The sequence below is a fragment of the Giraffa tippelskirchi genome, chromosome 12 (genome assembly GCF_054371585.1).
Source record: "Giraffa tippelskirchi isolate mGirTip1 chromosome 12, T2T-mGirTip1v1.2.pri, whole genome shotgun sequence".
Taxonomy (NCBI): domain Eukaryota; kingdom Metazoa; phylum Chordata; class Mammalia; order Artiodactyla; family Giraffidae; genus Giraffa; species Giraffa tippelskirchi.
The window spans coordinates 82,725,183-82,797,271 of NC_137286.1; the positions used below are offsets into that span (position 1 = coordinate 82,725,183).

General features: G+C 45.5%; 1 pseudogene; it reads right to left on the reverse strand.

Annotated features, from left to right (window-relative positions):
• Positions 1-18,749: 18,749 nt before the first annotated feature.
• Positions 18,750-39,667, reverse strand: LOC145528627 (nuclear cap-binding protein subunit 2-like; annotated as a pseudogene).
• Positions 39,668-72,089: the final 32,422 nt, after the last annotated feature.

Below are 72,089 nucleotides of genomic sequence, written 5' to 3' on the forward strand. Positions count from 1 at the left end.
AGCTCTTGCTTGAAGAAAATGGAGCATTGTGTTGGAACCAAGAGGAAAGCATCAAAGAGTAATAGATGCTGGTCACGCAAACTCATTAAATCTAAGCTTCCTCATCTGCCAGGTGAGGGCGTTGACCCCTCTCCTCCCTGAAGTTTCTTGCAGTGGTCCTTCCAGAGAGAGAAAAGGAGGGATCAAATTCATGGAGAAAGGAAGAGGGTGAATGCCAGGAGACACACAGCCAGCAAACTTTGCTGGGTGCTAATCAAGGTCACCAGAAACTGAAAACCTGAATTCATTCATTCTCTGGCTTGTCAGCCTTCCATTTCCTGCTGGGAAATCTTTCAAGGTCTTCCACAGAGCATTCCAGATTGTTTAAACCTGGAAATTTAATCACATAGAATCAAGCTCGGTCAGATTTCATAATGAGACTGTATCTATCCCAAAATTGGCTGGTGGGAGTAGGGAGGAAAAAGTTGAATTTGGTCAATTTGTTATTTCTAAAAACAATCAACTCAGATCAGTCCAGCTTTGTTTGTTTTTCCAAATAGTTTGGGTTTTTTAGACACACAAGAGCATTTTCTCACAGAGCAGCTCCAGAAACGACTCACTCAAAAGGCTGTGTAAGATGAGGGTGAATGCCTGCCCCTCCTCACATATTTACCATTTAAACGCTGAGAGAGTTAACTGAGAAATAAATGATGAAAATAATTTCTCATTGAACATTTATACAGAGGCTTTTTAAATTTTTTTATTAGAGTAGGGTCGATTTACAATGTTGTATTGGTTTCAGGTGTGCAGCAAAGTGAATCAGGTATACATACTCATATATCCACTCTTTTGAAAGTGAGAGCATTAGTCACTCAGTGGCATCATTCTTTGTGCTTCCCAGGTGGTGCGAGAGGTAAAGAACCTGCCAGCCAATGCAGGAGATGTAACAGATGTGAGTTCAACCCCTGGGTTGGAAAGATCCCATGGAGGAAGAAATACTTGCCTGGAGAATCCCATGGACAGAGGAGCCTGGAGGGCCACAGTCCATAGGGTCAAAAGGTGTTGAGCACGACGGAAGCGACTTAGCACACACTTTTTTTTTGCTCAGTTTTAATGTCTAAGGGTTATAAATAAACAAGGCCTTAGCTTTATAAAACCATTTTACAAAAATTAACCATAATAATTATCATTAAGTCCTTACTATGGGTTGGATAGTAAGTTAAACAGATGAAATCTATTGCCTCATCAATTCTCATTACAGTGTTGCCAAGAAGAAACTGACCTTTTCCCCATTTTTTAGATGCAGCGACTGAGATATCAGGGGATGATGTGACCTGCCCAAGGTCATGCAGCTGGAAAGCAGGTATGCACACCTGACTGCAGAGTCCCAGCATTTTAGCAATTTATTCAGCTCCAATTTTTAGTTTTTTCTCATAATCCTCAAGGATGAGTTCCTTTTTCTCCTGGGCCTGGGGAAATGAATTCACTTAACATTTCTAAGGAGAAGGAAAAGGCAACCCACTCCAGTATTCTTGCCTGAAAAATCTCAGGGACAGGGGAGCCTGGTGGGCTGCCGTCTATCGGGTCACACAGAGTCGGACACGACTGAGGGGACTTAGCAGCAGCAGCAACGTTTCTAAAGTGACATCCACTCATTAATCTTTGCAATGAGAAGCCCAGACTATTTATGGTGAAAAGGATAACAAGGGTCACTTAGGGTAATTCTTGGCCTCAGTGCCAGTTACATGCGATGGCTGTTGGTCCCTGGCTTTGCTTCAAATTTAACACTGAAGGAGATGTCACACTCTCAGAGGTAAGGAATCCACTCTGTATTAGTCCATTCGGGCTGTTATAACAAAGTACCATGCTTATAAACAGTACGTTTTTATTTTTCACAGGTCTGGTGGCTGTGAAGTTCAAGATCATGGTGCCAGCAGATGTGGTACCTGGTGAAGGCCCTCTTCCAATTGCAGACTGTCAAATTCTCACTGTATTCTCACATGGCAGAAAGCAGGAGAGAGATCTCTGGGGTTTCTTTTATAAGGGCACTAATCCCATTCATGAGGGCTCCACCCTTGTGACCTAATCACTTCCCAAAAGCCCCGTCTCCAAATATCATCACACTGGGCATTAAGACTTCAGCATATGAATCTGGGGGGAAACAAACATTCAAATCATAGCACCCACCAGTGGCCTTGGCTATCACTTAAGTGCCTTTCCTCTTGTCTTAATGGAGACATGAGTTTGATCCCTTCGTTGGAAAGATCCTCTGGAGAAGGAAATGGCAACCCACTCCAGTATTCTCGTCTGGAGGACCCCAAGGGCAGAAGAACCTCGCAGGCTACATACAGTTCCTAGGTTCACAAAGAGTTAGACACGACTGAGCATGCAAACATTTTTGATCCTCTTGTCTTACTATTCAATGGACACAGAAAACCACCAACTATCACATTCTTTCTGATACTGAACTTGAATACTATCAGGAAAATACAGAAATCCTGAGCCAGATATGATGTCAAGAGGTCCTCCAGTCCTGTCTTCTGATTCCAGATAGACACTGTATAACCAAAAACAAACCTACAAATTACAAGATAGCAACAATAACTACTAACTTTTCTGAACATTCACTAGAATGCAAAGAACTTTAACTGTATTAACTCATTTTACGAGGGAGAGACTGAGGTATAGAGAGGTGAAGTCACTTTTCCAAAGCCCCACAAATAGAGAGTGGTGAAGCTGGGGCTGTGAATGCACTCTGTGTGTGTGTGTGCACGCACGTGCGCATGCACATATACGCTCAGTTGTGTCCGATTCTTTATGGATTCCCTGCCAGAATCCTCTGTCCATGGGATTTTCAGGCAAGAATATTGGAGTAGGTTCCATTCGCTTCTCCAGGGGATCTTCCAGGGACTGAACCCGCGTCTCCCGCGTCTCCTGCATTGGCAGGTGAATTCTTTATCACTGGCACCACCTGGAAAGCCTGCGAATGCATCCCGCTCTGTATTTAATCTGTTAAATCCGTGCTTCCCTTCCCTGGGCTCCACTGATGCATGGAAGACAGAGAAGGGCAGCTGCAGTGGCAGCGTCTAGGCAAAGCTCAGAAATGGAAAGAATGATCGTGTTTCTTTACGTGAGTCCCCTCACCTATCTGGGTCTCTGATTTCTCATCCTCCAAATTCCCTAAGGACCCTTTTTAAACTCTAGAATTCTAGGATTGAGGTTCAAAGAGAATAATTGAGTTGAAGAAAAAGAGGTAGGAAAACAGCAAGTTGGGAAACCAAAGGAGCAGCTGGGGGCATAGCTTTCCTGTTTATTCTGCAGGAATTTTGTGCCAGCCAGGAACTTTTCTTCCATCCTCCACATTATGCATTCAGCATTAGACCTCTGTTTTATCTTCAGCATGTTAGTATTACACATTTATATTTTGCCAGTTATCTCTTCTATTAACCTGGGCACTCTGCAAAATGACTTGTCATTAATAACGTGAACTGGCTTTTTCAGTTTAGACAGAAAGGAAGATATGGAATTGAAGGAACCATGCTATCTAATGCATTTTCAAAGAGACTTGTTTGGAGAGAGCGCTTGTGAGAAATACCTAAGCAGAGAGCATCACATCTTTGACAAAACATAATTTAGAAATATTGCTTAGAGGACTTTTGGGGATTAAAGTCTACCAGCATGCACTGGTTTAAATTTTCTGACAAAACTTCAGCAGCAGCCATATTAGAATCTTATAACCATAAACGCCAATGCCTGTCAGCTCTGGTGGATGTGGCTTTGAGGGTGCATTTGTTTAGGGAGATAATTTTGGCTTCTTCAGGCCACCGCTGCCAACTCCTCAGGCTGCTGACAAAGGTCCACATAGTCAAAGCTATGGTCTTCCCAGTAGTCACATATGGATGTGAAAGTTGGACCATAAAGAAGGCTGAGTGCCAAAAAACTGATGCTTTTGAACTGTGGTGTTGGAGAAGGCTCTTGAGAGTCCCTTGGACTGCAAGGAGATCCAACCAGTCCACCCTAAAGGAAATCAACCTTGAATATGCATTGTAAGGACTGTTGCTGAAGCTGAAGCTCCAATACTTTGACCACTTGATGCAAAGGACTGACTCATTGGAAAAGATCCTGATTCTGGGAAAGATTGAGGGCAAGAGGAGAAGGGGGAGACAGAGGATGAGATGGTTGGATGGCATCATTGACTCAGTGGTCATGAATTTGAGCAAACTCTGGGGGTTAGCAATGGACAGGGAAGCCTGGCATGCTGCAGTCCATGGGGTCACAAAGAGTTGGACATGACTTAGTGAGTGAACAATAAGACAATTTTGGCTTTATTGTTTAGCTTGTTTGCTTACTTTTATAAAGACAGACACAGAATTTTAGAATTGGGAAGGACGAGGTAGATTACCCCCTAACCCCCTTGTTCATAGATGAGGAGCCTGGTCCCAGATACAGGAGTGTCTCCAGTGTCTCCAAATTACCTTCCTAAACAAATGCACTCTCAAATCCACACCCACCAAACACAACGCAAAGCCTGTGCTCAGAGCAGCTGCTTGGCTCCTAGGCCCTCACTTTCTCCATTCTGCCAGCTGTCGCGTTCCACAAAAGGACAGAGCCTGCGTAAAAGGAGCCTCAGAGGACAATGTATTAGCTGTCATCTCTGAGTTTAGAGATGGAGGTACAGTGGTACTTGCCGGACCCCCAGAAAAGGGTATAGATCCGATACAGCGAGGCTCTGTAGACCAGGGGAGCAGCTGGAGGCAGGGGCTGAGGTGGTACCTGACCCCTCAGGCAGAGACCAAGTCTGGCGACCCACTTGGAAACAGACATTTATGCAGAACACGCATCTGATCACAAAGCCGTCAGGCCCTTCACCAGCAACGCCTTGTGGAGACACTGGGGCGTGGGGTCCTGGGGGCCATGACTGTGAACCCACCTCTGCCTCTCCCTGCCTGTGACCTTGGGCCATGATTTCACTGCCTCCCTCGGAGCCTCAGCACCCCCATCTGCAAACTGAGGCAGTTCTGTGTGCTCTACAGCTGGGGATGTGTGCCTTTTAGTATGTGGCTTACGTTTGTAAGCTTTTATAATGCAGTTAGCAACCAGCCAACCAACTGCGATTTGCCTTCATTCCAAGGGCACAGGCAGCAAATTCTGACTCACGGAAATGAGGCTGGGCTTGGATTCCGGCAACCAGAGGTGGCCACAAATTATACAGTGTTGGCCTGGACCCCCAGACCAAGCTTTCCCCCCACCAACCAGCTGCCCTGCCTATGTTCGTTTAAGTTAATTCAAACACCATCCAAGCCAGGGAAAAACACAGCCGCTCTTGTGAGGAAGCCTGAGACTAGCGGAAAGAATATAGGTCCTGGTGGGTGGCGGGGCTCTGCTGTGCATGTGGAGGGGTGAGCCTGCAGAGGCAGTGGTCCCCCATGGGCCGGAAGGAGCCTGCCATGCCCCTGGGCTTGGGGGCAGACGAGACGGCTGGCTGCCCTTCTTGAAGCACAGCCCTCTAAAACCCCATTGTTAGGTCAGGATTCCACAGAGAACCCAAACACAGCCCCAGGCCTTCGGGGGTCACATCTGCTATCCACGTGACTGGGTAATGTGTCAACTATGGAAACCAGGAGACCTCAACTGTAGAGCCTGTCTGAGGGCAGATAATGAGGAAGAAAAAAAGGCCAAAGGGATCATAAAGGCCAGAGGAAAAGCCCAGAAAACTTCACAGACTAGTGAAGGGTTGTTGCGTTAAAAGATAAACTGAGGCACATTACAGATGATAAGAGTTTGTTTGAAGAAAAAAAAAAAAAATCAGTCCCGATCAAATCCAGTCCCATCCAGCAGAGAGAAAGGGGCTCCAAGGAGCTCTACAAAATGAACAACCTTTATAGGCGGAAGGGAGCAGGACGAGGAAGTTCTGCTAGAAAATTATTATGCTAGGTTGTGACAAGGTCACTTTCCTTTAGGAGAAGGTAGGAGTCTATCAGGCTTCCCAAGTAGCATAGTGGTAAAGAATCTGCCTGCCAATGCAGGAGACGCAAGTTCCATCTCTGTGTTGGGAAGATCCCCTAGGGTCGAAAATGGCAACCCACGCCAGTATTCTCGCTTTGGAAATCCCACAGACAGAGGAGCCTGGTGGGCTACAGTCCATGGAGTCACAAAGAGCTGGACACGACTGAGCACGCACGCACAGGAGTCTATCAGGCAAATGACCTTGCAATTATGCTGATTCCTAATTGACTGGTTTAAGACTTCATTTCTTGGAGAGGCTGAAACTAATCGAGTTAAGTCTGGGTTTCGTCAAGTGGGGTTTAGCATAAGTGACTTCATTTGGGGGTCAGTTTTCTTGTTTTTAACCATTGTCATGGAAAGATCATTTCCTGCCTGATAGAAAGCCTTCAGTCCAGTCACTGAAAAAAGCCAGCCCACACAATGGGTCTCAGCGTTTCTCATAAATAAAAGGCAAACTCTCAACTCTACTATCTTTTGGTTATTTTTCAGCTCTCACACCAGCTGTGTCCCTCATTTTAAATAGAAAGAAACATACCAATGGTAAGCAAACTAAACAAGTGAGTTTGAAATATTAATCAGTCGTGCTTTTCTTTTTGTGACTCTTTCTTGATCAGTCACAGTCATCTGTGTGGCCTCAGGGAGAATTAGGAATGCATTAGTGGGGATACAAAAGGAAAGAAATATCTTTTTACTTTCAAAACAAGCTTTTAGATCTCAAAGTGAAGCTCCCAGGGAAATGGGGAAGAGTCTTTGTTATAACAATGGGTTGGAAAGAGGACTAGGGTTTACTGGGTGAGGAGTTACCTGAACTGCGATAGGGATCAAGATTCGGGATTTGATGTCAGATGGGGTCAAGAGGAGGGATTTGATGTCAGATGGGGTCAAGAGGACGACAGGCCAGGTGGGAGGGGACAGCGCTCCGTGGAAAGCAGTTGTCATCGTAAACGAGGACCAGACCCAGGGATTCTCGTGGAAGCCAAGCTCTCCTTAACTCCTGTCTTCACTCACACCCCACACTGACTCCATTAGGAAATCCAGATCTACCTGCAAAATGGATCCAGGATCTGACCACCTCTCACCACCACTGCTAATGCCCTGGTCCCAGCCACCAGCATCTCTCATTTGGTTTATTACATACCTCCCAGGGGGCCTCCATATTTCTATCCTTACTCTCTTCCATCTATTCTCAGCACAGCAGCAATAAGAACCATGTACAATGTAAGTCAGATCGTGTGATGCTTCTGGGCAAATCCTCCAATGACTCTTCATCTCAAAGCACACTTAAGACCGCCTAGGGATTCCTGTTACATCTGTGATCTCCTGTCCTTCTTGCTGCAGCCTGAACGTGATGGACACGCTCTCACCAAGGACCTTTGCACCAGCCCACCCTTCTGTGGATGCTCCTCACATATCCTCCTGGCGCTGGCCTCACCGCCTTCAATCTCTTCTCAACTGCCTACTCTCATCCTGTCGCCAGCTGTCCCCTGAACACTCCTGACTGGGCTTGCCCTTCTCCTATTGTTGTCGTTCAGCTTCTAGTGTGTCCGGCTCTCTGTGACCCCATGAGCTGTGGGACACCAGGCTCCTCTGTCCTCCACTCTTTCCCAGAGTTTGCTCAAATTCATGTCCATCGAGTTGGTGATGCATCTCATCCCCTGCTGTCTCCTTCTCCTTTTGCCTTCAAGCTTTCCCAACATCAGGGTCTTTTCCAGGGAGTCGGCTCTTCTCTACTTTCCCCCTTTATGCAGCACTAATCACCTTCTAACATACTACACTATTTAAGAACTTATTATATTTGTATGGATGTTTGTCCTTTTGCTTATAGAGATCTTTTTTTTTATTCACTAATGTATCTCAAGTGCCTAGAAAGTGCTTGATAAATATTTGTTGAATAAAGGAAGGAATGAAGACCATCCTGTTACTCGAACAGCGTCTGTGTGACCCAGGAGGAACAGCCAGGAAATCACTGCTGGTAGGAACCTTCGATAGACAGCTTCTCACAGACTCGCCAGTACGATGAGGCTCACCTGGATGCCAAGACTTTTCTGAATCTTGTTCAAACTTACCCTTTATGAATACTCCCCTTTTAACTGCTCAAGAGGCTATGGTAAGGAGGAAAGGAGGCAGTCTGGTGATGAAGCTCATCCCAGTGCTTCAAGTCTGATGGTGCCCTTTTGTTCTATTTTATGCTGCAAAATTTTACTGAATGTGGAAACCAGTAGTGCAGTGCTCAGGACTATGGAGAAATTTTTAGTTGAGTCCACACCAGAATATATAAAGGGCTCTTATAAACCAAAAACGAAAATCCAATAGAATCCAATAGAAAAGAGGACAAATGACTTAAACGCTCCACAGAATATGATGTCCAAAGGGGCAATAAACATAAGAAAGGTGTTCATTGGTCATAAAGGAAATGCTGAATACGGCTACAGTGTGATACCACTAGACCCCACCAGAATGACAAAAATTAAAAGCAGGAAATTACCAAGAGTTGGCGAGAGATCAGAGCAACTGGAACTCTCATACAGTAATTGGGGCAATTACTTTGGAAACTGTTTGGCAGTACCCTCTAACAGCGGACATGTTCATACCCTGTGGCCCAACAAGTCCACGCCTATGTATGTCTCCAACAGAAGTGTGCCTGTATGTTTACCAACACTTAGGAACTTAGACTGTTCACAGCGGCACTATTTGTAATATCATAAAACTAGAAACTACATAATTACCCATCCACAGTAGAACGAATAAGTAAATGATGGTCTATTCACACAACGAAATACAAAAAGCATGGCCTACAGCTACATAAAAATACAGAACACAGATGATTCTCTCAAAAGACAAAGACAAAAGAGCACATACTATGTGGTTTTATGAGCAAATTATGAGAGTGGGCAAAATTAATCTGTGGGAGTAAAAGTCAGAATGGTGTTTATCCTGATGGGGTAGTGACCGGAAGAGGGCATAAGGGGGATTCTAGAGCACTGGTTATGCTGTTTCTTGGTCTGAACACTGGTTACACAGGTGGGATAAGCTTGTCAAAATCCATCAGAGTAGCTGCTCACACTATGTGCCCTTTTTTTGGTCAGTATACTATACTCATTAAGAGAAAACCACAGGCCCAAAATGGTGTCACTTGCGCTAAAGCCCATGACACCAAACCAAGGCTTAATACCTGACTTAACCAGAAATGTAATCTTAATCAACCAGTCTGGAATTTTCTGGGCAGTGCCAAAGAGATATCTGTCATGTGGGCACTCTCCATTCTGTGCCCCCCACCCAGAGGAGGAGAAGCAATCTGTCTGGTAACACCCATGCCATTCCCTCCTCTGATCTCCCCACAAAGAGATGGCCTGATCTAAAACTAATCCTTTCTCTCTTTTTTGCTAAGAGCTCCCTTGCCCCACCCTTCTTCCTATAGAAACCTTCCATTTTGTACAAACACCTGGAGCACCCTGCGGTTTACTAGATGGTGTGTGTGTGTGTGTGTGTGTGTGTGTGTGTGTGTGTGTGTGTGTGTGTCTGTGTGTGTGTGTCTGTGTGTCTGTGTGTGTGTGTGTCCAACTCTGCGACCCCATAGACTGTATCCTGCCAGGCCCCTCTGTCCATGGGATTCTCCAGGCAAGAATACTGGAGTGGGTTGCCATGCCCTCCTCCAGGGTATCTTTCCGACCCAGGGATCGAACCCAGGTCTCTTCCATCTCCTGCATTGGCAGGCAGGCTCTTTGCCAGCTGAGCCATCAGGGAAACCCCTTCCTAGGTCGTATGCCACCCATTCAGGAATCATTGAAGAAAGCCAGTTAAACCTTCAAATTTACTCAGTTGAATTTCTTTTTTTAACATACTTCAATACAAAGTTGCTGTTGTTTTTTAATGAATTGCATGTGGCAACTTCCTTCTGTCAGCTGAACAAAAATGCACAGTGTGAGAGTTATGAGTTGTTTTATTTGGGGGTAAAGTGAGGACTGTAGCTTAGGAGACAGCCTCTCAGATAGGTCTGAAGAGCTGCTCCAAAGAGGTAGGGGGTCAGTCAGTATATATATGTGATTTTGATGAAGTGAGATACAGGTAATCAGCACATTTTGGCCAAGAGTTGCTGCTAGCCACGAGGAGCAGACATCTCCACCAACGATTTCAGTGCTTTTCTAGAGATGAGGAAATTCAAGAATTTGAACTTATAAAATCTTCTCTTGAATATATCTAAGTATTTGAAGACCTGTTCTGACAGGTTTTCCCAGAGCACAGATTGCCTCATTCCTGATCTCCGCCCTGAACTCCTTTCAAGGTGTATTGAAGGTCGGAGACTGCAGTGGCTAGTGACTTAATCTCTGATGAGGCAGATGGCAAGTATCCATTTTTACTTTAAAGAATTCACAGCTAAACAGAGCTACAGGGGTAGGAAATACACTTATGGTTACCAGGGGCAAGGGTGGGGGAGGGTTGGAGATTGGAAGGTTAGGATCGACATACACAAACTATTTTATATAAAACAGGTAACTGATAAGGCCCTACTGTATAGCCCCGGAACTCTCCTCAGCACTCTGTAATTGCCTTTATGGAGAAGGAATCTAAAAAAGGATGGACATATGTGTATGGGTAACATTTACTTTGCTGCACACCTGAAACTGTGTGTGTGTGTGTGTTCAGTCGCTCAGTGGTGTCCGACTCCACGCAACCGCATGGACTGTAGCCCGCCAGGCTCCTCTGTCCATGGGACTCTCCAGGCAAGAATCCTGGAGCTGGTTGCCATTTCCTTTTCCGACACCTGAAACTAACACAACATTAAATCAACTGTACTCCAATTAAAAAAAGTTTAATAAGTTAATTAAAAACAAAAAGAAGTCACATCTTAGGAGAGGGACAGACACACGGGCCACAGGCCATGCTGTAAGGAGGAGCAAAGTCGGTGAAAAAAGCATGGAAGCGATGCACCGGGAAGACCAAGGATGTGGAAAGGCTGTTCTTAGAGGAGAGGCCGTCTACGCAGGAAGCTGAGCTTTAGAAAAACACGAGAACAGATGAGCAGAGAACCATCCCGGCTGAGCTATGCGTGCAAGGGCCAGAAACACACCATGGGGCACAGCTCACATGAGGACTGAGTGCAGAACCGAAACGCTGGAGCAGAGAGTGGGCAGGGAGAGAAAGCCCCCACAGGCCGCCTCCTTGGTCCCACTTCAGCCCGACACTCAACACCAGCCCCTGTGTCACGTGCTAGCTTGCCCCGATTTCGACAGAACCACAGCATGCTCATAAGCACCGGAAAAAGCCCTCACACGGCCGAAGACGCTTAGAAAACGCTGTCCGCTGGATGGCATGGAGATTCACAGCCTCTCCGCGTATAAGGTCGGTGCCGTCCCACAGCCAGGAAACCTGTCAAAGTCAGGGTTTCCCAAATGTAGCTGACCAGGAAATCTTTTTATTTTCTTTTTTTAATTGGATACTTACTAAGGTACTGCCCTGTTGCATCTAGTGAGTTTGTTAGGGTAATGCCAGCTGCTGTAACAAGAAACCCTAAAATTTCAGTGGTTTCCTCAATAAAACTTAACCCCTGACTCACAAGGTGCTAACCCCTGACTCACACAGTGCTTTTAGTACAACGCGAGTGTTAGTACCCAGTGGGTGCCCTTCACAAGGGGACTCAGGGCCCAGGGCCCTCTTCCATGTGGTTTAAAAAGTTGAAGTATAGTCGATTTACAGCGTTATCTTAGTCTCAGGTGCACAGCAAAGTGATTCAGTTATACACATATTTTTTATATGTTCATATTCTTTTTCAGATTCTTTTCCATTAGAGGTGATTACAAGATATTGAATAGAGTCACCTGCGCTATACAATAAATCCTTGCTGCTCATCTATTTTATATATGGTAGCGTGTATCTATTAATTCAAAACAACTAATTTATCCCTCCCCAGATTACTTCCATTTTATGGCTTTTCTCTTGCCTAGGGTGCAGAGTCCTCAGACTACAAGTCAAGCAGATGTGGAGGAATAGAGAAGCAGACTCAGCTCTCGAACACCTTAACTGAGTACTAATCATGTGGTCCACCTACATGCAAAGGCTCTGGGGAAATATAGTCCTTGGCTAAACTAATCTGTGGTATTAAAGAGACAGCACAAATTTTGATGTCTTATCTCTACCACATTCAACGACTGAATATATTCCATAAACCATCCCTTTTTATCACCCTGCCTTTAATCATGTCCTTCCTCCTGCCTAGATAGCCCTTCATGCATGCGTGCTGAGTTGTTTCAGTCATGTCCGACACTGCGACCGCATGGACTGTAGCCCACCAGGCTCCTCTGTCCACGGGATTCTCCAGGCAAGAATACTGGAGTGGGTTGCCATGCCCTCCTCCAGGGGATCTTTCCGACTCAGAGATCAAACCCACATCTCTTATGTCTCCTGCATTGGCAGGCAGGTTCTTTACCACTAGTGCCACCTGGGAAGCCCAGACAGCCCTTCACCTCCCACAAATCCTCTTTCTCCAACTGGCAAATTCTTACCCATCTCTGGAGCCAGTCGAGAGGTCAGTTACTCTGGGAGCCCTTCCTTGACTTTGACTCCATTTCTCTTCTCTGTGTTCTTATAAGACTTTGGAAAGTGACCGTCAAAGCCATGTGTGTATTTCCAATCAAAGGGGAACTCCCACATGGGCAGGGTCTATGCCTCAGTCACCTTCATATTGACAGTGCCCAGAGCTGTGTTTGACAAACAGCAAGCCTGGAAGGAAGGAAGGAAGGAAGGAAGGAAGAACACGTGAGGAAACCTAGTAGGAGGGAGCAGCCCCCTCCCATCTGTTACTCTGTAATTAACAAGGGCAAAGCATTTTTTAAAATAAGAGTTTTGTTCTGCTTAAGAGCCCAGAAGTTAAGCATATGCCACTTAGGCAATTTACGCTCTCATCTTTTTTTCTGTATAATTTTTTATAGATGGCCTTTAACAGGATGCAAATGAGTGCCCCTTCGTTCTTTCAAACTCGTGATAGATACAAATAGAGTAAACAACTATTGAAGTTTCGTGTCTGGATGATGCCTGGGTTATTGTTTTGCTTTGAATGCAGTCAGCCTGAACCTGATAGTATGTAACTTGAAAAAAAAAAACAAAACAAAACATAATTAAAAGAGGCTGAAAAAAATCTGGACAAGATTTACTGCTACCAAAAGAAACCTTCTGAATGCACTCTCAGAATCTCCTGATTGATATTCTTGAGACAAAATATTATGCCCAGAGAGGGATGGTAGTCTCTCTTCCCCACTTACCAGAGAGGCACTTGGCCCAGGGGCAGGCGCTGGAGAAGATTTGCCCACCTCAACCCAGGTGACTTGGGAGCAGATTGTCTCCACCCGCTCCATCCCCCAAAAGCCTTGTTCCAGATTCAGAGTGCATACAGATTAAGCAGGATTCGAACCCAGAACCACAAAGTGAGCCCTTGTCAGGGCTTACCATGAGTTGAAGATGAAAAAAAGTGTGGGTCCCGAGGCCAGGGAGGTGGGCTATGGGATTCCTGAGGGATTCTACTCAGACTGGCGGCAGGAAGAACAAATCAAGTCCTGGTCTTGGTCCTGAATTTTCCTGGCCCTATTTCCCTCATCTGTAAAAAGGAGCTAACTGAGAATCCCCTGATGGTCCAATGGTCAGGACTCAGTGCTTTCACTGCCAGGATCTGGGTTCAATCCCTGGTCGTGGAACTAAGATCCCTCAAGTCATGTGACACAGCCAAAAAAAAAAAGTTAACCATTAATATATCATTCCTTCCAAATCAGATTGTAAATTTACACTAAGTCAGGAGAGACCAGGGGCTTCCCAGGCGGGGCTAGTGGTAAAGAATCCACCTGCCAATACAGGAGATGTAAGAGGCCTGGTTTCAATCTCTGACTCGGGAAGATCCCCTGGAGGAGGGGACCCCACTCTGATGTTCTTGCCTGGAGAATCGCATGGACAGAGGAGCCTGGTGGGGAGTCACATGGGGTCACACAGAGTCAGACACGACTGAAGCAACTTAGTACACACACAGGAGACACCAGAGGGAAGGGCGAGATGTCCGGATATCCTTCCCAATGGGGGAGCGTGCCACCCTCACCCACCCTAGGGTGTCCCCTCTGGCATCTCAGTCTCTACCCATCCACACAGAAACAACCCATTCAGAAGTTCCACCCTGAATAAAGAGCCTGACTTGATTAATGGCCCTCAGAATTGACAGTGGATATGTGTCTGACCAGGGTGTCATGTGGGGCATTGATGATAGTGGTGTCCTTAAGGCCTGAGCCCGATTTTGAACAGAGCCATCTACCAAACAAAGTCAGTTTGGCCTGATGCTTGATGCCTTGTTTTTGGCAGCTTTTCTTCCCAAGACACACTGGCTTCATTGATGAGTGTTGCTAGCTCTTTATCTACATCATTTTAGAATAGGTTGCCAAGGCAACAGGATACAGAAATGATTCTCATTACTGTACATTCCCCAACAAATGAGTGTCTGCATTTACGTGGTCTCAGCAGGCATTAGCTCTCCCCTCTCTGAGATAGAATGCCAGCACTTAGAGTTTGCAGCACACAATTCAATGTGTAATTATACATTGTCTCCTAATAATTACACATTGTTTTAGTGAACAAAACAGCTGTGGGCACTCATGCCAGCCCACATTAACACCTCCTACATTAACACCCTCCCTCCAATGGGCCAATAATACGCTACTTTTAGATGCCATGAATAAAAGTGAGATATTCCTAAGAGTGTATTTATAGACCAAACCTGCACTCTGATCCCTGAGCACTGCCTCAGTTTCTATTATGTGAAATGCTCATTCCTGGTCCTGGAATGGACCACAATTGTTATTGTTTTCTCTTACTCATTGCTTTCCCTAGAAGGAAATAACATTGCTCTTGGTGTAGCCAGGGTCTGACAAAGACCTAGGGAGCCAATTCAGTCTAGGACAGATTCTTACATATTTTCTAAAAGTACGGAATGGGGCTGAAACCACAATGTCAAAACAGCCTCCAACGCCATTATAGATGCTTCATTTGAGTCACATGCCTGCTCTGTACTCTGGACTATGAAACCCACACTAGTATCTAAGAAACGTCACTCTGCTTTTCCTCTTCTCTGGGCTGTCAAGGAAATCCATGGTGACAGCAAAGCTGAAGGGGGAAAATAAAAAATAATTTTAAACCTCTCTGTAGATTATAATACAGGTCTTTCTCTCTCCCTTACCCCCTTCCTCCCTTTAAAAGCAAGCTGTGAAGGAGATAACCAGGCTACAGAAGGTCTGGGGTTGTGAGCACTGAGCTGCATTTTAAAAAAATTAGTGGCTCCGGGTCATTTTAATCAAGTTGCATGTCAGCTTGCAAATTTTCCAAATTAGCCATAGCTGGAGGAGAGCAAGATGCTGTTCTTCTTTCCCAAAGAATAAAAACAGATTGTTGTGACATGTTCTCAGTCATAATGACAGATTGGAGCCGCTGTTTGCGGTACAAGTCAGGAAACAAAGCAACTTTTTCCTCCCAAAATCGTAACACTTGATTGATTTCTGTTGAGATTTGGGCATCTCTCAGTTTGTCAGCGGTGTTGATGAAGTTCACAAAAATCTTGAACGCCAAGTGCAGACACAGAGGCTGCTTTAAAACAAAGTTGATTTTCACTGGGAAAGGAAGCCCCTGGGTCTTGAGGACAAGGCTTAGGGATGCTCCTGTTGGATCTCACTGCTCCACTGAAGAGAAAGGAGGGTAGAAGAGGAGATCACGGACACCCCCTCACCCCAGGTGCCTCTCTGGTCCGGAAGCAGGAACACTCCTGACTAGTGTGTCAGTTTCAGCCATCCTGAGTAAGGATGGCTCTGCATACCACATAGTGGGTCACTGCCCACACAGGCGTCTGAGAATTCTCCCCTGGCTATTCAAAGGCCAATCCTCCATCACATTTAATCAGCATGGCTGGGGCACAGACAACGGGTTTTCACAAACCAAAGAGGAGGGATTTAGAACTGTCATTCATCACTCAGGCAACCAGGAAACAACATAGCTTAAGACTATGGTTCCAGAAGCCAATAAAATGGAGTTTAATTAATACTTGCATAATGTAAGACAGGAAACAGGAAGCCAGGGAATGAATAACTATGGAATACACTGGCACAATCCCTCAAAGTGCTAAGAAAGTCAAATGTAAACTAGCTCTTTCGGTATTGTCAATATCTCAGCTTCTTCTACCAACTAAGTCTTCCTAAACCGACTCGGAGTCCCAGTCCAGCCCTCTTACCCACATACACCTCTTTGTCTGAAGAAAGCAAAGACCAAATCTCATGGAAAACGCAAGGATTTTCCTTCTTAACTCTTTGTATATATTTGCAGTGAATGGGAAATCGGATATTTTATTATTTGGCCAAATTACTAACAAATCTTTTTAAAAATGTATTTATATTGAAGTATAGTTGACTTACAATGTTAATTTCTGCTGTAAAATGACTCACTGATGCACATATACATTCTTTTTTATATTATTTTCCATTATGGTTCATCCAATAGTGATGGATTGAATAAATATATTTCCCTGGGCTATACAGTAGGACCTTACTGTTTATCGCCAACAAATCTTTATTGAGATTGTACTAGAAGCAGCACAACCTTATGCTAGGTGCTCTGGGGGTATAAAGGAACGCATGACACAGTCTGTACCCTAAAGGAGCTCCCAGTCTTTGGGGAAGTCTGGGCTTCCACTGACCAGACAATTGTACATGATCAAGTCCATTAATGAAAGTCTTGGAGTGTGAGTGCTGTAGGCATTTGAGTATTGGTGAATTACCAAGGGCTTAAAGAAATACGAGGAGCATGAGGAGGAGACCTCATGGGTGAAAGGTGAAGATGGATATGAGCAGGGTGTGTCTATAGAACACGGAGCCCACCTGAAACAGAGTGAGTAGGTGAGGGGTGGGATAGCAGATGGAGAAGACAGGTTTGGATTTAGATTGTGGAAAACTTTCTCCTACAAACAACGGTGAAGACATGAAGAGCAAATAAAACTAAGGCTTGGAGAGTATTACTCTTGCAGCAAAGTGCAGGCTACATTGAGTGGAGGAGCAGAGAAATGAGGATATTAGTTCAAAGCCAATTGCGCCAGCCCAGCCTGAATCACTAGGTGAAGCTGAAAGGCTCAGAAAAGGAGGTGTGAGATGCGGACACAAGGTGGGATGGAGGATTAAGTCAGTTCGATTATTATCCTCATTTTACAGATGGGAAAACTGAGGCAGTGAGGGGTTCAACAATTTGGCTTCTATCACATGGTTAGAAGGGCAAGACAGGGGCTTTGAACATAAACAGCCTGACTCAGTGCTTACACACTCAACCATTCCTCTTCCCGCATTGATGTGATAACTGTGCTGTGGAGGAAGTCAGCTCAGCTTTGACCACACATACCTTGTGACGTGTTGGAAGCCTACCCATGTGGAAAGACTCTCAGAGTTTTCTGAGATAGAAGTCCACAACTTGGAAAATAAGTCAAACTAGAGATACAGCTTGGAGGGTCACTCTCCCACAGGGCTTGTAGACATTAGTTTTGACTGAGAGACAAAACCAGTCAGAAGTTAGGAGAGAGCTTGGAGTTGAGTGTCATAGAGGCTAATGGAGGAAAGAGTTTCAAGGAAGATGGGTTGTTAAGAGTGTTCGTGGTTATAGAGCACTGAGAGATGAGTATGGGGTAGCCTGACCTTTGGAGGGACACCTCTGACCTTCAGGGGTGCCATTTGAGTAGATTCTAGGGGAGGTAGCCATTGAGGGTCTGAAGGGGTAAAGAATCCATCTGCCAGGGCATGAGACATAGACTTGGGTTCGGTCCCTGGGTTGGGAAGATTCCTTGCAGAAGGGGTGAGAAAGTGAGACTATTCAGCCTAGAGGAGAAAACCCAAGACCCAGGCCAAAAGAATGGCATCAGAGGCTGCATCAGAGAGTTTTCCACATGGGTAGGCTTCCAACACGTCACAAGGTATGTGTGGTCAAAGCTGAGCTGACTTCCTCCACAGCACAGTTATCACATCAATGCGGGAAGAGGAATGGTTGAGTGTGTAAGCACTGAGTCAGGCTGTTTATGTTCAAAGCCCCTGTCTTGCCCTTCTAACCATGTGATAGAGGCCAAATTGTTGAACCCCTCACTGCCTCAGTTTTCCCATCTGTAAAATGAGGATAATAATCGAACTCTCTTAAGCAGAGAAGGCCTGCTTCAACTTCTAAACCTGGAAACATTGAGCGGGGGGTGACAAACCAGAGACATATTGAAGTGGAAGGGTGATGTCCAGAGATCACTCCAGTGAGTCTCGATCTTCTTGGGAAACCAAAGGCAAGGTCATCTGCTGAGGTGGGATTGGGTGAGAAGTACACGGTGAGAAGGGAACAAGTCTCCAAACACCTTGGATGGAACAGAATGGAAGATGCCAGAAGAAAGTTATAGGCATCAGATGGTGAGGACCGGATGAAGAATCAAAGTGAGCTGAGTAGGAGAATGAAGACATTTTAAAAACTCAAAAGATCAGCAGTGGAAAGTACTCCCAGGTTTCCCCCACACCCCGCTACCTCCCCCCACACTTCCCCACCCTTCTCACACTGGCCTCCAAGGAGGCCACCATCCAACCCTGCCTCCTCGTGGCCAATAAACTCAGGCACACATGGGCTGCCCCTCCTCCGGGCTCAAGCCCTGGACTCAAGCCTTAATGAGTCACCTGCTCCATATTCTCCACTTCAGGCCCCTGGCTTTCTGGGACCTCAGTCCACTCAGCTGCAAAATTGACTTAGGGGATCATGTCAATCGCCAGCTGCTGCGGAGCAGAGCCGAAGGTGCCGGTTTCTGCAGGTGAACGAACTGCCTGAAAGGAAATGAGCAATGATTTCCCAGGGAGTCTCTCCTGCAGTGTCGTTATAATGTCAGCTTCTGACAGCAAAACGATTTCAGTGGAGACTCTGGAGTACCCGGGCAAGTGCTGGAGCCTTATTAAAACGATGTCGGTGCAGGCTCAGTTTCATGGCTCACGCACATCAACATCCCAGGGTGGGAGAACTCAGCCGCTCCAGCAAACCACGGCGATGCCCAGGCCCCCATGTGCATTTGGCTTGTTGTGTCCCCTGTTGTCCCTCAGGAGTTTCAGGTGGAAGACCATCAACCCCAGGCTCAGAGAGTCCGCCAGCCCAGAGCGGGGTGCTCTCGGCTTTAGCTCCAAAGGCGGGTTTGGGAGAGTATTCGTAAAGGTCTTCCATTTTACCGCCCCTGCATTCGTTCCGGGCAATAGACCATGGGCTGTGCTCCCTGCGGGTTTGGTAACTTACGTTGAGGGACTTCCTGGCAGCCTCTGCTCTAAGCTTTGCCTACATGAGCTCATGTTATCTTCACCACCATCCCATGAGGTTGGTATTATCATCCCCGTTTTCACAGACGGGGAAACTGAAGCTCAGGGAGCTAGCCAGTGGTGGGGAAGGATTGAACTGATGTCTTCCTGGCTCCAAAGTGCCTGCTCTTATCTCCTATGCTCTGGAATTACGATGCCGGGAGGGGTGGGGGGTGGGGGTGTGTGGCTGTAACCAAGTCCCCAGGCTGGATCCTCTTCTTGGGTGGGAGTGTATGAAGCCCAGCGCCCTGTGCCCTCTGAGAGCTCCGCGGCCACATACAAGTGAAAGCTACCCGAAGATGCTGTGTAAAGCTTGTCAGGTCCCCTGGGATCTTCTAGCAGGTGAGGGAGCACCATCTTGTAGTAGGATCTTCTAGCGGGTGAGGGGGCGCCATCTTGTAGTAGGATCTTCTAGCGGGTGAGGGGACGCCATCTTTTAGTAGGATGTTCTAGCAGGTGAGGGAGAGCCATTTTGTAGTAGCCCCTGGCGGGCACCAAAGATGTCTGCATCCCAGGTCCCCAGCGTCAGAGCGTCAGTCCAGGGAAGGGTCCTGGCAGTCCGAATGCCGGTTGGAAAAGAATCTCCAGGCACACAGTAGTGCAGAAAAGGAGTGGGTTTTTCAAGAGCAAAGAGCAGAGATAATGAGGGCGCTGTGAGCACAGCCGGCCAACCTCCTGACAGACCAGGGAGGGTCCACAGGACACTGTTAGAACAGTAGGCCGTCTTAAGGGAGAGCGGATGCTTTTCGTGGGTTAGTAGCCAATTTTTATAGCCTCCAGACAAAGGAAATTCCTGCTGGAAGGGTGGCATTAGGTTAGGGCCTATAGGATGAATACCAGGGTGGGCATTTTTGCCTAATATGGGGTCAGGACCTGGCCAGTGACTCTTGGGGGGCTGGGGGGTGGGGTGGGGGCTTCTGGCAGTAGTTACAAAGGGTCTCAGTCAGTTCCGGAGATGACCTTGCTGCTGGGCTCTGCTCCTGTGGCCTTGGTACAAGGCCTCGCACCTGTGACCTTGGGGTGGGACTCCACGGGAAGCGGAGAAGGTGGAGTAGACTTGGAATCTGAGCACAAGCAGGTTGCCGTCCACCCCCGAGGTGTCAGCTTAACTTCCCCAGTATCCCAGGGCAGCTGTGAGCAGCCCCAGCCAGCTGGGCCTGGGCACGATGCCTCCCTGCTCAGGACTCACGTGTGCCCTCTTGGTGTAAACAGACAGCAGTCCAGAGATGCTGCTGCAGGGCTGGGCACCAGGGTCCCCTGTCTACGGCAATCAGGAGAGAGAAGAAAAATAGCATGCGGCAACACTTGGCAGTATCATCCTGTCTACTCTCCATAGCAACCGGGAGGCTATTATGGGGATTATAGCATTAATGATGAGGAAGTGGGGGCTCAGAAAGTTGGGATCATTGGTCCAGTGTCCCCCAGCTGGTCACTGATAGAGTCAGAGTTTAAACCCTCAAATTTTCTGACTCCAAAGCCTAGAGCCCAGGTCCCATTCTCATCCTCCCCATGTTGTTGTTCAGTAGCTCAGTCGTGTCTGACTCTGCGACCCCATGGACTGCAGCCCGCCAGGCTTCCCTGTCCATCACCAGCTCCTGGCGCTTGCTCACACTCATGTCCATAGAGTTGATGATGCCATCCAACCGTCTCATCCTCTGTTGTCCCCTTCTCCTCCCACCTTCAATCTTTCCCGGCATCAGGGTCCTTTCTAATGAGTTGACTCTTCACATCAGGTGGCCAAAGTATTGGAATTTCAGCTTCAACATCAGTCCTTCCAATGAATATTCAGGACTGATTTCCTTTCAAATTGACTGATCCTCCCCATGGACTTGCCAAAAAGACAGCTCAGCTCAGAGGCTTAGTGCTCACTGCGGCCTTGACCTTCGCCCTGCAGGAAGTGGACTGGCCTAAGATTAGCTAATTCAGTATCTGCATCAATTGCTCAACAAAGAACTGATCTTTTTTTTTTTTTTTTTTCAAAGCACTTTCCAGGCTATGAGGCAAACCGAAAAGAAGTGATGGTGTGTTGCTTGAGTCTAAACAGGTGATGCCAGGATGGGGAGCACAGAGTGGCACATGGAAACAAAAGAAAACAAAACCAGGCTGGCACTGTGTACCACGGGGCTGGGTCGGGGGGTGGGGGGGAGAGCAGGTGCTATTTGGAGAGTCAGCAGCATGTGGAGGAAGGTGGTTGGAGCAGGGGGCCTGGGGCCGGGCACTGACCTGGAGCATCAGCAGCAAGTGGAAGGGGGCAGATGGGACGGGGTTGCCATCAGGCCTTGAATAAGGCTGTGCTCCACTTTCTTAGGGAAGGTGGCATGACGCAGGGATGGAAATGACTCTGGGAGAAAAGAGGGTTTAGGGCCAACAGGTAAATAATGTAAAATACAAGAGCAAGGAGAAGGTGGAGGCAAAGAATGGCAGGGACAGAGGAGAGGAAGGTGAAGGAGGGAGAGGAAAAGCCCTGCCCTGGGCAAGGCGCAGAGGACGTGGGATTCACGGTCACTGAGCTTGTGTCCTCAGTGCTCCAGCCGTGGGGAGGCGAGGAGAAGCTTTTTTCCTCAGAAAAGTGAAAGTGAAGTCATTCAGTCGTGTCCGGCTCTTTTCGACCCCATGGACTATAGCCTACCAGGCTCCGCCATCCATGGAATTTTCCAGGCAAGAGAACTGGAGTGGGTTGCCACTTTTCTTCAGCAGTGGGGGCATTTGTAGTTCCCTCTTGTCTCTAGGACACCTTGAAGCCTCCCTGCTCAGAGAAGATTATTGTGTTGAATAATTGGCATGCCTGGGCTCTGACCACTCGGGATCCATGCTGGACCTGACAACCCTACGGCCAACCAGGGTGTGGCATCCCACTTTAGCCCTAGCTGCACATGTGCCCTGCATGCGTATGCACACACATTCACATACACAGACACATTCATAGCACTCGTGCCAGGAAGCACTGCCCCAGCTTACTCATCGCAGTAGGCCTGAATACCACATGCATTTCCTCCAGTTTAATTAAGTGGGGCCTTGTGATTGTCTAAAATTAATGTTTCAAGTAAAGGTTCTTAATCCTCCCGCTGCATCTTTTTAGACACAGCTCCCCTGACCTTTTCAGATTCTTGCTACACAATTCGCCTCTTGCTCAAATAATTTGCCATTACCAGACACCAACTGGTTGCTGATAAAGGCTAAATGTAAAACACCCACGGTATCCAACTTCAAAGTGGGGCTTAAGATCAGAATGGTTACTAACAGTAACTACTAGGACCAAGGAGATGGAAGAAAAAACCTTCAGTTTAATGATCTATGCGTGCGTCACAGCTCTAAAACATGTGCCCCAGCTCCCAGCAAAAGAACCCAATACCACCCACTCTCTGGATGGAAACTCAAATCCATAGGGTGTATATCCAATACCAGTTCTCTTAGGCTTCCCTGGTAGCCCAGACGATAAAGAATCTACCTGCAGTGTGGGATAGATCCAGGTTTGACCCCTGGGTCAGGGAGATCCCCTGGCGAAGGGAATACCCACTGCAGTATTCTTGCCTGGAGAAGCCCATGGACCGAGGAGCCTGGCACGCTACAGTCTGTGGGGCCACAAAGAGTCATAACTGAGCGACACACACAGTTCTTAGAGCTGCACTGGCAAATTGCTGTTTGACTAGTTGGAAAGAACAAACTGGGTGCCTGACCACACAGTTTTCTCATCGCTCCGCCCTCCTGTCTCCCTCCTCTCCTCCTTCCACGTTTGTTCTCTCCTCTCAGTGTCTCTCTCTCCCTCCCTCTTTCTCCTTATTTTTTGCCTGTGTTTATAATTAGGTGGGCGCTGTACTAGACACTAGGAATGTAAATGAGAAAAACTATTCCTGTCCTTGAGGAACGTGCAGCCTCTAGGAGGAAAAGACACGGAGAAAATTCAAATACCATGCCGGGACATACAGAGACCTCCAGGAACACCGAAGAAAGATACCCTCATCAGACAGTAAGGTCGAGCTCTGGCATAAGAGACAGCCCCTGAGGAAGGCACCAGGCTGAGACGGCTCTGGAAGGACAGCCTGCAGTGAGTGCTCTGAGCACAGGGCTCCAGGCTCTGAAAGATCTCAGAAGCAGAGGCAGGAGGCAGAGGTGTCACCAGGAAGATGTTCGGTGTCCTCAACCCAACCTCCAAGGTGAGACAAAGCCCAGTCAAAAGCAGCAGTGGGGACTTCCTTGATGGTCCAGTGACTAGAAGCTCCACGCCCCCAATGTAGGGGGCCCAGGTTCAATCCCTGGTCCGGGACCTAGATCCCACATGCCTCAACTAAAGATCCCACATGCCACAACTAAGAACTGGCCCAGTCAAATAAGTCAATATTTTTTTAAAAATTGGCAGTCCCCTACCACTGCACCAGCCCTACCAAATAGCTCTACCAGAAAGCTTCAAGGTATCCAAAGCAGCGACCTCCCGCATCTGGAAGGTGACAGCAGGCTGAAAACGGTGGAAGTTCCTGTTCCATCTGCAGTTCCACCATTGGAATGTCATTCTTTCGAAGGGAGAAGTCTTGCTTTAATAAGAAGCCTTATTAAAGGGCAAAGTTGCCTGGAAAGCCTTGGCCTCAAGAGATGCCCCTTGAAGAGGTGAGTTATTGAGAACAGTGAGACTCCAGGGAGGTCAGAGACACCTAGGAGGGTCCTTGGAGGAAAACAGGAAGCTGGGCAGAGTGGGTGGGGCTAGACATATATTGGGTTGGCCCAAAAGTTCATTCAAGTTTTCTCTTCAGTCTTTATGGAAAAACCCAAATGAACTTTTCGGCCAGCTCAATTCCTTTGGAAGCCAACATGAAAAGAAAAGGCATTTTTTTCCTATAATTTCAAGAGGTGCTGCGTGGGTGACAATTTGTAGTTCTCCCCTTTATCTCCACCTGAAGTAAATTGTAGACACTTAAGGTTCACTGCTTCAGAGCACTTCATCCTGCAGACTTTATGCAGCACCCACCATGTGCCGGGCTTTGTGCCAGGGGCTGGAGGCAGGAGCAGGGGTGCCTGGAGGGCTTATTCCTGCTCTCCCATCATTTGGTGGGGTTGAAGGGGCCTCACAGGGACCCGAATCAAAGGTGCCATGGCCGTGGGTGGTGCCCTGCAGACAGGCTTCCTCCAGATGACCTCTCCCAGAGACCACACTGAGAGCACCCAGCAGAGAGGCCTGGCCGACCACGGGACTTATCCGCACTCAGCACTTTGTCAGAAGCTTCACCTGAAGCCCAGTGCCTGCAGATTAGAAAAATAAACCAACAGGTGAAATGAACATTATAGCAGCAACCTGCCAAGCCTCTTAATCTGTCACTTAAATGTGGAGCTTTCAGCTATAATTGAACATCCTACTGAGACTATTATGAAGAGGAGGAGGAGGAGGTGTCGAAGTTGTGGCTTAGGAGGGCGGAGGAAAATAAATTTCCCTTCAAAACTAGTCAATAACAACGCCTTTGTGTTAAAAGAATGGAGTGCTGGACTCGTGGCTGCAGAGGAAAACAATACATCTACAGTACTCAGGAAGCACCTGAGTCACTACCCAGGCTGCAAGAGGAGAGCTGAGAGCCCCCAAAACTGGAAAAGTACCACCGCATCCTGAAAAACTTAGAAAGAAGCAGCTTGGGAGATGGCTATAAGCATGTTGTTGTTGTTTAGCTGCTCAGTCATGTCTCTCTCTTTTGCAACCCAGGGACTGTAGTCTGCCAGGCTCCTCTGTCTATGGAATTTCCCAGGAAAGAATACTGGAGTGGGTTGCCATTTCCTTCTCCAGGGGATCTTCCTGACCCAGGGATTGAACCCACGTCTCCTGCTTCGAAGGTGAATTTTTTACCACTGAGCCACCAGGGAAACATGTTATTAAGAAGAAAAAGAAAGAAAAGGAGGAAAGGGAAGGATGGAGGGAGGGAGGAACGAAAGAAGGAAGGAAGGATGAGCCACATCATATGTCTTCAGAGAACCACAAATCAGAACAGCAATGAGATACCACGAATGGCCAAAATTCTGATCACTGCAAACACCAAAAGCTGTCAAGGATGTGGAGCAACAGGAACTCTCACCCATTGCTGGTGGGAATGCAAAATGGTCCTGCTGTCTTGGAAGACCTCTTGGTGGTTACTTATAAAACTAAACATACTCTTAGCATACAGTCCAGCAATTGAGGTCCTTGGTGTTTACGCGAAGGAGTTGAACACTTATATCTGCATGAAATCTGCACATAGATGTTTATAGCTGCTGTATTCATAATTGCCAAAACTTGGAGGCAACCAAGATGCCCTTCAGTAGGTAAAGGGATAATGGGGTCCATCTAGACAATGGGATTTTAGTCAGTGCTGAAAGAAATGAGCTCTCAAACCATGAAAGACATGAAGAAATTGTAAATGCATATTGATAAGGGAAAGAAAAGCTGAAAAGGCTACATACCATATGATTCCAACTACGTGACACTCTGGAAAAGACAAAACTATAATGATTAGGGACTGGAGGGGACGGGAACAACGAATAGGTGGAGCAGAGAGGGTTTGTAAAAATATTTATTTGGCTGAGTCAGATCTTAGTTGTGGCACACGGGATCTTAGTTGCATCATGTGGGATCTTTCATGGCAGCTCACCCATCTCTAGCTGTGGCCTGGGCCCCAGAGCATGCAGGCTCAGGAGTCGCCTTGCACAGGCTTAGGGGCTTAGTTGCATGTGTGATCTTAGTCCCCTGCGTTGCAAGGTGGGTTCTTAATGATTGGGCACCAAGGAAGTCCCCACAGAGGATTTTTTTAAGGCAGTGAAAATACTCAGACTGATAGCATAATGATGTCAGGATACATCCGTCCAAACCTATAGAGTGAACAACACCAAGAGTGAACCCTAAGGTAAACTAATGACACTGGATGATTATGATGTGTCGATGTTGATGTATCAGTTGGAACAAATGTTCCACCCTAATGGGAGATGTTGATAATGGGGGAGGCTATGTAAGTGTGGGGGGCAATCTCGATACCCTCCTCTCGATTTAGCTGTGAACCTAAAATTGCTCTTTTTAAAAAAAGCCTCAAAAAAGAGAAATGGAAAGGAAGGAAGAGAAAAGAAAAACTCTCAATAGAAGGTAGCATCAAAAACTCCATTTACTAGCTCTGAGAAGATCACAGTGTATGGAGATGGTTTTGTGAAGATCGAAGACCATCAGGTTAATTGCACCCAGCCTCCTGGAAATTCTCAGGTGCCTCGCCTCCTGGAATGAGAGGGACTCTTCAAAGCATCCCATCCTTCTGGAAAGGCAGTGTGACATAAAGACAGGAGGCAGTTATGGTGCCTGTATTACTATTATTAGTGGACTGAATTGCCTTGGAGAGATTGTTCTGCTGACGAAGAGAGAAATTAGACTGAGGAGTGAATTGTTTCCCAACATTTCTTCTTTAAAGAAATCGGGCTCCTGGGGTCTGAAGAGACATAGCAGGAAGGCCTGGCAGATACCTCAGGAGGCATATTCATTGTTTCCTAATCTTCACAGAGAACCAGTCTGAGCACTGGATGTCTGACCTTGTGAGAAGTCAGCTGGAACTCAGTTTGCTGTAACTCTCCTCAGAAAGGATCCAACAATAGTGAACTCTTCTTATCAAAGCTTCCCCCAGGAGCACCAAGCAAGGGCCACTTTCCTGCCCATCCACAGGCACTGCCTTTCAAATGACCAGATCAGATGCTGAAAAAAGTCAAGAATCGTGGTCTGACTAAAGGCTAGAGGAGAGCTGGCTTCCTTCAGTGCTCCTGTGAAGAAATGTGAGCCACTCAGAACACTGCCTTCAGTCCTCAAGACAGAAATACAACCGTCTGTGGCTTGTACACAATTCAAATCTTAATTCTCACCTCCTATAACAACTCATTGATCCTTTCGTTGTCAGGGGATGGGCGTTCTGTAGGAGTGAATGTGCCTTGGAGTTTAGGCTTACCTGTTAAAGCACTTAATCATAAAAAATAAGAAGATCGGCTGTATTGCATACTTCACTGCTAGAAAAAACAGTACCTTTCGTACTTGAAATTTTATGATTCAGGCCATCATCTTGATTGAGGACTACATTGTGTGGTTGTAATTCATATATGGTAGGTAATAAAAGGTTAAAAGTAATGGTGATTTCTGCCTGACTGGCTGATGCTTTCATGTAAATAACTTGATTTCTAAGGCATTACCTGTTGTTAAATTCTTTTCTCTATGTCTGCTCCAGGTTTATCAGGGCTCGTGAAGCAAGTGTTAAAAAGCCATGGCACAGGTAAGAAGCTCCGGTACAGAGATTATAAACTGTGCTAGTCATTAGTTTACAAGGACACCTGAAAAAAATGTTCTTTTATATAATAATGGTGGTGCCCACAGTAAGGAGGAATAGTAAGTATGGGTATCAGCTAAGATTCTTTGGTGTAAGCAGCAGAAACCAACTCTGAGTAACAAACCAGAAAAGGGGTGTATTGAACGAATTCTTAGTAGGTCTCCGTGCTGGCACCGGAAGGACTGAATCAGGGCTGGTCCAGCAAACTCTAGGGCTTAGACATTCTCTGACTCCTCCCTAGACACTTCCAGGGCCTGTCTGTCTCCACTCTGGAGACAGTTGCTGGGAGGAGATGACCCAATTGATCCATTTGGGGTCATGGGTCTATCCCTGTTGCCACGTGGGTGAGCCCTGTGAATCTTGTGACTGGCAGCCCCTAAAAACCCCAGAGAATGAAGCAGGGGAATTTCCACCAAAGAAAGGAATGCTGGCTGGACAAAAACAGGGGTCCATTAGAGACGACCTCACCAACCCAATATATACATAGTCACATTCGCTAGTGTCCAGTTGCTCGTGGTTTCATAAGAGTATGGCTTCCTGTCCCAAGAGTTTGCCTATGCCTACTCTACCCTAGAGGCTGCAGGAGGCAGAATGTACCCCTCCATGTCCTAATCCCCAGGGTTTGTGAATGGGGGTCTTTGAAGCTGTGATTAACAGACTATAAAATGCAGAGATTTGCCTGGATTATCCAGGTGGGCCTATCGTCATCACATGAATCAGACAGATGCAGCAGAAGAGGAAGTTGGAGAAATTCTAACTGTGGTTGGGACTTGATCCCCTGTAGTTGCAATAGGGATCACACAGAAAATACAAAAGGAATTCAAGCTGCCTCTAGCAAGGATCTCTAGTAAAGATAGTCCTCTGGCTGGCAGCCAACACAAGGACCTCAGTCCTACAACCTCAAGGAACTTAATACAGCCAACAATCTGAGTGGTTCTAGAAGAGGGTTCATACCCAGAACTTCCAAAAAGGAGCTTGCTGACCCCATGCTTCACCATTTTGAAGCTCTAAGCAGAGGACCTAGTTGAACCACACTGTGCCCAAATTTCTGGCCTACAAAACTGTGTGACAATAAATTTGTCTTGTTTTAAGCCATTAAATTTGTGATTATTTATTCTCGCAGCAATAGAAAATCAATACAGAGCTCCTGCAGATGTTTCACCTACCACAGCATTCATACTTGCATCTTATGATTTTCTTGCTGACAAGCTGGGAGGTTAAGCTCTCTGGGTTTATCAACCTGGCCACAGTTCTTTTGCATCTTTGACAATTACAACAATTGCCAATTTTGTTTAGTCATTAAGTCCTGTCCAACTCTTCGTAACCCCATGAACTGTAGCCTTCCAGGCTCCTCTGTCCATGGAATTCTCCAGGCAAGAATAGTGGAGTGGGTTCCCATTTCCTTCTCCAGGGGATCTTCCCAACCCAGGGACTGAACCTGCATCTCCTGTACCAACAAGCGGATTCTGTACAGCTGAGCCACCAGGGAAGCCCTATCTTCAGCAATAACAACAATTTTTTTAAAAAAGCAACCAAAAAAGTATTTACTGAGGGCCTATCATGTGTTAAGTACTTTATAGCCTTTACCACATTCAATCCTCACCAAAAAACAAAAAATTTTTAAGAGATTAAAAGGCTCTGCATATTACTGCATCCTGAAACATGGGAAGAGTACTGATGCATACTTCATCAGACTTTTCTAAGGATTGAATAAGCTATTGATACAAATTCACACAAACAGTAAGAGGTAGAGCTGGGATTAGAGCCCTATTCCGTCTGACCCAACCCCATGCTCTTTCTACCACACTCAACAGCACCACTGTGAAAGCACCCAAGGCAATCAGTTCAGTTCAGTCACTCAGTCATGCCTGACTCTTTGCAACCCCATGAACTGCATGCCAGGCTTCCCTGTCCATCACCAATTCCTGGAGCTTACCCAAACTCATGTCCATCAAGTCGGTGATGCCATCCAACCATCTCATCCTCTGTCCTCCCCTTCTCCTCCTGCCCTCAATCTTTCCCAGCATCAGGGTCTTTTCCAATGACTCAGTCCTTCACATCAGGTGACCAAAGTATTGAAGTTTTGGCTTCAGCATCAGTCCTTCCAATGAACACCCACAACTGATCTCCTTTAGGATGGACTGGTTGGATCTCCTTGCAATCCAAGGGACTCTCAAGAGTCTTCTCCAACACCACAGTTCAAAAGCATCAATTCTTTTGTGCTCAGCTTTCTTTATAGTCCAACTCTTACATCCATACATGACTACTGGAAAAACCATAGCTTTGACTAGACAGAGCTTTGTTGGCAAGCTAATGTCTCTGCTTTTTAATATGCTGTCTAGGTTGGTCATAGCTTTTCTTGCAAGGAGCAAGCATCTTTTAATTTCATGGCTGCAGTCACCATATGCAGTGATTTTGGACCCCAGAAAAATAAAGTCTCTCACTGTTTCCATTGTTTCCCCATCTATTTGCTATGAAGTGATGGAGCCAGATGCCATGATCTTAGTTTTCTGGATGTTGAATTTTAAGCCAGCTTTTTCACTCTCCTCTTTCACTTTCATCAAGAGGCTCTTTAGTTCATCACTTTCTGCCATAAGGGTGGTGTCATCTATATATCTGAGGTTGTGGATATTTCTCTCAGCAGTCTTGATTCCAGCCTGTGCTTCATCCAGCCCAACATTTCTCATGATGTACCCTGCATATAAGTTAAATAAGCAGGGTGACAATAAACAGCCTTGATGTATGCCTTTCTAGATTTGGAACCAGTCTGTTTTTCCATGTCCAGTTCTCTAACTGTTGCTTCTTGACATGCATATAGATTTCTCAGGAGGCAGGTCAGGTGGTCTGGTATTCCCATCTCTTTCAGAATTTCCCACAGTTTATTGTGATCCACACAGTCAAAGGCTTTGGCATAATCAATAAAGCAGAATTAAATTTTTTTTTTGGAACTCTCTTCTTGCTTTTTTGAAGATCCAACGGATGTTGGCAATTTGATCTCTGATTCCTCTGCCTTTTCTAAATCCAGCTTGAACATCTGGAAGTTCACGGTTCATGTACTGTTGAAGCCTGGCTTGGGGAATTTTGAGCTTTACTTTGGTAGTGTGTGACATGAGTGCAATTGTGGGATAGTTTGAGGATTCTTTGGCAGTGCCTTTCTTTGGGACTGGAATAGAAAACTGACCTTTTCCAGTCCTGTGGCCACTGCTGAGTTTTCCAAATTTGCTGGCATATTGAGTGCAGCACTTTCATAGCATCATCTTTCAGGATTTGAAATAGCTCAACTGGAATTCCATCGCCTCCACTAGCTTTGTTCATAGTGATGCTTCCTGAGGCCCACTTGACTTCGCATTCCAGGATGTCTGGCTCTAGGTGAGTGAACACACCATCATGGTTATCTGGGTGATGAAGATCTTTTTGTATAGTTCTTCTGTGTATTCTTGCCACTTCTTCTTAATATCTTCTGCTTCTGTTAGGTCCATACGATTTCTGTCCTTTATTGTGCCCATCTTTGCATGAAATGTTCCCTTGGTATCTCTAATCTTTTTGAAGAGATCTCAAGTCTTTCCCATTCTATTATTTTCCTCTTATTTCTTTGCATTGATCACTGAGGAAGCCTTTCTTATCTCTCCTTGCTATTCTTTGGAACTCTGCATTCAAATGGGTATATCTTTCCTTTTCTCCTTTGCCTTTAGCTTCTCTTCTTTTCTCAGCTACTTGCAAGGCCTCCTCAGACAACCATTTTGCCTTTTTGCATTTCTTTTTCTCGGGGATGGTCTTGATCACTGCCTCCTCTACAATGTCACGAACCTCCATCCATAGTTCTTCAGGCACTCTATCACATCTAATCCCTTGAATCTATTTCTCACTTCCACTGTATAATCTAAGGGATTTGATTCAGGTCATACCTGAATGGTCTAGTGGTTTTCCCTACTGAGTATGGCAGTGCATGCACAGGACCTTTTGAAGGAGGTCACAATTTTCTTCATTACCTCCACCTTGGCCGCAGGTCAAACAACAGGGAGGGAACACAGCCCCGCCCATCAACAGAAAATTGGATTAAAGGTTTACTGAGCATGGCCTCTCCCATCAAAACAAGACCCAGTTTCCCCCTTAGTCAGTCCTTCCCAGCAGGAACCTTCTATAAGCCTCTTATCATTGTCCATGAGAGGGCAAACAGACTGAAAACCACAATCACAGAAAACTAACCAATCTGATCACGTGCACCACAGCCTTGTCTAACCCAAGACAACAAGTAGCTATAACTGACAGCCAGTGTCACATCATGGCCTCAAGATTCTCTAGGGCCTCCAGTGCATGGGGCAGTAGGGTGAGTGTTGAACCAGGAGTCGCCTGGCCATGTCCATCCCTTTACCAGTTAGATCTCTGTGGGGCTGAGAAACGAATTGGAAGTTACAGTCAGATCTCCGTTCTCCTTGATGTTCAGCGTTCCCTCTCCTTGATCTCCGCCACACCTGCATAATGGCCCAGTCCAGGAACACATGGAGAATTCTCTGAGCTTCTCTGTAGCACTCTTTCATCTCCAGGTCTTTCCCAATTAATAAACCTCTGGCAGGGCCACCGCTCACTCCAACCAAGAGCACAATTGGGGCTAGCAAAGTCTCAGGTTTTCCTCCTTGATTCCCATTGGAGTCCTCCAATTTCAACCAGCAAAAGCACAGGTTCACACCCACGCTCACACATGCACACGGACACCAAATGGAGTCTGCCCTGCCTGCAAGAAAATTGCCCATTTCATGGCCAGCCTCGCACTTTGAAAAGCACAGCTCTGGCCAGTCTGGCTGGTAGAAGGACCTGGCAGGAGCCGCAGGCCAGGAGGCCACAGTCTTCTGCTGTGCTCCCCCAAAACTCCAGCAGGTTTTCAAGAGTAAAAGCTTTTCAATTTGTTGTGTGCTTTTGGTCAATTTACAGGGCTTTGAAATGGTTGTTCTGTGCAATCTTTCCAGTTTTATGCTCATTTCATAGAAAGGAGCCACCAGTGCCCACGCCTCTGCTTCCAGAAGTCTCTCCCCTCAGCTTCTCTCAGAATGCTGCCACGAAGACCCAGGAACAGCCAGCAGTGGGGCTCCCCGTCTCCCCCATGTGCCTTTGCATCTGCCCAGATCTGCCCCCAAACTGCTCCAAAGAGGTCCCTGCCCTTCAGAACCTGCTGGGAACTCCTCCTCCCACGTTTCCCAGCTCTGCCGTGGGGTGGGCAGGACTCTGTCGCTTGAATTCCTTCCGTCATATGCATATTATCCGACCTTAGAAAACGTACAAGGCTGGCTGCCTAAGCCTTCAGCTTTGACTGTCGCTCTGTGTTTTTCACTGCAGTTAATGAACCCTAACTGCCCCCAAATACTCTGGCTTTCAGACTATTGGAGCCAACATTCCCAATTGGGTATCGATTTACCATTGCATTTATATGAAAGAACAAGAAAGAGCTTTGTGTGTGTTTTTAGCTACTCAAGCCTCATTCCTTTTGGCTGAGAGCTTTTCCTTGGACCATTTCAGAGAGAGGACCAGAGGGATTTAGCCTGCTGATCCTTTTTATTTTTATTATATTATCTCCCTATTAGCATCTTCCTTTTGGAATGCTCAGAAAATAAGGGTAAACAGCAACAACCCCCTCCCCCAACAGCAATGGACATGAAAGTCATCTAGCAAAGTGACAGAGTTATTGCAAACTGTTCATGAATCTAAATGCCAGCCAGTCATTATTTGAAGTCTGAATTAATAATACAGGTACAACTGCTTTTTGAATGCATGAGCATCTCCTTTATAAAGTGCTGGGCTGTACACAGAAGCTAGTATTATTGTACATTTTCTTTAACATTGGATATCTATACATAGTCTACAGAATCTATGTCATACTGGAAGTGGGGGACTGAAATTTATTGATGCTATTAATTGAAAGTATTCTTCACTCTCAAAAAGATTGGGAATCACTACTCCCTAAAAAAAGAAAACAAAAATAGGGAATTCTCTGGTAGTGCAGTGGTTAGGATACCAAGCTTTCTCTGCAGGGGTCAGGGATTCAACTGCTGGTGAGGGAACTAAGATCCCACAAGCAGCATGACGTGACCAAAGAAAACAAATTTTTTTAATAAAATTAAAAAAGAACTTCCTAGGTGGTCAGTGGTTAAGAATCCACCCACCCACGCCAGGGACACGGGTTTGATCCCTGCCCTGGGAAGATTGTGTATGCTGAGAGGCGGCAGCCCACGCACCAGGACTGCTTAGCCTGCACGTCCCGAGCCTGCGCCCTGTAACAGGAGGAGCCCCTCTCCCCGCGACCAGAGAGAGCCCACGCACGGCCGCGAAGACTGAGAGGAGCCACAAATAATAAAAGCAAGCAAATAAGTAAACGGGTAAATGAAATTAAAAATAGAGTTACCATACAATTCAATAATCCCACTCCTGGGCGTATATCCAAAAAAGAAAATGATAAAAACTCTAATTCAAAAGGATACATGACCCTAATTTTCAGAGCACTATTTACAATAGCCAACATGTGGAGGCAACCTAAACATCCACTGACAGATGAATAGATAAAGAAGATGTGGTATATTTGTACAATGGAATAATATTCAGCCATAAAAAAGAATGAAATAATGCCATTTGCAGCAACATAGATGGTACTAGAGATTATCATACTAAGTGAAGTCAGACAGAGAAAGACAAATATCATCTGATATCACTTGTATGTGGGATCTAAAATATGACACACACGGGCTTATTTACAAAACAGAGATATATTCACAGACATGGGAAACAAACTTACAATTACCAAAGAGGGAAAGTTCAGTTCTGTTCAGTTCAGTTGCTCAGTCGTGTCCGACTCTTTGCGACCCCATGAATTGCAGCATGCCAGGCCTCCCTGTCCATCACCAACTCCCAGAGTCCACCCAAACCCATGTCCTTCGAGTCAGTGATGCCATCCAACCATCTCATCCTCTGTCGTCCCCTTCTCCTCCTGGCCCCCAATCCTACCCAGCATTTGGGTCTTTTCAAATGAGTCAACTCTTCGCGTGAGGTAGCCAAAGTATTGGAGTTTCCGCTTCAACATCAGTCCTTCCAATGAACACCCAGGATTGATCTCCTTTAGGATGGATTGATTGGATCTCCTTGCAGTCCAAGGGACTCTCAAGAGTCTTCTCCAACACCACAGTTCAAAAGCATCAATTCTGCGGCGCTCAGCTTTCTTCATCGTCCAACTCTCACATCCATACATGACCACTGGAAAAACCATAGCCTTGACTAGATGGACTTTTGTTGGCAAAGTAATGTCTCTGCTTTTAAATATGCTATCTAGGTTGGCCATAACCTTCCTTCCAAGGAGTAAGCGTCTTGTAATTTCGTGGCTGCAATCACCATCTGCAGTGATTTTGGAGCCCCAAAAAATAAAGTCTGACACTGTTTCCACTGTTTCCCCATCTATTTCCCATGAAGTGATGGGAGAAGATGCCATGATCTTAGTTTTCTGAACGTTGAGCTTTAAGCCAACTTTTTCACTCTCCTCTTTCACTTGCATCAAGAAGCTCTTTAGTTCTTCTTCACTTTCTGTCATAAGGGTGGTGTCATCTGCATATCTGAGGTTATTGATATTTCTCCTGGCAATCTTGATTCCAGCTTGTGTTTCTTCCAGCCCAGCATTTCTCATGATGTACTCTGCATGTAAGTTAAATAAGCAGGGTGACAATATACAGCCTTGACCTACTTCTTTTCCTATTTGGAACCAGTCTGTTGTTCCATGTCCACTTCTAACTGTTGCTTCCTGACCTGCATACAGGTTTCTCAAGAGACAGGTCAGATGGCCTGGTATTCCCATCTCTTTCAGAATTTTCCACAGTTTATTGTGATCCACACAGTCAAAGGCTTTGGCATAGTCAATAAAGCAGAAATAGATGTTTTTCTGGAACTCTCTTGCTTTTTCGATGATCCAGCGGATATTGGCAATTTGATCTCTGGTTCCTCTGCCTTTTCTAAAACCAGCTTGAACATCTGGAGGTTCATAGTCCACGTATTGTTGAAGCCTGGCTTGGAGAATTTTGAGCATTACTTTACTAGCATGTGAGATGAGTGCAATTGTGCGGTAGTTTGAGCATTCTTTGGCATTGCCTTTCTTTGGGATTGGAATGAAAACTGACCTTTTCCAGTCCTGTGGCCACTGCTGAGTTTTCCAAATTTGCTGGCATATCGGGTGCAGCACTTTCACAGCATCATCTTTCAGGATTTGAAATAGCTCAACTGGAATTCCATCACCTCCACTAGCCTTGTTCATAGTGATGCTTTCTAAGGCCCACTTGACTTCCCATTCCAGGATGTCTGGCTCTAGGTGAGTGATCACACCATCGTGATTATCTGGTCATGAAGAGCTTTTTTGTACAGTTCTTCTGTGTATTCTTGCCACCTCTTCTTAATATCTTCTGCTTCTGTTAGGTCCATACCATTTCTGTCCTTTATCGAGCCCATCTTTGCATGAAATGTTCCTTTGGTATCTCTAATTTTCTTGAAGAGATCTCTAGTCTTTCCCAATCTGTTGTTTTCCTCTATTTCTTTGCACTGATTGCTGAGGAAGGCTTTCTTATCTCTCCTTGCTATTCTTTGGAACTCTGCATTCAGATGGGAATATCTTTCCTTTTCTCCTTTGTTTTTTGCTTCTCTTCTCTTCCCAGCTATCTGTAAGGCCTCCTCAGGTGGCCATTTTGCTTTTTTGCATTTCTTTTCCATGGGGATTGTCTTGATCCCTGTCTCCTATACAGTGTCACGAACCTCTGTCCATAGTTCATCAGGCACTCTGTCTATCAGGTCTAGTCCCTTAAATCTATTTGTCACTTCTACTGTATACTCATAAGGGATTTGATCTAGGTCATGCCTGAATGGACTAGTGGTTTTCCCTACTTTCTTCATTTTAAGTCTGAATTTGGCAATAAGCAGTTCATGATCTGAGCCACAGTCTGCTCCTGGTCTTGTTTTTACTGACTGTATAGAGAGAAGAGGAATAAGTTGAGAATTTGGGATTAACAGATACACACTTACATAATAGATAAACAACAAAGTTCTACTGTATAGCACAGAGAACTATCTTCAATATCTTGTAATAACCTATAATAGAAAAAAACCTGAAAAAAAATATGTATGTATAACTGAATCTGTTTGCTGTATGCCTCAAACATTATAAATCAATTATAGTTCAATCATTTTTTTTTAAACTGGGAATCACTGTTCCAAAGAAACTGGATCTCTAGCAAACAGCCTCTCTCCCCTTTTGGGGGAAGGAAAATGCCATAGATGATGTCCCCTCTCCACCCTAAACTGGCTCATGCTCATGACATTGGCCCAGTGTTGGGTGTGGTGCCCTCAAGGAACAGGCAAGCTACTGTCTGCATGTCTGAACATTCAGCTCCTACTCTGAGGTCTGCTATTGACTGGCTAAAATATCTTGGGTCTTTCACTTCACTTTCATGGGCCTCCATTACTTCATCTATAAAATGATTTCACAAAAGGTGTCAAAAACTCTTGCCAGCTCAACCATTCTTTGATCAACACATTGTAATTCTAGGCACCTTGCCCACATGTTACTGCTCATAAACCCTAAAATGGCCACAGGTCTTTTACAGATAATTGCATTTCCCAGCTAAGTGCCAACAGGCTCTTCATTTGGCTACTGACTTTAAAAAAAAAAAAAAAGATGCAAAAGGGCTGAAAGGACTAGGGCTCAGGCTAAGGAACATGCATAGCCTCACCTGTTCCAAAAACAGCCACCACCTACCCAGCACTTGCTGTGTGTCAGGCACACTGAAAACCCTCTCTGTGGATTAAATTATTTGATCCACAAGACAACCCTATGAGAGATCATCTGTTACTTATCCCACTTTACCAGTAAGGAAACCCAAACCCTTCTCTGGTCTGATTCTGTATCATCTTTGTATCTTTCAGATCATCTTCCCCTTACTGAGAAATAAGGAGTGTATTTGTTCTTAGAGTGTAATTCATAAACACATAAGCCATCACCATGTGGGTCTCCATCATGAAACACAGCAAGATGCAGGAAAGAAAATAAAAGGCTCATTGAGCTAGTACCATTTAATATTTCCTTCTCTGAGACAAACATTAAGTGTCTGTGTAATTATCCTTAACTCTCACTGGGAGAAGGGAAGAATTCAATGATTCAAAGTTTGTCACTTTTTTAGTTAATCTTAAAAGGGAGGACACATAAAACAGTGGGAAAGACTTAAATTGGGCTAAGTTCTTGGCAGCTAGAGGCTTTCAATGATGAGAGAAATCTTGACTTGCATCCAAGTCAGCCCCATCTGTAACCTTTTTGCTACCTGTTTCACCAGAATCCAAGCCAAGGAAAACTAGCAACACATTATACATCCCAATTAGAGCAAATATCTGCAAAAAATATCAACACACTAGGTTGGTGGCATTGCCATAAAAAGCCACCCTCCATATAGCATTCTTGTGTATATAATATTTACATGACTAGATTGGTGCAAATTTTGGAAAGCAAAATGACAAAACTAAACAGTTGTCAGCAAGGCCACTCCTGAAGGTCTATCCTTAGAAAATACATCATAGAAATACATCAATAAAAGCAGAAAGAGGGCTTCCCTGGTTGTCCAGTGGGAAGAGTTCACCTGCCAATACTGGGGGCACAGGTTCAATCCCTGGTCTGGGAAGATCCCACATGCCTCAAGTCTACTGAGCCTGTGCTCCACCAAAAGAGAAGACTCCGCAATGTGAAGCCTGCATGCCACAACTAGAGAGTACCCCCTCGCTGCAACTAGAGAAAGCCCCCACGCAACAATGAAGACCCAGTGCAGCCAAAACCAAATTAATTAATTTAAAAAAAAAAAAAACGGGAAGAGTTATACATGTGAATGTCCATTGCAGCATTATCTACAATAACAAAACGCTGAAACACAATTTTTCAATGTTTATTGAACAGCTATTTTGTGCCAGGCACAATGCTGGAACCCAACACAGTGAACATGAGTCTCCTAAAGGATTGTGCTGAACAGGAGGCTATTTTTCTTTCTTTTGGATTCTGTTCTTTAATAATTTTTAAAAGGAAAACCATGAAGGGGCTTCCGGCTCAGTAGAGACATTGATTAAAGCTTGGTAAAAAATGGGCAGACGTGCAGACCTTGGGTAACACAGGTCAAATTCAACAGACCAAAGGAGTGCAAGTTTTTATGATGGCGTTCTCACCACCCACTGGTTTGGGGCTGGTTTTCCATAGCCACCTCTCCCAGCATCATAGTCCTAACGACACTCATCTCGTTCCCGGCTCCCGGAACTCCCATGGTCAGACTGCCTGCCCTCCTTGAAGCCTGCATCCCAGCCTGTGCGAATGATCGATCAACCAAGTAAGTTCCATTTATGTACCGCATGGCACTTTCTGCATCTGCTCTTGAATCGTATTCCACAAAGCAGAACCTTCATGCTGTCTTCTTCATTTTATCCAGGCCTGAGAAGATTTTCTTTATGTCACCACTTTTGCTGAAGAGCTCGTAGGTTTGTTCCTCAGCTGTATGAAAGGAAAGATTTCCTACATACAATGTGCAGTTTTTCTTCAGTAATTTTCCCTGTTCTTCACTGTCACCCTTGCAGGGCTGGTCTCGGTACTGGCTCAGCTCGACATAGAAATTGCTGGGCAGTGCCTTCAGAAGCCACCTGACTTGAGCGCAGAGAGGTGGCCAAGGGCGCCGCTCACAGAATGAGGCTCTTTTTTTTTTGTCTGTTTATTTTGAGAAATCTGTATTCACTTCTTTCCAGTTCTCCGGTGTATTATAGGGTTGGGCGGTTGGGAACTCCATGGCATGTGGTTTTCTGGATGCGATGTGAATTCTGCCAACAATGTGTGTTTGTATGAGATTTGGGAGGCAGAAGGAAGGTGAGAGGACCTAGTCTTCTTCCTCCAGGGTGGACACATGGGTTTTATCAGATGTGAGTTTTTGCAGAAACCAGCAAATCTCTTAGCAACCACCTACCTGGGTGTTGTGGGGCAGCTGGGACCATTAGCATTTTCTTGCAGCTTTCTGATCTTTGCCCTAAGCAGTACCCCCTGATTCTCTGAAAGTCGGCAGTAAGTCTGAAAACCAAGAAAACCCATCCCCCACATCCACTTCCCTGCTGTTGATTTTCATTCCTCCCGTCTTAGCTTTGTAAGCTCCTAATTCCCTGTGTTAAATCCCTCTCTGACTCAAATACCTAGAGTGAAATATATTTTCCTTAATCCTTAATTTATTGCAAAGAAGCAACAATCTAGAACAGCTCTGCCCAGTAGGAAACTAACATAAGTCGCACATGGGAGACACATATAATTTGAATTTTTCCAGCAGGCATACTGAAAAAAGTAAAAAGAAACGGGTGAAGTTAATTCAACAATATATTTTTTTAACCCAATATATCTAAAATATTATCATCTCAATGTATAGTCAGTATGAAAATATGAATTAGATCACTTCCTTTTTGTACTGTCTTCAGGATACAGCGCATATTTTATATGTAAAGCACTCTTCAGACCAGCCACATTTCAAGCACTTTCTAACATAGATCAATATAAGGTGTGCATGCATGCTAAGTCGCTTCAGTCATGTCTGACTCTTTCTGACCCTATGGACTGTAGTTTGCCAAGCTCCTCTGTCCATCAGGTTCTCCAGGCCAGAATACCGGAGTGAATTGCCATGTCCTCCTCCAGGGAATCTTCCTGTCCCAGGGATTGAACCCACATCAATTACCTCTCCTGCCTTGGCAGGCAGGTTCTTTACCACTAGCGCCATCAAGGAAGCCCTCTGGCTCAGTCTGCCTGCAATGCAGGAGACCCAGGTTCGATCTGGGGGTCGGGAAGATCCCCTGGAGAAGGCAAGGGCACCCAACTCCAGTACTCTTGCCTGGAGAATCCCATGGACCTGAGGAGCCTGGTAGGCTATAGTCCACGGGGTCACAAAGAGTCGGACACGACTGAGCAACTTCATTATACTCTTACTAGAGTATAAATGATAGCAGATTATTGTACTGCTATTTTCATGAACTTTGGTGCTCAGCAGGGGACTGTGTTTCTGCTGCTAGGTTTGGCTCAGTCTCCCTACCCAGTCCATCGGTGTCTGTCAAATGACATCTGGTTCTCAGCCAGGTTGAATCGAGGGCAGCCTTTTGGGTGGGGAAGGATGGGAGCGCTGTAAATGCCCCCAGAACTGCATAGGAAATGGCATTGCACAAGAAGGAGCCAGGACCTGGGTCCAGACGGGTCTGCCTTGGTCTGGGGTGAGCTCGGTGACCAGGTGGGAATGGGGCAGTTCCTGAGCTGGGTGGCTCTGCGCTGAGACAGCAGATGCACCGGTGTGAAGGCCTCCATCATGCCCACTGGGAACGGGTGGTGCGATGAGAGAGAGTCAGCAAGACTTGGTCCGAGAGACGCTGAGCCGGCCACATCCGCCCAGAGCAAGAGCCTTATTTACAGGCAAGTCCAACTGCACGAGCAAGAGAAACGCAGCTGTGGAGGCCTCTCTTGCCAACAGTGAATCTGAATCAGAAAAAGAAAAAAAAAAAAGATGTGGGATGGATACTGGAAAGAGCCACAGTTCCCAAGGTCAGGTGAAGCCAGGATGGATGCATGTAGACGCTGGACTCCAAGAATGGGAGAACTGAAATACTGCCCGCCACGCCAGTAAACAGAGGATGTTGCAGCCATCAAGCCGTTACGTTACAGCCTCCCTGATGGTGAGCCCTGAGGGAACTCAGGACGAGACAAACAGGCTGCCCACTGCCAAGCCCACCCAGCAGCCAGCCGCTGCAGCCGCACCTGACAGTAAGCCCTGAGGAAACTCAGGGTACTGGCCCCAGATAGCTGAGGTGCATGCCAAAGGAATGACTTCAGTGGGCCCAGACTCTTATGTCTTCCCATATTCACAGAAAAGTGCTCAGTTCCTTAACTTGAGATTTCTGGTTTTCTTTAATTAAAAGCGATCTTTTGATGTTCTGACCGCTTGGTCTGTTTGCAAAAATGCCTATATATCCTGGCTTCCCGTCACCAGCCCTCCTGCCCCTCTTCCTCTTGGAAGAGATTCCCAGTGTCATCTGAGATGTCATGTCCCAGGCTTAAGTCCTCAGATTTGTCCACCAAATAAAACATAACTCTCAACTTTCAGGTTGTGCTTTTTTTTTTTCAGTAAATAAACAGATGAAGAGCAACTGATGATCCAGCTACTAGAAACAGGTTAGAAACCAAGGCAAGTGTGGATGAGTCTGGGTACGTATATGTGTGCCCACCCTGAGGCTAGATCAGGCAAGGCGAGTGGCCGAAGGCACCTGTTTCTACCAGCTGCCCTTGTGTTGTTTCAGCCTAAAAGACCCACGCACAGCTTCCAACACACAATAATAACTATGGAGAGCTTATTTCTTACTGCAATCCAGACACTGTGCCAAAACTTTGCACACATAATCCCAATTGATCTTCGCTGAAGCCCTGTGAGGAAAGTACAATTATTATCCCCATTTTAGAGGTAAGACGACCCAGAACCTTTTGTTGTTGTTCAATCGCTCAGTCGTGTCCGACTCTTTGCGACCCCATGGACTGCAGCATGGCAGGCTTCTCTGTCCTTCACCATCTCCCGGACTTTGCTCAGACTGATGTCCCTTGAGACGATGATGCCATCTAACCATCTCATCCTCTGTCACCTCCTTCTCCCGCCCTCAAACTTTCCCAGCATCAGGGCCTTTTCAGAACCTTACTTGAGGGCATCTACTCAGTGAAAATGTTGAAGCTGCAATCCAAGCACAAAACCTTGACTCTGGAGGCTTGGGCCAAATTGCTATGCCAGCGCTCCCTTTGGTAGCACATACACTAATCCCTGTGCCATGCTGCTTCAAAGTTTACTGGCTTAAACTGGAAAAGGACAGATATAAAAAGCAGGGAGGTAAACTGCCAGAGCCTCATTTTGCAAAATTCACAAAGATTGTGTTCAGCTTGGACCTGGGCAGGGGACAGTGAGCAGCGACAGGAATGACACTGTCCACCGGGACCACACACCCCGCCCCCAACGTTCCAGAAATCACCGCCTGCAACCACAGCGCCCTGGGCTGGGGGTGGGGATTGCAGGCACCGCAGGCCTCCGGAGAAAAAGGAATCCTTCTCAGGTAGGAGAAGGTGCCGTTGCCATGGCGACCACAAAACCTTGGCCCAATCCTAGGGCAGTAGCCAGAGTTTTCAGAAAAATAAAATGAAATTGAAAAGAATCAGCCTCTCTCGGCCACGGCAGCTGTCCACAAAGACACAGTGTCTCCGTCGGGCCCCACGTCTAAACAGATGAACCTCAGAGCCCCGGAGGTCGATGAGGAACCCTGTGCAGGGGTGAAGCATCCTTTCATACTGCGCAGTCCCGAGGCCGGGGCTCAGCACAGCTCTGCCAGGCGGCTGCCAGGGTAAACACAGCGCACCTCTCGGAGAGGCCCACATTCCAGCCATGGGCCTCCCGCAGCAGCCGGCAGCCAGCTCCTCACAATGCTGGCTTTTTCCCTACCCGTCAATCCGCATTTCCCCCACCCAGCAAAGCCCTGGAGCCACGGGTGACCCCCTCCTTAGGCTCCCTCAGTTCTGCCTGCAGCTCAGTTCTGCCTGCAGCTCAACACCTGCCCTTGAAACAAAAATGTGTCAGTCGACCAGTCGTGTCCGACTCTGTGATCCCATGGACTGTAGCTCACCAGGCTCCTCTGCCCATAGGATTTCCCAGGCCAGGATCCTGGAGTGGGTAGCCTATCCCTTCTCCAGGGCATTTTCCCGGCCCAGGAATGGAACCAGAGTCTCCGCATTGCAGACAGATTCTTTACCGTCTGAGCCACCAGGGAAGCCGGTTGTAATTCTTCTCAAGCCATGGTTCCCCGATTAAGGCCCAGCATGGGGAATTCTGGGCCACTGCTCGGTCCCCCAGGTCACCTGCTCGTCCCCAGGCACAGACGCACTGTATACACACAGGGAGGGGACTCTCAAGACCCGGACCCACCCTGGGGGAACCCACCACTGCCACCATGCTGCTGCAGGGCATGGCCACCTCCCAGAGACTGCATAAACCCTGCCCTGCGCCAACATCCTTTCTCCCTGCAGTGAGGTGCCAGCAAAAAGTACTCAAAGCCTAGACTGCAAAAAAACGACAAAAACAATGAAAACCTACCCAAATCCTAAAGCTTCCTGTATCTCAGAGTCCAAAGGAGTGACGGACGCCATCTAGTCAGAACCGTCTGATGATAGGTTTCATTATCCTTTACTTTTACATTTATATTTTATTTTTTAAAAATATTTATATTTATCTATTTGGCTGCGCCAGGTCCCAGCTACAGGATGCAGATCTTCTAGTTGTGTGTGGGATCTAGTTCTCTGACCAGATCTCAAACCCCACGCCTCCTGCATTGGGAGCTCAGAGTCCCAGCCACTGGACCACCAGAGGAGTCCCTTTACATTTATAGTTTATTTCATGCAGAAATTATGGAAGCATTAAGGAGAATTTTTAATAGGTGAAAGGAAACTGTGTATCCCATTTTGGGATCCCAGTGGGTTAAGCTACTTTCGTTTGTCTGCATTCCACTGTTCCTGCCTTTTTATCTTTCCAGAGAACTTTGACTATTGTATCTCGGATGAAGTTTAATTAAGCTCATAAGAAGAGTAGAATCAGCATGATTACCCCCATTCCATGAAAGAAGCCCGGATGACATAATCGAGGTCAGAGGCCCAGCTGTTCTCTGAAGATCAGGACTGGAGCACAATCTAGGTAAGTCTAGGTTTCTATCCAACTTTCCAGAATACCCTTTGTATCAGCAGGGCTCATGTCCTGAGCTGAACTGAGGCCTGAGAGGATTCGGGAGACAAGTTTCCTTTCATAACCGGCAGCAGTGATTGCTGGTGAAAGGGGAACTGGGTAGCTGGAGCCTGGGCTGGAGGGGGAGACTTTCTTTTCACTGCCTTTGAATTGTGTACCATATGTACGAACCAACTCTTCAGAAAATAACTGACTTTTAATTTTAAATGTTAGCTTAAATGTAATTTAAAATTTAAATGTAATTTTAAAACTTCCTTTTATAAATCAATTTTATTCTGCCCCCAAACTAATGGAGTGGAAACATACACTGTGAATATTGTGATCCTTCAGTCTGGTTAGAGCCGTGCCTGGGAGGGCCCACAGTCAGGTTCAAAGGGAACAGACTGGGACAGGAGAGCCTGGACCCAGAGTGACCCCTCTCCATCCTAAAAGGTGCATAATTCGGTGAGAATAAAACAGCCCGCTCTCGATTATCTGTGTTAGCACAGAAAAGTCCTGGCACTGGTAGTTTAAATGTTGTTGTTGCTCAGTCGCTCAGTCTCTGTGACCCCATGGACTGCAGCACCCCAGGCTTCCTTGTCCTTCACCATCTCCCAGGGTCTGCTCAAACTCATGTCCGTTGAGTCAGTGATGCCATCCAACTATCTCATCCTCCGTCGTCCCCTTCTCCTCCTGCCTTTAATCTTTCCCAGCATCAGGGTCTTTTCCAATGAGTCGGCTCTTCCCATCAGGTGGCCAGAGTATTAAAGCTACAGCTTCAGCATCAGTCCTTCCAATGAATGCAGATTAAAAGCTGTATTTAATTTATGTTCCGCATTGGGATGTCTCTGTACACTTTGGAATACAGATCTGTTTCATGAGTTGAACTTAAAACACTGCAAACTAAAAAAAAAAAAAAAAACTCAAACACTGAAATACTGGTACACTGTCCACATTTTCCGTTTGTATTCATCAAAATGCTCTTGGCTGCAGGAAACAAAACTCCTGACAGAAGCTGACTTAGACGATGAGGAAATTTACTGTCTCACAAAACAGAGAGAATACAGGTCAGGGTCTCAGGGTTGCTGAAGTAGCAGCTGGGCAACTTCATCAAGATCCATCCCTCTGCTCTGCCGTCCTCGGGGCCGCCTCCTCCTCAGGCTCGTAGTAGGAGGACTTCCCGGCATCTTCTCCAGACATGACACGCTCACGGGGAAAAAGTGGAGCCGTCTTTCTGCAGAACAAGGAGCAAGCCCATCTTTCCAGAGAACAGGGAAGCCTCTCCCAGGATGTTCCTGCCCCCACGTCACCCCCAGACATCACCACAGGTGTTTCCTCACGTGCCAGAGCCAATCACTAGCGGGGCAATGGGGTCACTGCGATGGGTTTAGACTAATCAAAGGGAGGAGAGTGGATGCTGGCCTATAAAACAGAACATCCGCTGCCTGCACCGTCATTCCCCCAAGAAGCCCCTTCCTACAGCCGCTTCATGGGAACAGGCTGAGGTTTTCGAGTAACATCGAGTATCAGTTTAGATCCAGATGCCTCCCTCCCACATCCTCCTGAGACGAGCTGGGACCTGGGACCCTTTGCTGCAGTGCCTGCACATGGACAAACATCTGCTCAAGCAACAAAATACAAAGAAACTATAAGAGACTAAAAAATAACCTCGAACTTCCCTGGCAGTACAGTGATAAGAATCTGCCTGCCAATGCAGGGGACAAGGGTTTGATCTCTGGTGCGGGAAGATTCCACATGCCCTGGAGCAACTAAGCTCATGGGCCACAGCTACTGAGCCTGTGTTCAGGTTCCTTCTACCTGTGTGCTCCGTGTGATAGGCAGGTTGGGTCGCTCAGTCGTGTCCAACTCTAGTGACCCCCTGGACGATAGCCCACCAGGCTCCTCTGTCCATGGGATTCTCCAGGCAAGAGTACTGGAGTGGGTTGCCATGCCCTCCTCCAGGGGATCTTCTGGGACTGAACCTGGGTCCCCTGCATTGCAGGCAGACTTTACCGACTGAGCCACCAGGGGAATCTGTAAAAAGAAAGATAAAGCTCACATCACTAAAAAAAACCAACTTAGATGGAGAAAGTGGAAGTTCAGTAAGCCATTAAAAGCAAGATCCACCGTGAGGGAACACAGAACGCTGCCAGCCCGTGTTCAAGGTGAATGTGTCTATTACGATGGGCACCATGTTCATTATTGTCATTTCCCAGAAGTCTACCTGAGCCAAAGGTATCTTTCAAGGCTACTGAAATGTGTCAGATGAAGTGTGTAGGATCCAAGCATCAGAAAAGAGTCTCATTGACTCAAAGGTTCATCGTGCCGAGGTCTCGCCCTTAGCAACTGCACCCTCCCTAGCAGCTCAGAAGTGGACACTTAGGGAGTGCTCTCATTAAAGGCATACAGTCCCATGGGAGAGGGGATGGATTGATGGCTTGCTGAGATAACGACCACCTCTGCCACGAGGAGCCCCAGTTAGAGGTTAAGAAGAGAATTGCCTACAAACAATTTACAAGGAGCAGCTAAGAAATAAAACACAGTGTCAGATGGGCCTTTGAAAACCAGTGTGGGAATCTGTTCCTATTTTTCTTTTCTGGAAAGAAACAGAAGGTACAGCCACTGGCTACATTTATTTTTGGAGCAGGAAGAAGGGGAAAGAAAAGGAATATATAGAAAAAGATGTAGAATATGGATTGATCTGATTCAACCCTGGAGAAAAACATCCATCTCAGTGTGTCAGGGTTAACAAGGGTCACCTACTCGTGACCTTGCTATCAGAAATGCATGGCTTAGTCTTGCTTTTTAATAGCAGAAAGAGCCAGAATGCTGGCATGGGGTCATCCTGGAATCAAACACTGACACATACAAATGCCTGATTCATCTTCTCCCTTACACAGCCACACTGTGTTCTAGAGCAATATTCCAAGATTTGACGTATAAATCAGCCGGGACCTTGTTCACCTGCAGATTTCAACTCCAATGTGGAGCGAGACCCAGGATTTTGCCTTTGTAGCTGTTCCCAGGGAATTCCCTAGCAATCCAATAGCTGGACTCTGTGCTCTCACCGCCGAGGGCCTGAGCTCGATCCCTGGTCAGAGAGCTAAGATCCCACAAGCCAGACTGTGCGGCCAAAAAGAAACCAAGTTCCTCGTTGATGCTGATGCTGCCAGTCCAGGACCACATTTTGAGTAGCCAGGTTCTAAGGTATCTGTGATTGAGCATAAGGTTTATTGAATTAAGAGTAGGTGTGATTTTAAGATGCCTAAAGGTTAAAACAGAGAGGAACCTTTAAAATAGTTAGATAAGTCAGGTTAATACCCAGAGTATATAAATAACTTCTACAGCTCAATAGCAGTAACAACAAAAATTTTTAAATGGGCAAAACTTGAACAGTTATCACTAATCATTAGGAAAATGCAAATCAAACCACAATGAGACACCACTTCATATATGTTAGAAGGGATGTTATTTAAAAAAAAAACAAAAACAGAAAACAACAAATACTGGCAAGGATGTGGAGAAACTGGAACTCTTGCACTGTGCTGTCAGGAATGTAAAATGGCACAGCTTCTATGAAAAACATACTGTAGTTTCTCAAAAGATTAAACATAGAGGATTTGGGGGAAATGGAGAGATAAGAGGCACCTGATATGAAGAACCAACTCATTGGAAAAGACCCTAATGCTGGGAAAGATTGAAAGCAGGAGGAGAGGGCGGCAGAGGATGAGATGGTTGGATGACATCACTGACTCAATGCACATGAGTTTGAACAAACTCCAGGAGATACTGAAGAACAGGGAAGCCTGGCGTGCTGCAGTCCATGGAGTCACAGAGTCGGGCACGACTTAGTGGCTGAACAATGACAAAGAGGCATCAGGAGAAAATAATCTGAAAAAAGAACGTACAGATTCTTTTTTAGATCCTTTTATGTAGATTGATAGATATAGATATATCTGAATCATCTTGTTGTACACTTGAAACTAACACAGCATTGTAAATTAACTATACTTCAATAAAAAAAAAAATCAAATTAAAAAAAAAAAAGAAGCACCAGGAATATTTCTCTTCACCTAGACAACGGCGCTGGCAGAATCTATCTGATGTAACTGTTTTGGAACTCTGGAGTCTATTGAAGGCTTGCAAATTCTGGGGGCAGACTTGGGTGGTAAATTGCAGTTAATTGCAGTCAATTTCAGTTTTCAGCAGCAGTAGCAGTTACCTATCTGCCAACCCCAGCCATGAGGCAGGCAGCTGTGCATGTCTTCCTGGAGCAGCTTGGACACAACTTCCTAGAGCCAAGGTGGGCAAAAAGGAGCCTGTCCTCCGAATATCAGTGCTCTGGTCACTGATTGCTGCTTCTGATCACAGAGGTGCAGGTAAGAGACAGGCAGCCATAGCTGTACCTCCCCACCCGCGTTGTTGCAAGCCCCTCCTTCCCCAGTTAAAGTAACCAGGGAATTTAAAGGGCCAAGGCTCTTTCCCCCATGTCCTTCATTTCTCTCTTTTTCTGTGTTTGGGAGCCAGCCATTAAAGAGTAGGATGGTCAAAAACAACTGCATATATGAGACAAATTAGAAAGTAAACTCCACACGCCCAGGAAAAGGCTCAGAAAAGACCTAAGAAGGTTTTTAGTTTACACCTCAGGCTGATTCTCCCCACAGAGAAAAGCTGCAATGATAAAAAGCAATATCAAAGCCTGGAGAAGGGGGAGAATTCGACTTCTAGAATTACCTCATTATTAGATTCAAATGTCCAGTTTTAAAAAAAACACACAATGCATGCAAAGAAACACAAATACATGGTCCATTCAAGAGGTAAAAAAATCAACAGAAATTGTTCTTGAGACAGACCTGATGACTCAACAAAGATGTTAAAACAATTATCTTAAAAATGCTCAAAAAAATTCAAGAAAATTATGTAAGAATAAAATGGAAATATCAAAAAATAAATAGTAAACCTAAAAAGAAACCAAAAAGAAATCACAAAGCTGAATAATACAATAATTGAAAAATTCACTTGAGGGCTTATCTGGTGGCTCAGATGGTAAACAATCTGCCTACAATGCGGGAGACCAGGGTTTGATCCCTGGGTTGGGAAGATCCCCTGGGGAAGGGAAAGGCTACGTGGGAATGGCTAGTCTTGCCTGGAGAGTATCATGAACAGAAGAAGCTGAAGGGCCACAGTCTATGGGGTTGTAAAGAGTTGGACATGACTGTCTTTCACTCACTCAGAAGTAATTCAAAGGCGGGTTTAAGCAGGCAGAAGAAGGAAGCAGCAAACTTAAGAGAGGATACGAAGCTGAGGAACATAGAGTGAACAGAGACTAAGGAACCTGCGGAATGTCAGCAACCAGATCAATATGCACACTGTGGGGGCTCCAGAAGCGAGAAAAGAGAGAGAGAGGCAGAGAAAAATATGTGAAGAAATAATGACTGAAAACTGCCCAAATCTGAGGAAAGGCAATACACACTTACAGTGGAGTATTGCTCAGCTTTTCGAAGCTAGGAAGCTCTGCAATATGCTACAACATGGATAAACCATCAGAACAGTATGCTAAGTGAAATACACCAGTCACAAAAAGACATAAACTGCATGATTCCAATTGTATGAGGCACAGAGAGTAGTCAAATGCGTAGACAGAAAGTATGGTGGTAGTTGCCAGCAGCTAGAGCAGTAGGGGATGGGAGTTAGAGGTCAGTGGGCATAGAGCTTCACTTTGGGAAGATGGTAGAGTTCTGGAGATGGATGATAATGACAGTTGTACAACAATGTGAATATACTTAATGCCACTGGAACTAAGAATTGTTAAAAAGGTGAGTTTTATGTTCTTTAAATTTTACCATGGGGAAAAAAAAGGTTAGCCAATTTAATCCCCCAGTTTCATGTGTGAAGAAGGTAAGACAAAAGATTATTGTGAATGACAAAGAAGATGGCTTAGATCAATTAATAGGCATAGCTGGCTGGTGATGGAACCCTGAGACCTAACTCCCAAGTCCAAGGTCTGACCTCAGAATTCTGATGCTATGCTGATCTGGAATGGTGCACAGATGCAAGCTTATGTAGTGAAGAGAGAAAAGGAAGTCTAGAGTCTAGCCATAACCCTGCCATTGTTGACTGTGACGCATTAGATGAACCCTTGACTTTCCTGGGAGAGTCCTTTTCTCAGTAAAATATAGAGACTGATGACATTCTCATCAGCAAAGTGAAGAAAATGTCTTCCAAAATATTTTGCTGGAGATACTGGTCTCAAGAGATATCTGTGAGGGGGGGACAGGGAATATGGTTTTATAGTCAAATATTTGGGAAATTCTGCAGACTGAATCTTTCTCTTGGATAGTCACAAAGTACATTAGCATGTTAAAGACTCTGGAAAGTTCTGTAGTAAAGAAATCTGTTCATTTTTTCTTTACCCAGCAATTTTACTTGGGGCTCCCAAAGCAGATGATGAGACAAAGATTTGAGTGCAAGTAGTTGATTTGGGAAGAGAAGGGAAACAAGGTAAGGAAATTGAGAAGCAAATAAGGAAGGGCAGGCAACCTTGAAGGAGGCATTAAGCCAGTTACCACTGGGGGCAACTGGACCTGAGTCCCACTGAGACTTCCCTGGTGGTTCAGTGGTTAGGACTCTACTTCCACTGCAGAGGGCCTGGGTTCAATCCCTGGTCAGGGAACTAAGATCCCACATGCCACACATTGTAGCGAAAAAAAAGAAAAGAAAGAAAGAAACTTATGCGATGCCTGTTCATAGCTAAATTACCATCTAGTCCTAAACATTGACCCTCCTCTTGCATGCTATGGAAGGCTGGCCTCCTTCAAGCGCCCATGAAGCAATAGACTCCATCCAGGCTTGGCAGGTGGGAAGTTTCAGAGACAGGCCCCGAGCTCCCATCACTTCATCCCTGGGATGTATGTGTGTCTGTTTCTCAGGCTTTCCTCCCAGAGGTGACTCGAGAAAGCAGGCCATCTCATCTTTCACCACATTCATCCTTTGAAATGGAGAGGTTTCATCTAGGTTCTCGAGTGTGCAAGTTTGATTTTTTTTTTTTTCCAGTTGCGTATGGACCACCTGAACTATTTGCTTGTGTTGACAGAGAATTCTTACCTGAGCCTGTGGAAAATCTGAGGTCAGAGATCAGTTACTCAGGGCTAATATGATAGCTGTTGGTACCAAAGGAAAAAAAAGAAGGACCAATCCTTCATGAAGAAATGTGGTCAGCCCTCCAGACAGATGGACAGTCCCTAATGAAGCATCTGCTGAACAGTCAGTCCGTCCAATACCACTGTCAGCGTCCAGCCTCACAGCCAGGCAGCCAGAAGCTTTGTTTTGGGTGGAAAAAATTACACTGGCCTTGGTTCAAGCCTCCTCACTCTTTAGCTGACAATTTTAAAAAGAAATCAAGAACTAGAAAGAATTAGAGGTTTGCCGATTTTTCCCCTCACATCCAGAGGCTTTCCTGTTCCTAGGAAACATGAAGTTCATCTTGAAGCTCTGTTTCCGCCCTGCACAAACGTATCAATAATTGTCCAATGTTACACACACCCCGACTGTATTTATAAAATGTGAATATAAATTATCCGGTAAATTGTATTAATGTGAATATACTTAAGGATGTTTGAGTGAGACAATGAATGGACCTATTTGTAAATACCAGATGCCAATGTGCAATCAATTCAGTGGGTTCATCCAAGAGTCTGACGCTGTGCTGAAGGGTAAGGAGAGAGTAGATTAGCTTCCTTGGAACTGCTGTTTCTGCAGCAAAAGAGGGTCAGACGTCGGCCATTTAATATGTTTCAACTTCACACAAAAGTGAATGACACAAACCCTGGGTTCAAGGAGTCAGTGGCTCAGGAGGAAAGATTAGCATGTTAAAAAGGCAAATTGGGGACTTCCCGGGTGGCTCAGTGAATAAGAATTCACCTGCCAATACCGGAGACACAGGTCTGATCCCAGGAAGACCCCACATGCCTTGGAGCAACTACGCCTGTGCACCACGACTACTGAGCCCGTGGTGCTGCAGCTACTGAAGCCCATGTGCCTAGAGACCGTGCTCTCCAACAAGAGAAGCCACTGCAGTGAGAAGCCCGCACCCTGCAATGAAGAGGAGCCCCTGCTCCCCGCAACTAGAGAAAGCCTGCACAAAGCAACGAAGACTCAGCGCAAAGGGAAAGTAAAGTTGCTCAGTCCTGTCCGACTCTTTGTGACCCCATGGTCTGTAGCCCACCAGGCTCCTCCATCCATGGAATTTTCCAGGCAAGAATACTGGGGTGGGTTGCCATTTCCTTCTCCAGGGGTTCTTCCTGACCCAGGGATTGAACCTGGGTCTCCTGCATTGCAAGCAGATGCTTTACCGTCTGAGCCACCAGGGAAGCCCTCAGACCCAGCACAGCCAAAAATCAATAAAAATAAATAAAATTATTTTTAAAAAGAAGTTAAGGACATAAACAAGAAAAAATTTTTGATACAAGAACTTAGGTACAAGCAGTGTGCTGAGGGGTGGGGAGTTGATGGAGATGCCCTAAGGCAGTAAAATTTTTGCCTTTCTGTAAAAAAAAAAATCAAATATTACACAAATATTGAAAAAAGAAAAAGTTTGCCAGTCTTAACCTCCAAAGATGATTCATGTTACCAATAGTTCAGTGCATTCTAGACTTTGCCTATGCTTTTACTCTTTAAGAAAATTTGTTCTTATAGCCCATCTTGTCTTACAGCATGTTTTTCTTTCACTTGACCATACATCGTGAACATTTTTCTCTTCTATAGCAATCTCATTTTTTTTCTAACTGTGCATGGTATTCCATTGTGAGGAGGTGTTGTAACTTATTTTACTCCCCCCTGTGAATGGATATTTAGGTTGTTTCCACTTCTTGACGTTTCAAACAAAGTTGCAGCGAACGCCCTTGAAAGTGCATGTCTTTTTCTGGTTTAAAATCCTAAAAGTAGGTTTGCTAGATCAAAAGATACAGACGTTTTATGTATAACTAACATTGTCAGACTAGAGGAAATAAATTTTAAGTTGACCTTGAGGATCAGAAGAAATAGGGGCCTCGGATTTTTCAGACTTAGGTCAGCGGATGAGAAAGGACGTGGAGCTGAAAGACGAGGCAACAAGCCAACTGCTGTGACCTACGATTTAGGGCAGTGGCTGATGAGACCGAAAATGTAGTTTGGAGGCCAATTGTGTGTGGAAGGACTGGGACCCTACAGATCCTCACTGTACCATTTCCATCTCCACCTTTTCCTCAAAACTCACATCCACCATCACAGCTCATACCCGCTAAGCTGTGATCACTCTGAGGACAGTGGATGTGGAGAGGGGTTAGATGTATAATGGTTAATTTCATGCGTCTGTTTGGCTGAGCTCAGAGGTGTCCAGACAGCTGGTAAAAGCATGACTTCTGAGTGTGTCTGTGTCAGTGTTTCCAGAAGAGATCAGCATTCGAATTGGTAGATGCATCACCATCCCCAGTACCAGGGGACACCATCTAATCCACTGAGGGTTTCAGTAAAACAAAACGAAACAAAAACAAATGGGGAAAGGGAGAATTTGCTCTCTGTACCTGAGCTGATATATCCATCTTTCGCCCTTGGACGTCAGACGTTAGCCCTCCTAGTTCATCGGGCATTCAGACTCAGACTGGGATTCTCAAGTTTGTGGACTTGAACTTAAACCATTGGTTTTCTTGGTTCTCCAGCTTGCACAAAGCAGATTGTAGAAATTCTCAGCCTTCATAACCCCATGAGCCAATTCCTCTAAGTCTCCTATTGTTGTGGTTTAGTCGCTGAGTTGTTTCCGACTTTTTCACGACCACTGGTGGACTGTGGCCCACCAGGCTCCTCTGTCCATGGGATTCTCCAGGCAAGAAGACTGGAGTGGCTTGCCATTTCCTCCTCCTGGGGATCTTCTCAACCCAGGGATTAAACTTGCGTCTCTTCCGTCTCCTGCATTGGCAGGCAAGGTCTTTCCCGCCAGCCACCTCGGAAGCCCACATCTACCTGTATCTCCATCTTGCTGGTTCTCTTTCTCTGGGAACCCTGACTGTCACAGGAGATGGAGGCCATGGTGAAGGCTTAACGAGACAGACGGAAGCTTACCTAGCCTCCTCATTTTGCTCGAGGGCTGTGTAAAGGGTCTTTCCTTAAATGTGAAGGAGGAGAAGGTATTGAGAGAAAAGGGAAAGTCCTCAGAGACAGAATTTGAGAGACAAAGTGTGAGTGATGATATGAATGCTTGGGAGCACGTGGTTTCTGAGCGGAGGGACTTTGAAGAGAGGGTGTGTGCAGAGCAGCCCTCTTTACCGTGGAGCCCGAGTCTTGGGTGAAACAAAGACTTCCAGGGGGCCTGTGTGCGCAGAAGGTTTAGATGGAATGCAGTTCAGTGCTGGCCACTGCCGTGCAGACTCTTTCCTGGAACTCGTCTGCCCGAGTTTGTATCTGCAGGTAAACACCCTGGAGGGTTTCACCCCCCACCTCTCCTTTCCCAAGCGCCAGTCTCCCAGTTTTCACTATTATTCTGTTGCTGTTAACCACCCACTCAGAGCTTGTATTTCCTATGTTGAGGCATGATTTTGCGCAGAGGGGAAGTCCTGCAAGATTGCCACAGGGAGAAAGAGAAATGGATGTGCTCGTAAATGTCGAGAAGCCAGGAGAGGTTTTCTGACATCCTGGGTGTGGTGAAAAATAGCCAGATCAGGCTTTCATTACACTCCGTCTGATCAGTGCATCAGAAGGGATCCTGACACACAATGGGCTGTATTCTTGTGATCCGTGGGAAGTTGTCAAAAATGATTTTTTAAATGAATTGCTTAAGGTGACTTGTGCCCTGAGAAAAATGGCCCTGTATTCAGAAAACTCTCATTTTTTAAAGAGGCAATTTCAGTAGCTAAATATTTGAAGGTGGTTAAATATTTATAGATTCACAGCGTTAAATATTCAGGTTCCCTCTGGTAGGCAGATGACGTTTATCCTCTGTCATAGTCTCACAAACTCACGTATCTCTCATTACCTGCTTCCTTAGCTATTCTTAGTAGCCCTTTTGAGTAGTCTAATTGCTCCAGCAACCAAGACATTTCTATCAACTCCTGCTCATTAGAAGGCTTGGCTTCCAATGATCAATGCCTCGAGCCAGAATCAAAGCGACAATGAAGTATCACCTCACACCAATCAGAATGGTCATCATCAAAAAGTCTACAAACAATAAATGGTGGAGAGGGTGTGGAGAAAAGGGAACCCTCCTATACTGTTAGTGAGAATGCAAATTGGTGCAGCTACTATGGAGAACAGTATAGAGCTTCCTTAAAAAATTAAAAAACAGAACTATAGCAATCCCACTCCTATCTGGAGAAAACCATAATTCAAAAAAAAATACCTGCACCTCAGTGTTCATTGAAACACTATTTACAATAGCCAAGATGTGGAAGCAACCTAAATGTCTGTCAACACAGGGATGGATAAAGAAGATGTACATGTGTAGAATGGAATATCACTCAGCCAAAAAAGAAGAAAAGAAATAATGCCATTTGCAGCAACATGGATAGACCTAGAGATTATCATTCTCAGTGAAGTAAGTCAGACAAAGACTAATATCACATGAGATCACTTATATGTGGAATCTGTCTTTTTTTAAATGACTTCCCTAGCAGTCCAGTGGTTAAAACCCTGTATTTCCACTACAGGGGGCGAGGGTCCATCTCTGGTTGGGGACCTAAGATCTTGTGTGCATTACGGCATGGCAAAATTTTTTTTTATTTTAAATAAAAATAAATGCTATAAATGAGCTTATTTACAAAACAGAAACAGACTCACAGAATTTGAAAACAAGCTTATGGTGACCAAAGGAGAAAGGTGGGAGGAGGGATAAATCAGGAGCTTAGGATTAATATGCACATGCTACTGTATAGAAAATAGATAACTAACAAGGACCTACTGTGTAGCACAGGGAACTCTACTCAATACTCTGTAATAACTGTATGGGGGAAAGACTCTGAAAAAGAATGGATATATGTATAACTAACTCACATTGCTCCATGCCTAGACCCAGAGTTAGTTCTGAACTGGAACCTTCCCTTCAGCTTTGTCCTTCATCTACCCCTACTCCTGCTTCCACCATCACCGTGGCCACCAGCCAGCTCCTTCTGAAGCTCCTACACTCCTCTCCATTTGAAAAAGGAAGAGAAGGCTGCCCTATGGGCTTGCTTCCTCCCCAGAAGCCAGAAGACATGATTAGGTACTCTGCTGCTGCTGCTGCTGCTGCTGCTAAGTCGTGTCAGTCATGTCCGACTCTGTGCGACTCCATAGACGGCAGCCCACCAGGCTCCTCTGCCCCTGGGATTCTCCAGGCAAGAATACTGGAGTGGGTTGCCATTGCCTTCTCCTATTAGGGACTCTGAGGATTGTCAAATAAATCTTGCAGTTTGGGCCAAAAGTAATAGGATTGAGATTTGGCATCAACTTAATCACCTTAGATGATCATACGTGACCCCAGTGAGTCCCCACACACTCTTTCATCCTTCTCTTTACTTGACCTCCCATCTGTTTTTAAAAGTTATCTCCCAAAGAGACACAAGATGAGTGGCCACAAGGTCTGCCCAACATTGAGAGATGTTGAGTCCCAGTTGGGAGGTCCCTGAAACTACCTGGTTCATTCAACCTCCTCTTCCATTCTGCAGGGCTTCCCTGGAAGTTTAGCTAGTAAAGAATCTGCCTGCAATGCAGGAGACCCTAGTTCGGTCAGATCAGGAAGATCCCCTGGAGAAGGGACAGGCTCCCCACTCCAGTATTTTGGCCTGGAGAATTCCATGGACTGTATAGTCCATGGGGTTGCAAAGAGTTGGACATGACTGAGCGACTTTCACTTCATTTCACTTCCATTCTGAAAACCCATGTCCTTCCAATAAGTCCCTTTTTTGACTAGCTGGGTTGAGCTAGATTTCTGTCCATACTCCACACACCATAATAATCTATGAACGTGTGTGCAGTGTAGAAACTTCTATTCTTGGGAGCTGTATTCAATGTCGTTGTTGTTCAGTCGCTCAGTTGTGTCCGACTCTTTGCAACCCCATGGAATGCAGCACTGCAGGCTTCCCTGTCCTTCACCATCTCCCAGAGTATTCAATATCTTATGATAAACCATAATGGAACAGAATATATATATATATATATATATATATACACACATATATATATATATGTATACCTGAATCACTTTGCTGTACAGCAGAAAGTAACACAACATTGTAAATCAACATACTCTGATTAAAATTTTCTATTCCTTTATAATCACACTGGTAGAAGATCTAAAGGGGCCTCAGCTTTGTTTTCCCACAAAACAGTAAGGTACTCATGAGATGCACTATATGCCAGGAACGCACAGGTGAATAGGTACTCGTTCAGTGGCGCTAGTGGTAAAGAACCCACCTGCCAATGCAGGAGACATAGGAGACGTGGATTCGATCCCTGGGTCAGGAAGACCCCCTAGAGGAGGAAATGACAACCCACTCCAGTACTCTTGCCTGGAGAATCCCGTGGACAGAGGAGCCTGGTGGGCTACGGTCCATGGGGGTCGCACAGAGTCGGACACGACTGAAGTGACTTAGCACTCCCGCAGCACACACCAGAATCCACAGACGTTTTCTGAGGGCCTGGTGGAAGTCACTGCCCTTGTGAGCTTGCTCGCCAAGGAGGACGCTCACCATGAATCACAACATGTACAATGAGAGAGAAGCAAAAGACTTGCCATGCTAGTTCAAAACAGGAATGATGGTATCCCACTGTGGGGACAGGAAAGGCTTGGGGAAGGAGAAGCCATTTTTAGCCAGCTCCTAAAGGATAGCTAGAAGGTTCCAGAAGGTGAAGACCATGAGAAAAAGCATTCCAGCCTGAGGACTCGAAGAAGCAACGAAGTGCAAGGCAAGCTTCCAAAACGGGAGTACCCCACCGGGCTGAAATGTTGGGTGTGTGACTGTGAGCGTGAAATAAAATGTAGGAAATGGAAGATACAGGGCAGGGGCCTGCCTCGCATCAAGAGCGTTCGCTCCATTTAATAAACAGTTTAACAGACGTCACAGGATGTTTCTGAGCCAGGGAATAACATGGTCTGAGCCGCACTTAAAGAAGATAAATCGGGCGGCATTATAAGGGGCAATTTCAAAGGCAGAGAGAAACTAGCAAAAAAGCAGACGCCGTCATCTTAGGCGAGAGACAATGAGGGGCTGAACCGGGGCGGCAGAGAGGGGAAGAGGGGAAGCGATGGATGGGAGAGAAACCGCAGAGAGTGAAAACCAACGGGATCTGACACCTCTGAGTAGGAAATCCTTCACAGGGGTGTGGGTCATTTGCATTTGGTGTTAGGGTAGTCAAGATTTGCGGATCATCTGTCACTGATGCAAAGAAGAAAGTCGGCTTTTATCCCCACTTAAAGCAGGTTGTCAAAAACCAGGGGACCCAAGGCTCACAGGGTCGTGCGGCAGGGAGAAGTGACTGACAGAGGACCTGTCGCCTTCTCAGTGCAGTGGCTGGACCGCACTGGACCTTCTGGACCTTCAACACACCCCTGAGTGAAACGTCTCCCTAGGCACCAGAGCTATCTTGGTGTTCATGAATTGTCCAAGGGTCCTGTAGGGCTGCGTTGCACTCAGACACAAACCTGCTTCAGAGGTTTCCTGCTTGGGAGCAGACCCAGGGCTCCGGGCGGACAAAATATAAAAGCCTTAGGAGACAGGAAGTAGGGCTGTCTATATGTTACTCCCTCCCCATCACCCAGCACAGAGCCCGGCATATCACAGGTTCATGGTCAATGGATACAGGAATGAGCCAATAACCAAATGACTGAAGGATTTCTGAAATGTGCAAGCATCCTATGGAGGCTTCAGCGGCTCCACCAGCAGGGTGGCAGCCCCCCATCCTCTCTTAAGCTCCCCAGAAAAGCTGAGTTCTCCGTGGCTTCAGCCACAACCTAAGAGGTGGAAAGGGGGACCCCAGCTCCAGGGGAGAGGAGAGGCAGGTGGCAGGTGAGCCTTACAGAGACTCGCATCCAACACTCTACCAACTGGGAAGGTCGCAGCACTGGTTCTCTCAGGAGTAGACAGAGGAACGGAGCACATTAAATAATAATTTTTTAATTTCAGTCGGTAAAGCAATGGGGAATAGCTGTAGTGTGAACCATTCTCACAACCAAATAACATCCCAGGCGCCCACCACGGTAACTGCCGCTGTCTCAACACTTGTTTCCTTCCTTCTCATCTCTCTATTGCTTCCAGCCACGATTTGATGAATCTCTGCACCAGAGAAAAACAAAACTTATTAAAATTATGCTGTCAAACTGTAGTAATTTTACTTTGTCTTGCTTTCAGCTGTTCTTAAAAAAAATGTTCCCTCCTCAATCCTAGAGCTTTAGACTTAGAAATGACACTGGCCTCAGGTCCTTTTGCTTCTTTCTTGCACAAACAGAAGTGTCTTCTAGATACTGGGGTCTATGAGGGTCCAGGGAGAGAAAGCTCTTTTTCCGCCATCCTCTGACTCCATGAGGGTTTTTGTTACCATATGTGTGAGGCATTTTAAGATTGAGAAATTACAGTGATCAGAATTCTGCCACACATATTCCAAAGGGGTGTGTGTGTGTGTGTAAATATATATATTTATATAGATGTGTATTGTGGTGGTTTAGTCGCTAAGTCGTGTCCAACTCTTTCGAACCCATGGACTGTAGCCCGCCAGGCTCCTCTGTCCATGGGATTCTCCAGCCAAGAATATTGGAGTGGGTTGCCATGTTCTTCTCCAGGGGATCTTTCCCACCCAGGAATCAAACCCAGGTCTCTTGCATTGCAGGCAGATTCTTTATTGACTGAGCTACAAGGGAATCCCCGAAGTGAAAGTGTTAGTCACCCAGTCGTGTCTGACTGTTTGTGACACCATGGACTGTAGCCCCACCAGGCTCCTCTGTCCATGGAATTCTGCAAGCAAGAATGCTGGAGAGGGTAGCCATTCCCTTCTCCAGGGGATCTTCCCAACCCAGGGATTGAACCCGGGTCTCCTGCACTGCAGGCAGGTTCTTTACTGTCTGAGCCACCAGGGAGTCAAATAGATGTGTATACCCAAGACAAAATGGGCTTCCCAGGTGGCATTAGTGATAAAGAATCCGCCTGCCAATTCAGGAGATGCAAGTTGGATCCCTGAGTCAGGATGATCCCCCAGAGAAGGAAATGGCAGGCCACTGGGTCATGGCCATGTCAATGACATTGGTCCTGCAGATGAGCTGAATGGAAGAAATTCAGTAACAAGCAAAGTGATCCTACTGGATTATGGACAGTGGAAGGTATGGGGCCTGCCAGTCCCTTGCAGGTGAGAGGGGATCATTGTTAAGGGGTGATGGTGTCCTCCTTGGGAATTATGTGGCCACTGTTTGAGCCTCAGATTTCATGATCGATGAAATTAAAACTACCTACAAGTAGGACCAGTCTCAAGAATGAGCTTGTGAAAGCACCCCTGGGAAATCATAGCAACTGATTCGGGTGAAAGAAACAAAAATTCTGGGGGCCCGCCAAACAGTCCCAGCCAAATGAGTTGGTGAAGCCAAGATAAGGAATCAGCAGTCTGTGAGCACGTTCATTTCCTCAGCGCTTGTGTTTCTGTGTTGTTTGGCTGGGGTTGGGTTTTCCATGCATTTCCTAATATGATTCCTTTAGGGAAAGTCCAGCTGAATGAGAGGATGAAAGGATGCAGCCAGCTGGACCAATCACCAACAGAGCTGCTCAGAGCAGTGGTACCCGTGGCAGTAGCTCAGCTGAAGCAGGGTGCAATGGGGAGGAGGGAAAAGTGGACCAGGGGACCTGGGCCCCCGGGGTGCCCCCTCTCACCTTCTGAGCTCCCTGAGTCTCTAACCTTCACTGTCTGCCCTGAAGCATGTGGTCTAGGGACTGGGGAGAGAGAAGAGTGTTCTAGGCATGGACTTTGTGTTCAGACAGATGGGCTCTGAACAGCCCCACTAGACTGAGTCACCTGGGACATGAAGCTGAATGTCCCCGAGCCTCAATTTCTTCATTTGTTAAAAAGGAGTAACAGTAGTTGTTTCACGGTTGCTGGAACTATATGAGATAGTAGTATACGTAAAAGTTGAGTGGGATTTTATTTCTCAGCCAGCCTCTCACCCCAACCTCCCCTGAGAAAAGCACCCTTACTCTTTCAGGGAACTAATTAGAGGAGCTAACAAATAATTAAATCTAGAGCACTATCATTTTAAATAACTCTTTTGTTGGTACCTATAAAACAAAAGTCAGATTAACCTAAGAACTTCTTTGAATGAGAAAAACTGGTTTAGGAAGCTTCATCAGGCCTTCTCAATGGGCCTTACAGATGCTAATAAGAACGATTAAGAATATCACCCAAAACTTGAAAAAACAAAAAAGGTCTAGCTATTATTTCGAAGAGACAAAAATTTTTTTCTTTTAAAAAAAGGAGTTACTGCAGATGAATTAAAAAAAAAATTCTTTGGATGGTTATTTAGAATGGGATAAATAAAATAGGCATCCACGTGACTAAAGCAAGATTTGATATCACGCACTACCTATAGTTGGCTTCCCCCGTGGCTCAGACTGTAAAGAATCTGCCTGCCAATGCAGGAGACCCAGGTTTGATCCTTGGGTCAGAAAGATCCCTTGGAGAAGGGAATGGCAATCCACTCCAGTGTTCTTGCCTGGAGAATCCCATGGACAGAGGAGCCTGTCGGGCTATAGTCCATGGGGTTGCAAAGAGTCGGATACGACTGAGTGACTAACACTTTCGCTTTCCACACCTTCACCTCGGCATCCACATGGGAGTCACTACCTTTTTATATGAACTTGATGACAGTGACTGACCAAGAGGTAATCTCCCTTCTAAATTATGCCTGACACAGTAGACACACCATAACTATAGCGGCTGATCTAGGGACGGGCGTGTGTCCCCTGCAAATTCCTGGGACTCTTCAAAAGAAACAGGGAACGCACATGTTGAGGTCTCTGGCTTCAGCTCCCCAACCCTCCCATGGTCTGGCTATATGCTAATTTAAATTTTGTTTGTGTCACATGCAACTAAAAGACTTCTGTATAAGCCAGGAGTGGAGGGATCAAAGACCCTAAAATGTGCATGGGCTGAGTTAAGGTCAGTATGGTAGTTTTAAGGTATGTCTGCAAATTGTTGACATGCCTTCCATCAAGAGGAGAATCTGTCCCCTCCCCCTTGACACTGAGCCAGGCTTGGTGACTACCTCGATGAACAGAATGTGGTGGGAATGACAGTGTGTGATTCTAAGGTTAGGAGGAAAAGAACCAAAGGGCTTCTGCCAGTTTCTTTTGGGGCACTAGCCCCAGGAGACTTCAGTGGCCACATAAGAGGTTCAGATTCCCAAGGTTGCCAGGTGGAGAGACCACAAGGAAAGAGAGTTGCCAAAGAGTCCCAGCAGTTCCAGCCCCAGTGATCGGAGTCTTTCCAGCCCCCCAAACCCTTTATAAGATAAAGATACTTTTGAGAGGACCCCAGCCCCAGTCATTGTCTGAGACAGTCAAGATTGCCTCACTGAGCCCAGTCAACCCCCAAAATCATTAACCAACAACAACAACAAAAGTGATTGTTATTGGCTTAACCACTGGAGATGGTTTGTTGCCTGGCAACATATAAGCAGAACAGCACGGGGAAGGCAGAAAGGATCCCTTCATTTTGTCTTTGGTAGGAATCAGTTAAGCTGTTTGTTCATCGATTGCATGCCGTGTCTGGGGACTCACGCCCCTGAGACTAAAGCCTTGGGAACTTGGGTAAGTTCAGAAAGGTTAAATGTTCATGTTGCCTGTAAATTACAGGAGCAGAAGAAGCTATATCCAGAGCTGATGAAAAGGAATGGACATCACCAACGATGTGGACTTACGGAATGGTAGAGTAGTCGGGGGGAGAAGGCAATGGCACCCCACTCCAGTACTCTTGCCTGGAAAATCCCATGGATGGAGGAGCCTGGTAGGCTACAGTCCATGGGGTCGCTAAGAGCTGGACATGACTGAGCGACTTCGCTTTAACTTTTCTCTTGCATGCACTGGAGAAGGAAATGGCAACCACTCCAGTGTTCTTGCCTGGAGAATCCCAGGGACGGCGGAGCCTGGTGGGCTGCCATCTATGGGGTCGCACAGAGTCAGACACGACTGCAGCGACTTAGCAGCAGCAGCAGCAGCAGAGTAGTCGGGAACATTTCAAAAGGATGAGAAGATAAGCATGTTTGCAGTTCTACACAGGATAATTGCATTTTTGGAAATGTCTCAGATGGAGAGAGAGGGGGAGAGAGAAAAAGAGCGAGAAAGAGAAAGAGGAAATGCATGTATGCATGTGTGTGCATACATGCCCAGATACCGAATAGCCAAGGGTGGACTGTAATAGATCTCTTTTTCTCTTTACTCAGCATTCCACCCTCCCTCTAAGAACAACACTGTCCCTCCTCCCTTAGGATCATCCCTCCCTCTCCTCCTACACTCTGAGGTCTGAAGCCACCATCATCATCTTCTCACAAAACCCACCTCACTATCACCATTGACCGGGAGGTAAAAATCTTACCCATGCCAGCCATTGCGGGCCCTTCCCCAGCCTTGTTCACATTGGAACAGGGATGGGAACAGTGGGATTTGAGGGAGAGATCCCTCCTTTCTAAACTCGAGTCTATAAAGATGGAAGACCAAATCTGCATTTGAAATTGTTTTGGCCTCACATTGAATGACATCGTGGCGTTGTTCAGTCACTAAGTCATATCTGACTCTTTGCAACTCCATGGACCTCAGCACGCCCAGCTTCCCTGTCCTTCACTATCTCCCAGAGTTTGCTCAAACTCATGTCCATTAAGTTGGTGATGCTATTCAATCATCTCATCCTCTGTCACCCCCTTCTCCTCCTGCCCTCGGTCTTTCCCAGCATCAGGATTTTTTCCAATGAGTTGGCTCTTCACAACAGGTGGCCAAAGTATAGAAAAAAGAGTTAATGAGAGACCAGGGAAGCCTGTACGGTGATTCAGTCCCTGCCTTTACCATTATTTATTGGTATTAGCTAAAAATTCTTTACCAAAGCTGTTTGATCCTATCATCTGCAACCAATAGAGTCTTTAATTCAGTCCCAGGAACATAGAAAGCAGCCAATAAGTGCTTTTCACACTCAGCTGTTTCTCACTGCTGTGCTTCTAGCAAGAAGGAGAGAAGTCACGTGTACATGAAAAAAATTGCTCAAAGCCACACTCCATTGGGGCTCAGTGAGCCACCAAGTCAGCTCACCTCATCACTCTACTGGGAGCCCTTAAATTGCAGATCACTTCAAGAAAATTAGAGATACCGAGGGAACATTTCATGCAAAGATGGGCACAATAAAGGACAAAAATGGTATGGGCCTAACAGAAGCAGAAAGTATTAAGAAGAGGAGGCAAGAATACACAGAAGAACTGTACAAAAAAGATCTTCACGACCCAGATAATCACAATGGTGTGATCGCTCACCTAGAGCCAGACATCCTGGAATGTGAAGTCAAGTGGCCTTAGGCAGCATCACTATGAACAAAGCTAGTGGAGGTGATGGAATTCCAGTTGAGCTATTTCAAATCCTAAAAGATGCTGTGAAAGTACTGTACTCAATATGCCATCAAATTTGGAAAACTCAGCAGTGGTCACAGGACTGGAAAAGGTCAGTTTTCATTCCAATCCCAAAGAAAGGCAATGCCAAAGAATGCTCAAACTACTGCACATTTGCACTCATCTCACTCACTAGCCAAGTAACGCTCAAAATTCTTCAAGCTAGGCTTCAAAAGTACATGAAACAAGAACTTCCAGATGTTCAAGCTGGATTTAGAAAAGGCAGAGGAACCAGAGATCAAATTGCCAACATCCGTTGGATCATCAAAAAAGCAAGAGAGTTTCAGAAAAACATCATGGCATCTAGTCCCATAACTTCATGGCAAATAGACAGGGAAACAATGGAAACAATAACAGACTTTATTTTGGGGGCTCCAAAATCACTGCATATGTTGACTACAGTCATGAAATTAAAAGACACTTGCTCGTTGGAAGAAAAGCTATGACCAGCATAGACAGCATATTAAAAAGCAGAGACATTACTTTGCCACAAAGGTCCATCTAATCAAAGCTATGGTCTTTTCAGTAGTCATGTGTGGATGTGAGAGTTGGACTATAAAGAAAGCTGAGTGCCAAAGAATTGATGCTTTTGAACTGTGGTGTTGGAGAAGACTCTTGAGAGTCCCTTCGATGGCAAGGAGATCAAACCAGTCAATACTAAAGGAAATTGGGTCTTCCCAATCCAGGGATCTAACCCAGGTCTCCTGCATTGCAGGCAGATCCTTTACCATCTGAGCTACCAGAGACGCCCTAAAGCAAGTCAACCCTGAATATTCATTGGAAGGACTGATGTTGAAGCTGAAGCTCCAATACTTTGGCCACCTGATTCGAAGAGCTAACTCATTAGAAAAGACCCTGATGCTGGGAAAGATTGAAGGCAGGAGGAGAAGGGGATGACAGAGGCTGAGATGGTTGGATGGCATCACTGATGTGATGGACATAAGTTTGAACAAGCACCGGGAGATAGTGATGGACAGTGAAGCCTGGCATGCTGCAGTCCATGGGGTCACAAATAGTCAGACACGACTGAGCAACTGAACTGAACTGAAGCTGTAGGCACATCCAGATCCTGCCCCAGCCTCCTGCATAAGAATCTTCAAGATGGGACCTGAGTGCTGGGTTATTGTTAACATTCCATGGATGAACTTCTGATTCATAAACACAAGTGTTTATCTCCACTCCTCCTAAAGCCTGATAAAATGGCAACAAAAGAATTAAAGAGCTAAAAATATTACAAAATAGGAAAAAAAAAACCAAACAGGAGAAGAGTCAACAGCAGATGAGAAATGTCAATAACATTCTGTTATTGACAAGGAGAGTCAAAAAAGAAGGCTGAGACTAAGTGCCTGCTGGGGAAGGCAGACAGAGGCAGGTGCATTGTGCCCTGGGGTCACAGAAAGGCTCAGGAGTTGATAATACCAGGCACCCCTGAACGCAGAGGTGAAGAAGAGGACAACTGATGGGAAGTCAGTGTAAGAGGACGTTCCTGCCTCAAGTGCCTGTCCCATCCAAGCAGCCAGGTAACAGCTCCTCCTGAGCCATGCAGAAAACAAGGTTCTCTCCGGGAGGATCACCAAACTGGGGCCAGGAATCTGAGGCTTAGGCACAGATGAGGGCAAGATGAGCTGTATCTAAGAAAAAGTGAAAGTATTAGTTGCTCAGTCATGTCCAACTCTTTGTGACCCCATGGACTGCAGTCCTCCAGGCTCCTCTGTCCATGGGGAATCTCCAGGCAAAAATCCTGGAGTGGGTAACCATTCCCTTCTCCAGGGGATCGTCCTGACCCAGGGATCGAACCCGGGTCTCCTGCATTGCAGGCAGCTTCTTGACCGTCTGAGCCACCAGGGAAGCCCAAAAGGAGAATTAAAGAAGATAGTGCAGTCTGCATGGACAGAACCTCTAGCTGCTTTCCTTTCCTGAGATGGAGCAGGACCCTCTGAGGGTCCTTGCCCCCCACCCCACCATGTCCTCCGCCTGCCTTTTGTCTGTGGAGAAACTTTAGCCAAAGAATAAGTAAAATCAGAGAAGTGAGAAGATGCCGAAACAAAGGAAAACAGCCAAAGGAGACCAAATAATAATAATGTAGCCATGAAGCATAGTCCAAGATCTTCAGTTCCTTCTCATGGGCTGTAGATAATATTCTGAGTCATATCCTGTGAGCTGTCTTGTAGCATCTGAAACCCTCCCCAGGTGGAAGAAGTTAACTACCTGATGACCAGACTGTAGCCATGACTTAAGCTGCCGCAGCTCTGAGAACTGGCCTCAAGGAAACGGGAACAAACTGACCAGGGAACTAAAGTTTCATCGTACTTAAAACAATCACGATGACGCTGGTCAGACCACCGATGATCACTCTGAAGTTGACCCTCAGAGCTGACTGTGCTGTGTCTGCGTGTATCCCCCTCCCTCCATCTATAAAAGCCTCCTTGATTGTCAGGGAGGGAAGTCAGCCTTTGGACAGGCATCCACCATTCCCCGCTCTGGTTGCCAGCATCCAAAATAAAGCAAACCTTCCTTTCCATCAACCTGGTCTCCTTACTGGAAATTGTAGAAACAGTGATGGAGCAATCAGACACCATTTTCAGTTACATTCTTGCTTCCCAAATGCTGGAACTAAATTGGAATTCTCAGGAGTATATAGAGGAATCCTAGCTTCCCTGGTTGCTCAGGTGGTAAAGAATCTGCAGGAGACCCAGATTTGATCCCTGAGTTGGGAAGGTCTTCTGGAGAAGGGAATGGCTACCCTCTCCTGTATTCTTGCCTGGAGAATCCCATGGACAGAGGAACTTGGTAGACTACAGTCCATGGGGTCGCAGAGTCAGACATGACTGAGCGATTAACACTTTCTTCTTTCTTTTCTTGTGTCCAAGAAAAGTGACGGGCCCAAGGGAAAAACCCCCAGATAAAAACATGTGGGTGTTCCTGACAAAAAACCAGTGATCCATCCGTCTTGCATATCAGCTGGTAAGTCCTGCTCATACACAAGGAGCTTCCATTCAGTTCTTAGGACCTCACACTTAAGTGGTGTCAATGAGAGCCAAGGATACCAGATAAGTGAGGAAAACCACTATAGGAAAGGAGGATCTAAACCAACAAACAGGACGAAGAAAGCTGGAAGAAATAAAGACAAGGCAGGGAGTAGAAGAAAACATCTTTAAAAACTGCAATTCATATCCTCACAGATAGAAGGTATTACATCAATGAAATTAATGCTATTTTTAAGTATCATTTGAGAACAAGAAATATGATAGCAGAATAAAAGAAGTGGAAGATAAAGATGTGAGAAATTCACTGAAATTAGAATTTTTAATGGGAAATAAAAATGATGAACGATCATTCAAAAGACATTCCAAAAAGTGAAGACATAGGGAGAGTAACTGACCCCAGAAAAGGACAAGAAAAATTCTTCGAACTAAAGAATATGTTTCCCTTTTATGATGCTGTAGGAAGCAGTTAACCCAATCTCAAAAGCCAAAAGTCACTGGATGTCTGTTCATCTTATCTGTACAATGCTCACATTCACAGGAAGCACATAGGAATAGCGAAGTAGCCGTGCTTACCGAGGGCTTGCTCTGTGCCAGGTACTGCTGTGTTCTCTGTTTCTTACATCCCATTTTACCCTCACAGCAGTCCTAGTAAGTAGGCACCGTTATTTTTCCCACCCACAGATGAAGAAACTAAGGCTCAAAGAAGTTAAGTAACTTTGGGAGCTATGATTCAACCCAAAACTGTCTGTCCTCCTAACGACTACACTCTTTTGCATCTTGTCTATTAATGACAACAGTGTGTATGTACACAATACACACACACACACACACATACACACAGAGATCTTTTTTCCCTAACTTTCAGTGAGTTTTATTATTGTTTTATTATTATTTTAAATTCTCCACTCCCCCAACTCTATGCCACTGTTACCAAATTCTTTTTAAATCATTTCAATTTTAATAGAAACAGTTTAAAATCAATAAACATTTACTATTCAAGCTTAGTCATAAGTATAAATTTTCTCTTTTTTATTAGTATATTTATTATTTCATTTGAACTTATTGAAAATATGCAATATAAATTCTATAATCTTACAGTTTATCCTAAATTTGATATTCTACTTTATGCATTATTGAAGAATACCTTTTCCTGTTTTAGAGACAGACCCAGGTCATATCCCTAGAAGTGAATGCCTGTTCATTGACCTCTGCACCTCCTAGGAACGATCCCTCATTCATTGCACTGTTTTGCTCTCTGAGCCTGTGTACATTGACCTCAGTCTCTCCTGGGACCAGATTCTTTTGTTTTTTATTGAGGTGAAGTTAATTTAAAGGCTGTGTTAGTTTCAAGTATACTGAAACAACCTTTAAATATATGCATATATATTCTTTTTCAGATTCTTTTCCATTATAGGTTATTATAAGATATTGAGTATAGTGCCCTAAGCTGTGTAGTAGGTCCTTGTTATTTACCTATTTTATATATAGTAGTGTGTATATTGGAGAAGGCAATGGCACCCCACTCCAATATTCTTGCCTGGAGAATCCCAGGGACAGCAGAGCCTGGTGGGCTGCCGTCTATGGGGTCGCACAGAGTCGGACACGACTGAAGTGACTTAGCAGCAGCAGCAGCAGCAGCAGCAGTGTGTATATGTTAATTCCGCACCCTCCCCGCACACACATAGATCTTTATCTGTGCTATCCTTTGCTCTCACCACGTGGGTAGATGCTAACAAGTCTTATTATGTGCTTTTCTGGTGGTTATTTTACTTTTCAAAAAGGCTTAGTCTTTTGTGTCCCTTTATATTCTCAAGTTTTAACTAAATTGCTCATTTTCTGCTTTTCATTTGGGAGAAATGTGAAAAACAAGTCAATCCTTGGGACTGTTACATCAGCTCATATGGCCTTTTAACCTCCCAGTCATTTCTTGGAAGTCAAAATCCCCTAGAAAAGAAAAATCTTTTTTGTTCTGTTTGGTGGGGAAGGAAGCTGCTAAGGGACGGCTTTACAGGGACAGAGAAAAGTGTAAATGCTTGTCCCCCGCATTCTCTGTGAAAGGCAAAGACCAGCTTGGCAGCCAGTATTGATAGATCTTGGAATAGAAGCAAGACCACATTTCACCAAGGACTGTTATATTGAAATTGCAAAGATAATGTCAACAGTGTCTGTCTCTGGACTTTCTTCTAAAGGAAGAGTATATGTTCAGCTGGGTTGAGCCAGCCGTCTCCAGATAAAGGCAATGACAGAGACTTTCAAGACATGTTGGCTTTTATGGAGCACTATCCTGCATCAGCCCTGAAAAGCATGGAAAAGCTCATAAAATGCCTCAAAGGCTACATTCCATTATTATCTTTAACCCTCATTTCACCTTACACATTCTTTCCATCAGTCCCTCAGTGGTGAGCTATATCCTCTGTCATAGATTCAGAATTTATTTTTAAAATATTTTCAACTTTATCAAGGTTACTCTTTATGCAACAGACGAAGCCATTTTAAGTGTAAGTCAGTGAGTTTTAACAAATCGATACACATCCCATCATTCTCACAGTCACGCCTTTAAAGATGTTCCCATCCAAACCAGAATCTCTCTTTGTGTCCCTATGAAGTCAGTCTCCAGCTCCAACCCCAGCCTCAGGCTGCTTCCTATTACTGTAGCGTAGGTATTTCATTTCTAAATTTCTAAAGTTTATTAATGGAATAATACAGTGCTGACTTTATGTCTGGATTCTTCTGCTGACTATAACCCTGTCGAGACGTATCCATGATGATACATCCATCAGCGGTTAATTCCTCTTTATTGCTGAGTAGTATTCCCCTGTCTAGACATGTCACCATATACGTATCCATTGACCTACAATTGTCATTGAGTTGTTTGCAGTTTATTGTGAATAAAATTGTCAGTATTCATTAAAAAAAGAAGAGGACTATCTTCAAAGATGCACCTATATGCAATTGTTTTAAGTTCTGTCTGTCCATCAAAGCGTTCTGAGAATGTTTGTTTCCATAATGTCTCTGATGCGTTCCTCCTACTCCACAAAGATTCAGCATAAGCAATGCCCGACAGCCAACAGAGACCATCTCTTCCAATTCTCAAAGGGTGGAAAGAGCCGTAGGGAACTGGAGTTGGCTCTGAGCCAATATGGACCAGTGTCTATTGCTGAAGCAGAAAATAGGGAGATTAGAGAACAGGGAATATAGCTACCTAAAAGAGAAAAGGTGAGTACAGTGATAGGCCAGCTTTCAAGAGGCAATTGCCCTGTGAAGAATGGAAAGCAACTTTTTGGTAACACAAGAAAATTATTTTCTTAAGTCACTAAATTGTAATTATGACATTGACCACTCAAAGGATTATTAGCATCTTGGAAATCACCTGTAGATTAAACTAAACAAGTGATGATATTCAATAAGAAATAGGAATAATTCAACCATCCCTAAATGGACAACACTCAAAGGCATTTCACTTGAATATTTTTGAATTAATTTTTCTAAGTTGCTAAAGAAAGTAGTTTGCCATTTACCCAAGTTTTTCACGTTATTCCATTTTGAGTTTTAACTTTATGGACTGGAGAGGCCTGCCTTGACTCTCTCCACTTTACAAAGAAGGAAACCAAGGCTCAGGAAAGCTAAGAGGTTGGCTCAAGTTCCCACAATTAGTAAGAATAATGGCTAAATTAGTACAGTACTTTGCAAGACACAAAGCACTTTCAAATATATCATATTTCATGCAATGCTCCTGTCTTGTGAGAATAATGTTACTGGTAGACTCATTTCTCAGAGATAAACTGAGGCTCTGAGGGCCGAGAAAGAGTTTTCAGGGTTGCTAACATTCGTCCATACAAGACCCACATATCGTATTCCAAATCTCACCCTCTTTACATTTGAGTTCAACCCTAGCCCTATCAAGTACAAATCCACTTCATTTTCTGCTAAACCATCTGCCCTTGAAGAAGACAGAGAAATAAATCTGTTTCCTATTTAACTGACAATTGTTGAGTCAAATGTTCTGAGAGCTTTAGCATCCTTGGGTTCTGTGTTGACTC